Source organism: Paramisgurnus dabryanus, chromosome 15 (genome assembly GCF_030506205.2).
Source record: "Paramisgurnus dabryanus chromosome 15, PD_genome_1.1, whole genome shotgun sequence".
NCBI lineage: Eukaryota > Metazoa > Chordata > Actinopteri > Cypriniformes > Cobitidae > Paramisgurnus > Paramisgurnus dabryanus.
In genome coordinates this window covers 20,070,466-20,131,413 of record NC_133351.1, presented here as the reverse complement: position 1 = coordinate 20,131,413, position 60,948 = coordinate 20,070,466, and the positions used below count along the sequence as shown (strand labels likewise).

Genomic DNA, 60,948 nt, shown 5'->3' with positions numbered 1-60,948 from the left:
TTATGTAAAAATATGTGTTTTAATGACAAACAAATGCAACAATTTCACAATACTTTGGGCCCACCCCATTGCATAACTCTCACAAATACCCCTTTCCCTGTGCTTAATCTGACAACAGCTGTGTGTTATTTTAGATGCAGGGCTTTTTCAGCTGTGCATTAAAGAAGTGAGGTCTGAGGTCAACGTCGGCCTGATGTCAAGCTCTATAATGCAGAATGCTGTTTCACACAAGGATGTACAGTAAGAGAGAAAGAATTAATCCAAAATGCCAAATGTAAGCCAGATTCGGCCCAGAACATCTATATATGTAGTTAAAGTAGTAGTATAATAACAATAGAAACTATTATCTGTCTAACCTAACAGGTTATGACATTTGTTATAACATATTTTTAACACAAATGACAATATATTATTTTCTTGCAACCCATATTTAACAGTGTCGCTTATGTGGTGGAAAAGAGTAACTTATAAAGATGTTTTTTTGTCCTTCCCAAACAAATAAACAACCTGATCTCAAAAATTTCAATGAAATAGTCACGCATTATTTTGCTCAGTTTTGCGTGACATTGTCACGTATTTCCACCATATTACGTGCCCCTGCCACGACTTTCTTTTCCGTGACAGTTTCACGTGTTGGTTACTCAACTGTTTTTCCTATTTTTAAACAATTGTCGCCTCGGTTTGGGGTTAGATTTGCTGTTTGCGTTAGGATGTCACTTAAAGTATTGGTTTATACAATTTTTTCATATGCTTTTTTAACCATCATAGCCTGACCAAAGTGACAATTGTAAGAAAATAGGAAAAACAGTTGAGTAACCAATACGTGAAACTGTCACAGAAAAGAAAGTCGTGGCAGGGGCACGTAATATGGTGGAAATACGTGACAATGTCATGCAAAACTGAGCAAAATAATGCGTGACTATTTCACGTATTTTGTGAGATCAGGCTACAAATAAATCTTGAAGCCTAGATGTATGTACAAAACAATTTGGGACAAATATCATGCAATTTTACATTATCATGTGAGTGGCACCGCAGGATTTTGAGTCCCAGCCCGGGTGCCGATACACTAATAGGAAAAATCTGTTCAGTTTTTATGGGGCGCAGAGCAACACAGTAATGGACTTCTCCAGTGTGTGATCCCCCCAATGCTGCATTTCAGTATTTAAAACCTATTGAAATGAAAGTGTTACTTTCAGCTAAATTGGCACCATACACTGATGACCTTGGCCATTTCTCTCATTGCTGCAAATAGATGAGGTGCATTTCTGCATATCTGTTAACTTCAATGATAAAGAAGTTAATGATGTAACAGCCGATTGTCTCAACAGCTTAAAGAAGAAAAGTCAATGCAGGTGATCTAAATATCACACCAGTTTAGTGATGTGGGGCCACCCAGTCAGGAGTCAGGACCCTTGCCCACCCTGGCCCTGAAATTGGTGTGATATTCAGATCAACTCCATATACTTTTATTCTTTCAGCTGTTGAGACAATTGGTTTGGCTACATTATAATGCATAAATCCAGACTAATATACCACATGCCTAACAATAAATTAATAAATTAAACTGTGTTTACCAAAGCGTTTTAAGCAAGCTGACATAATACTTGGTGCTCTTCTGAAAACGACCAGCATGGTGGCACTTAAAAGCGCTTTGGAAGCACTGCGCGTTACAGTATTCCTGGAGACGCATTTGTTGTTGTGATTTGGAATATCCACAACAGTTAAATGTTACAAGTATCTTATTTTGAAGAATGTTACTGAACTTGTGACGTGAAATTTGCATTTTGATACATAGTGCATCAAAATGCAGTGTTAACAGTTTGTCCAAAAGAATGCAGATATTTTTTCCGCACCATTTTCACGTGGTAGGTAGAAGGTGTACATTTCTTTCATACCAACTAACATTTTGAAAATACAAACATTTTCATGTTGCTCCACCCCCTTGTTGGTTGCCATAGATGTATACACTAGATGTCGCCTTGGGGTTCTAAGCATGCGTCAAAACCGCCGCCATCTTAGAACAGGGGTCTTGTCATTGGTAGTAGCTAGGTAACGTTGCTATCTCCGCCTTTACTACGAATTCATGGACGATGCCGGACTTTTGTGCTGCGTATGGATGTTAGGGCTACTAGCCCTATGCATTAAAGTTAGAAAAAGTAGATTTTCAAAATATCAAAACTTTAATTTTTTTCTGGACTCTATGCTAAATACATGTCTGACTGTTGAAACAAACTAAAAGAAAAAAAAAGAAAATCCCAATCATGACGATTTATGTTGATTTTATTTCCGTTACACCATTGCCTACAATGACGCTGATGCGGGATTCCCCTGTTTCAAGATGGCGGCTTTATTTGACGCATTCGAACCAATGAACTGCCATAGCCAAGGCGACATCTAGTGTACATATCTATGGTTGGTTGCCATGGACACTTATTGAATCACCACTCCCTTCTTGTTTGTTGTTATGGTTACTCATTGTTTCTGTTCTGTGATTGGTTCTTGTCATGTTTAAATACCCTGCCTGTTCATTGCTTGTCTGTTCCTGTTCCGTGAATACTTTGGATTTACAATTTAACTTTATACTGCGTTTGGATCATCACCTTGTCTTACCTGCCTACGTGTGACAAATGTAAACCTTGATATCTTTAATATTGACCGAGTAAGGTTATGTCAAAAATTTATATAAATGTTAAATTAATAAGAGAAGATTTTGTTACTCCAAATCCTATAAATAGATTATGAGACTTTGGCCTAGATTTCACAGACAATGTCACATATTTTTGCAAATGCAATTGAAACAAATAGCTGAACACAGTGTTTTAGTGTTTATTTATTATACATAAAATATTTGGGTTAATACTGGCACTATGGGATAATACACCTGAGGTAACACATTGGGAATTCTGCATGTACTGTATCCATGCACAGATGGCTTGTGCTGTAAAAAAAAGATCTCAGGATTTGTAGCTAATTTTTCTTGTGCAAGGTGTGAGATTGTAGTTGGCTAATGTGAAGATAAGCAGGTATGTTGTATTCATGAAGTTAATTTAGTCCTGCAAACATTGCCATCTCTTTCCCTTCCTTTCCACTAATCCTGATATGCAATATAGCTGGACCGAAAAAACTGCCATTGCTCCATTTAGGCAGTTCACATTTTTTATTATATTACAGAGGACCAGGGTTCAACAGAATGTTTGGGGATACTCATATGACTCTGAAAAATGCTGTCTCAATACTGGCTGATCTGTTGTTTTGTTTTCCTCAGTTTATGGATTTACAGTTAAGTTTATACAACAATCTCTTTAATAAATTTGTAATGTTATATTTATTGCATAGTGAAGTTTTTATTGATTCATGAGCTTCATGTTTTTCTACCAGTTGGTGTCTTATGTAAAAATATGTTTTTAATGACAAACAAATGCAACAGTTTCACAATACTTAGCCCACCCCATTGCATAACTGTCAGAAATTCCCCCTATCCTGTGCTTAATTTGACAACAGCTGTGTGTTATTTTGGAGGCAGGGCTTGTTCAGCTGTGCATTGTTGAAGAGGTGTGGTCTCGAACAGGAGAAATGATTAGTACTGTAGTATGTACACGGTGGATAAAAAGTGGAAGGGAGGGACGAATAAGGACGTGCCATACATTTAAACTTAACAGACTGAAAACAAACTTCTGATATGATTCACAATAATATTGCCTCTCCTTTTAGAAAGTGAAAGAGCAACTCCTCCTTCTGGGCAAGGGAAGTGTTTGTGTTTCTAGGAAAACACTAAGAGGGAGAACAGGATAATAGCTTGCAAACTTAGGAAAACCTGTTGCGGGACTATTGGTGTTGCTGTAGGAAAAGTTGGTGAGTATCACTTCACTTTTGTACATTTAAAGTTTAATATGCGGTCATGAATACATATACAGTAAAATGTGAGGTTTAAAGTGACAGAGACATTTTGGATGATGAAATTCTGTTCTTTACACAGTTAGCACAAACCTTAAACTTTTTTTAGATCTAAAATTGTTGCTTTTCTTTATATAGGGTTATATGTTAAATGTGTTTAGTAACAGAGATACAACATGCAAGCTCAGCAAATTATCCCGAACAGTTGTAAGTGACATCTGCCCTGCTAATATAGGCTGTGCACACATGCACACTTTGTCATATTCAATACACTTTTTTATATACATTATTTCACTACTTTGCTACTTGCTGACTCTACATGCATGAACCGCAATTGAAAACAGAAAGTAACATATATCTTATTGTCTGCCTTAAAGGGATAGTGCACAAAGTTGACAGTACCCATTGACTTCCATAAACAAATAATATGGAAGTCAATGGGTACAACCAACTGCGCTTACCATCATTTATCAAAATATCTTCTTTTTGTGTTCATCAGAAAAAATAAATTCATACAGGTTAAGACCAACACAAGGATGAGTAAATTTGACATAAAATGAAAAAATTTTTGGTGAACTATCCCTTTAACCTATTAATTATGGTATACATGTCTGATTCTGTGTTCACTGTGGCTTAATAAAATAACATAACCAGTAAAAAAGTTTATGTATCTATTCATAGTTTATTTTACTACAGTATGGAAATGAAACACTGATGAAAATCCTTCTAACCAACTTTATAATGAACCACATGGGATGCCTTTTAAATAGTACTGAAGTAGTTCCTGGGCACCTGTGACTAGCATGCCATGTTGCCCGAGGCTTGCATATGAATGCTGCATGTGTAAATATTAGAGTGATAATCAAAAGAATGAGAATTATATAAAGAACAATAAACGCGAGTGATGTACATATAAGCTGGATAAAGCTTATGTTTAAGCACACAACACTAACACTGTGTTGTGTTTATACTTAGGAACTTAAAATAAAAGTTAAAGTACAATATTCTAAACATATACAATGTTTTGGAGTCATAGTTTCCATCTTCTATTCAGTTTTATCCAGCACACACTGAAATTAAAGTTTCAAAACATAAGCATGCTAGTGTATAATTTAATGTAAATAGAAATCTATTGCTGGATTTCAGGCAGGAAACACACATACAGGGTGTGGACAGTGTGTTGGTAAAAAGGAAGCAGACTTTGTTTTAGTTTGAGTGATAAAAGCCACGAGCCCCTTCCTGTGCTGATAAATTGTCAGCAAGTCAAACAAGGCTATACATTGAGAGTGTTTAATAGAAAGTCATGGACCACTATAATGATCCTAATAACAAATCTTCACATCAGACCTACATCTGACAGAAGCTCTTAAGTTCAAGGAGAAGCAAGGTGTAAAGAAATTCAATTAATTTAGAAAGTGTGCAATGCTGTAAAACTGTAAGAAAAGTTTGGCTTATGTGCATATTCAACGTGATTTAAAAAGAATAAGTGTGTATTTTTACATAAAGTTTGGTTGTACCACACACACATTTATGTTTTCATACACACTGAAACAATATAAAAATTTTGACAGGACTAATATGTTAATTATTTACACAATAACAACTTTACAGACATACAGATTTGTACGTTTTCCTGTTCATAAATATTAAAATCACGAACACTAGCGCTTCATACTGATTTTATCGACGTTTTCAGTCATATTTTCTGACTTATTATTATTATTAAGTTTACTCATTTACCTGAATGTTCATTATTTCAGAGAATTACAAAATATTAAAGTAGACATTTCACAAGACTTTTTTAAATGTAGTTCTAAACGTAGGTTTGGGAGGAGCCTAAACATTAAGGCCTGTCAATCATCATCATCATGGGGTATATAAGGCAGCCTTCAGGCCTCCCTGTCCAGCTGCATCCTTTTCCGGCATCCCTCCTCCTCCCCATCTCCTCCTTCACTCTCTCTTTCTTCCTCTTTGCAGTTCTGTTGCAGGGGGTTGAACTTGGGGCTCGAGCCCCAGCTTCAGGTTCGCTCTCTCTGAAGGTTCAGAGCTCAGGTACAGAGCTCCCTTCGAGGACAGCAAGCCAAGTTCGTTTACCATTAATCATTAAGACCTGAATGCACAGGCGAACTAGTGAAGATGTCAAATAAATCTTTGGGGTCTCCAGAGTACGTATGTGAAGTTTTAGCTAAAAAAACACAGATAATTTATTATAACATGTTAAAATTACCACCTTGTGTGAGCCAAAATGTGCCGTTTTGGGGTGTGTCCTTTAAAATGCAAATGAGCTGATCTCTGCACTAAACTGCAGTGTTGTGATTGGATAGTTCAGATTAAGAGGTGGTATTTCCCCTTCTGACATCACAGGGGGAGCTAAAAAAAAAAACGAAGGACAATGATTTAAAAATAGGGGGGGTGGCATGCATAAAATGAAACGAAAAAGAAAGTCGTGCCATGGACACGAGAAACTATTTATAGAAATTTGTGCAGTGTCACGAAAAAGACATTTGTGCCAAGGCACAGAGAAAAGTTGAATTTCATGCCGCAGACACAAAAAAAAAAAATTTTGTGTGACTATAACATGACGTTCCATGGGATCATGTTGACATTTCCATATTATTGCAAGATTGTATGCAGGACAATTTTGTAACTCTACAGTCGTTGTTTATGTAACTAGTTGTTTAAAATTTATTTTGTTGTTTCATAATGTTCAGCATCAGTATCCCACATGCAAATATTATTTAGTATTCACATTGGGATTTGGTTGATGCAATTCTTTGTGTGCTAATTTCTGTTGGAGCTTTCCTGCTATTTCCTTCCGTATGTTTTCTCTGAGAGTACACTGGAGTGAAGCAATCCCCCTCTCTGTTTCTCTGCAGGCATCTCATCATCTCTGAGAGCACTCCCACAGCTGTGCCTTTCACTCTTACTGCCAAAATATTCCTTTACGTGTTCCTAATGGACAACTCCACAACACAAGCATCTGGCATAAATAATAGTAAGTATTTTGTAGTTATGTGAACTTTCCAGAATAAGTGTGAGGACAGGATGACCAATGCAGTAATACAAATGGGGTGTGTGTACAAAGTGAAGAATTGTGTGAAATGAAATAAGGATAGGATACCTATGGATGTTCTATATTTATGTGTGTGTAGGCATGCAAGCCTGCATGTAATTTGGAGTGTGTAGTTTTATTATTGTGAACTGCTCTTTTTTCCTGCCAGTGCTGTGCAATACTCTACTTTCTTTGGCATGTATGATACACTGTAAGAAATCTGCAGCATAAAGTTGAAACAAATTGGTTTTGCAAGCCAATTCAACCTACTATTTAAAGTTTTGACTTGTTAAGTTGACAAAACTTATAAAAACAAGTTGAAATATTTAACTAAAATAAAGTATATGTTGATTTGACAAAAATGCTGCATTTTTTTTACAGTAGTAAAAAGTCAAACAATTACAATATCGAACCAATGTGTTGATGATTTGTTGCTCCCAGATGGCTCTTTTTGTACTTGATTTTGATTTCTTTTCACTTCTGGCATATTGATAGCAGATGATGCTGTTAATTTAGTGTGCTACATTGTCTAGATCAGAAACAATCAGCTGTGTAAACACAGAATTCATCACATAGACAGTAAATCCAAGCTTTGCTGTATAATTCACACTGTTCACTATTGCACACCCTGTCTTTTGAGATATTGGGGCAGTTTCCCGAACAGGGTTTAGGTTAATCCAGGGGTACTGTTAACTGATAATTTCTTGCTGTGATAGGACATTAAGGATTGTTTGTATTGGAACATTTTTTAGAAATTGGATCCCCAACAGGGAGGATAAAGTTTAGGCAGTGTATTAAATCCAAAAGTAAAGTAACATGAGCTCGGTGGTGCTAAAAATGCCAAAGTGATTAATTTTATTCCTAGGAAAGGCATGAACTGATAAAATGTATAACTTGAATCTAAAATAAGTTGCTTTGGTTAAAAGCTACTTCAAATAATTCTCTGTGCTGTAGAGTTAAAGAAATTGAGGTACAAAAAATACAACACTGAGTAACAAATCGCATTGCCGAGTAACAAATCCCAGCACTGAGAAGACTGAATAAATAATGGAGATATGACAAGATTTTCACTTTGTTCTGGGAGGAGGATGAAAAAGTTGGAACCAGAGGGATTGTAGATGGTTTTCCAGTTACAGGACCAGAACTGAGTCAATGAGTGTTTGTGTTCCTGTGAGGACAAAACCAACCAGCCAAAATATTGATTTATCTTCTGTTCTGAAAATCCTTTCAAGTCCCGCTAGCATGTGAGATAAAATGGTAAAAGGAAACTTTGTGGTCTGCATTCTCACAAAACAATTGCATACTGAGCATTCAATTTGAGTTGACTGACATTCAACCATGATATTGTTTTTTTTTTTATTGGGAACTATTCGATGGGCATCTATCTGTGTTGCGGCCTATTTGAGATTTTTGGTACCCATATGGTTTCTGAATATTCATAATAATTAATTTCAATTTAACTGGTCATTAATTATTAGTTTTATAGTTTTAATAACTTAAAGAAATCTATACTTGCATAGAGCCTGGGAATTCAAGGATGCAAATCATATCACTGCAATTTTAAAGTTAAACAGAATTATTCTTTTATCTATCTTATTAACAGTGTATAAACAGATGGGCACAGATAATGATTTCATATATCTAATACCTGGGAATACTTTAAGTAAGAGAATATTAATAATAACCACAATATTTATGGTTTATATGTTTTATATATTGACTTTTATGTGTTTATGCAAAATAAACAACGCTGATCCCAAACCAATTACTCTGATTGGTTGTTACACTCTAAAATTGTTGCTAAACAAAGTGGTTCACTGGCTCATAATCATGGGGAACCACTATCACATGGTGCTATCCGCTTGGTAAGTTATGATTTAAGGAATACTGTTTTTAGGTCCAAGCATCCACTTATTTCAATAGAGGATATTATTTAAATAGTTGTTTATGAGCACTTTGTATTCATATTATACATACGGTATGTGTACACTGCAGTCTCCAGGCTCACGAAAGCACTGACAGCAATATATTAATAATTTCATAAAAATCCATGTCCATAAGTCCATGTCTGGTCATCTTGGATTTGTTATGGAGATAAAAACTAGGATTGTTTTTTGTAGTTTTGCATAATGATATGAGTGTTTATTAGCGTTTTTATTCCTATATGGCACTTGAGATCAGTTGGATCCGGAAGCGCTGCATGACGTCAGACTTGACAAGCGGATAACATGACTTACGGTTCTACATATGATGTTTTATTAACGTAGTTTGGAAGGAACACGTCAACATAAGCTACTCAAGTGTCACCAGTTGTCTACAATCAGCAAATCAACAAATACTCTAGTATCACCAGCTGTCTACAGTCGGTAATCAACATATCTACCCAATCAGCACAAAGGCAAGCCCATATATATAATCACAGTCAAACTCACCTAAGGATTCTCTACAGTCTTCAGAATCCCTCCACCACCCCGTCTCCTCTCACCAGGTTATACTTCCTAAACCAAGGGGGGATACTCTGCATTTGGGTCAATTACCAAGCTTATAGCCCTCTCCCCAGACAGCACGCCAAAAATGTTTACTAATTTAATCTATCCGACTTATTTGTAAGTGCGAACTCGTGAAAAGTGCTACACAGGTGCTATATAGCACATAGGGTCCTATATAGCTATATAGCAAAAGGGTCCCCCTGTACGAACCAGTGCACCACTTTTAGTGCTATACTGTATAGCACAATTTTCAGAACTTCATATACTGAACACAAAAGAAATTCAGTAAATTTTATTTCCAATAAAATTTTATTCATTTTTTTCTAAAGCATATTTACAAATGTGTATTGTTTTACAACAACTTTACAGAAAACATTTTGAGACACAACTCAAGATAGAACTATGTATGACACATAATATTAGTAAAAAATTAATCAAAATTTACATTTAATTCAATTGTAGGTAACAGTTGTTTTTATATTGCATTTTATTTACACTTAAATACTGGACACAAATTCTGCATTCTTTCCGTTATGCAACAATTTCATGTTCGGTAGCCTGTTACAACAAATCTGAATTCAGCTTCGATCTTTATGTAATGTAATGTACTGCAGCACTAAAGAATAAAAAAATCCAACTTAACAACACTTCAGCTCCACACCAATATTTATCCATTTCTCGTATGTGATGAAGCAGCGGCTCTGTGTACTTTCACCCGCAGAAATGTTTTGCCATCAACAGCAGACTCTTTTATTATCACTAACAGAAGCAGGCGTTATTCTCAACCAGCTGTCTATAATCAACCTCGGTAGGCCTGCAGTCACTTGAGTGGCTCATGAGAGCACATGCCCATTAGTAAACTGATTGAAAAGCCTTTTCTCTCCGAGAACCGCAGACTCTCAGTGTGAATGACGGAGTCTGAGAGAGCGCTGGAGTGGAGAGAGGATGTATTCTTCCGAGGCGAGATGCATGACATATGGTTGGGCAAGATAGGAGCAGTTACCACTTGAGCCCGAAATCCCAGGCAGATGTGACCTCAGGCCAAGAAAGAAAGAGAGAAGGAGAAACAGAAGATTGTTTGAGGAAAATCAGCCTAGGGAGGGGAATGTTGAGGAGCTCTTTAACTGAGGCTTTCACGTGGCTGTGTGTGTGGATGACATATTCAGAATCTCATGACCATCATCACAAATGATTAAGCTTGAACTCACTGTTGTGGTCATGAGCCTCACAGTCGTGATAGAAAGGTGTTGGAAAGCTGCTAATAGATTCTGGCTGTTTCTATTTACAGAATTTCTTTGGTATAGGAAGAGTGATGCATGTGGTCGTCTCTCAGCAGCTGAAGTTTATGAATACATTCAAATCTGACAAAAACTTTCAGGATGTGTTGGAACTGACAGAAATAATGGATGTGACAGATTTAATTCTCAGAAACTGAGATTGTGACTTTTTAATGTTGTTAAATGAAGATAAAACATTCACCTTTAAAACTCCAAGCCTAACAAACCCTCAAGTTTTCACACTTCACACAGAAGCAGTGCTCATGCACCTGCTATTTATTATTGCTGTGCATACGAACAGGTGACAGCATTTATAGACGGTGGAGTTTGGCATGGAGGTCTGGGCTAAATCAGAGGTCACACCGCCTGTAAAAACCAGACTAAAGTCTCATCATCTAATTGACATTTGAAGCATCCAAGTTTGATTTCAATCATTGATTTCACATTGATTTCAGTCTTTAACATGACCTTACTCAGTTAATATTACAGATATTAATGTTATATCTTCACAGAATGTTCTTTACATTATGTACCAAAATTTTTGATTAATTTATTCGTGTTTTCTGACACGAATTTCCACTGTTTTTTGTGACTCTGGAGACGAATGTCTTTTTTGTCCTTCCCAGCACGAATTTCTATCAAAGGCTTTTCGTGTCTGTGCCACGACTTTCTTTTTCATGTAATTTTATATTTTGTTTTCTTATCGTTGTTTCCTATTTTTTTAACCATTGTTTAATTCAATTCATTTTATTTATATAGCGCTTTTCACAATTGCTAATTGTTTCAAAGCAGCTTTACATGAATAGGGAATGTAGGGGAAAACGCTGAAAAATCGATAGATAATATAAGAAGCAAAATGCAGCGGCTAAGAATAAACCTTACAAGCGAGCGTAGTAATAATGTAACGTATACATGTAAGTGCTAAGCGTAGGGGCCGTTCGCATGTAATGCAAGTGTCATACAGTATTGTGATTTAAAATCCGCTCTGTTCCAGACAGGCTAACTATTGCGGCATAAGTATATTACCCAGAAGAGTTATGTGATTGTTTTGTTCTGGATAAAGTAACTATTGCTGGATAGGTACATTTACTTGACATTTTATGTGAATGCCTTGTAAAAGAAGAATGTCTTAAGTTTAGACTTAAAGTGATCGACTGTGACTGATTTTCGAACATTATTTGGTAAATCATTCCAGAGCTTAGCGGCTAGATATGAAAAGGATCTACCCCCTTTAGACACTTGAGGTTGTCGCTTGGGGTTTGAGTTAGAATCACTTTTAACCCAAAACCTCCTAACCCAAACCCCAACTCTAACCCCAACTCCAGGTGAGAACAAAAGGCTCTCCTGATTTTGCCAAGTGGTTGATGTCCTCAGGGCAACATTTCAATCAACCAATCAGATTTCAGAAATAAGTTTACAGTTTGTTTTAAGTTTAAGCTTACAACCAGGATTAGCTGTTTCTAGACCATTGTTTTTCAATTATCATGTCCCTCTGATTTTAGGGTTTGGTTATGGTTAGGGTTGGGGTTTGGGGTGGGTTTAGGTTTTATTTAGAAAAATGTTGTCCTTGGGTCAACACAATATGATGCCCTGAGGACATCAACCACTTGGCAAAACCAGTTCGAGTGAGAACAAAAGCAGGCAAAAGTTTTAAAAGCAGGAAAAAAACATGTAAAAACCAATGCATAAAATGACATCCTAACGCAAACCCCGAATCTAACCCTAACCCCAAGCGACAATGATTTAAAAATAGGAAAGAACGATTTTTACCATAGCACAACTTGCCGTGAGACTGTGATGTACAGTAGGATGATTTCTTCTAGAAACAGTTAATCGCAAAAATGACTGTGTTCTAACAGACTGGGTCACACATGTGACATCCTTTAATGTGTAAATCTGATTTCATCAATAAATTTCATGTAATAATTCCCTGTTGTCAACAAATATATACCTATCTCCCAAATGTTGAACTCAAATCATAATTTCCAAATACTTTACATTATACCAAAAACAATATTATCTGATTCATTTAGACACACCTGCATTATGAAACATGTCTAATCCTTTACCTGTACGCTAGGCGGATGAAGACATCTGACGTCTCATGTTTGTTCTCATAAAGTTGCAAAGTCTCAAAACTTTAAAAACCTTTCTGTACACTTAGATTTGGTTCCCTGTGGATATTACCACATTCCTCTTATCTTCATAGACGTGCTCTCCATCGCCTCAAGCCCACATTCTCAATTTGATTTTTCCTCCCCCTCAGTGCCACAATCTGATTTCTGGGCCACAGAATAACTGTATCTGTGGCCGACTGACCCGAGGTCATTTGCAATTTCCTTTTCTTACATATTTTTCAGTAATTCTCAATCTATTCCTCACACTTTCAACGCTCGCAAAGATTAGATGGCCTAGTCCCAAAGATGATAGACTGACCTTGTCAAGGGCAAGTGCAAGCTATAGAAATGAATATCATATTCATAATTATAGTGCTTTGATTATGACACATGGTATTGTGAGACATATCCAGATGATGAATGGAGCCATCTAGGTAGCAAAGGCCTTTCGGATTCATTGGGTCACTGTTTAATGGAAGGTCTGTTGGATTCTGTATTTGATGTGTGCGGTTTGTCGAGGGCCAAGTCGCATTGGCTCACATAAGGGTCGTGAGTGTCAAGAGAATTTAAAACCTGACAAAACTGATTAACCAGAGTAAAAAATATAAAGAAACATGCTTTCATAACAACAATGATAAAGCAAAAACTGCTTCAGGGCACAATAGGCTAAATTTTTCAGCCTTTTGTTTTTGTGTTTTTTGTATAATACTGTATGAAGAGTTTGGTTTCAAAACGCGATAAACGCCATTTAAAAAAAGAGATACCACCAAAACCAGTATTGTATCAGTTCAGTAATAAAAAGTAAATTCTTAATTTTACGCAAAATCCAATATCTGCCATGTTATCTTTTCTCCCTTATTTCCCAAAACGCGATAAACGGCAGTCCTCCTTCTCTGCAGAATGCAATAAATCCACTCAACAAATCACAGCTCACTATTCCACGCACTGTAAACAACAATGACGGCGAGTTTTCCTCATCTACTTTGTTCTTCGTGATCAACAAACAAACAAAAACAAAGCAATACTTTTGATGGCATTGATAAACCAGTGGTAGTTTTCTGTGGCAGGGCAGAAACGTGGCGACGGAAAAATGCTAACACAGAATCTGATGAATAAACGTTTCATTATTTTACTTGAAGTCAACAAAAATCGAGCAGGACCAAAACTAAACAACTAAAAAATAACATGGCAAAGATGAATGCACATTTATATATTGATTAAATAGATTTATAGCATTTTGGAAAAAAAACTTGGTCATGGATTTATTGCATTTTGTGGAAAAAAATATCAGTTTCTATTGTAAATCTTTGAAAATCAAATTATGGATTTAAATACACTATTTATTACACCGCCTTAAAAAACTTAAGACGACGCTTATGCAACAAAAGGCAGCACTTATTGTATGTTTACTGCATGTTGGGCAGGGGACGCACGTCTCCTATCTCGGCATGAGCTGGACCGTGCAGTACAGGGTGAGACAGCTTGATAACTGACAGGACCATAATGGGAAAAATGCGCTTCACAAAACGCTCTCTCAAAGTTTTATTTCTTTATTTAATATAATCGAGTTTGTCCTCGATTGTGAAAGGTTTTTTACTCACTTTTCTCGCTCTATTTAATTTCAATTTCAATTTAATTTTATAAGTTATGTCAGCTTTTCACAGGCCAAAACTTAAAATAGTATGTTGAATTGACTTGCAAAATCAAGTTGTCTTAACTTCATGCTGCATTTTGTTGACTACATTCATTTTAGTTTCAACTTAGGTGAAAATTTTCATGTCAAATAACTGCTGGGATAAAATGACTCTATGCTCAGTTTGAAACAACCCTATGCAATTACTATGCAATTCCCATTATAGTCATTTCTACTAAATGCTGTCAGATAAAGAATGCATGTGTACACTCTTGGGCATTGTGAAGTGACTGTGTGTAAAGAGAGTATAAAAAGTGCTTTAAGGGACTTTCTAATGGTCTGTAGGACCCATATTAAACACACACCCACACACTTATAATTGACTGTTATTGGCCACTTACAGTAGCAGGTGAGAGAGTTAGTGAAATAAATAAAAATGGGCGGCTGTGCAATTTTGTGGAAGAACGAGCAGCTTGTATTTTTATTTGCACAGCTGCTGGGGTGTATCCTTTCTCTGGCCTCAATCACAAACATCTTTCCGTCTCCTCAATGTAACATCCCAAGCTTTTCTCCCACCCTTTCTCCTTCTTTAATACGTGCTGAAATCTTACTCCATTAGTCTCATCCATTATTCTCATTTCCTGCCCTATCTTCAGCGCTCTGCTCATTTGTCTTTAAGCAAATGGTGTGTTGTTTCCCAATTCTCTCTCCTTTATCTCAGCCTCATATGGCCATGAAATTTAAGGCTTATAATCACTGTCAAGGCCATGTGAAATACATGCTTGCACCTGTGCTATTGCTGTCCTCTGAGCTCATGGGCTGCAATACTGACTTTTATCAAAGCTGCATGTATGCCGTATGATGTAAATCGGTGCAATGGCTTTATGTGATTAACCTCCTTAAGCTAGCACAGTCGTGGTCTAGGCTGACAGACTCAATGAATACCTATCTTAATCAAAATATATGGACAGCTCTTTTCCGAAAACCGCTGGTTAAGCAAGTCACAAGCACGCAACACATACAATGCATCATCGCATCATCCCTTGAATTCACTATACATTTGTATTGTTTACATTGCACACACTTACGTGCAGAACAAATCTTTCTCAAGCAAGTCTGTGAAGCGTTACAGCACTACTGCTAACTTTCTTAGCCCAAACAAAGCACATTGATGAGCGTGCTTTTGCTCTTACTCTGCTTGTATGATTGAATACATGTGCTATTCTGGGAGATGTGCCTATACAAGCACTCCACCCTTTACAGTATGACCTCATAAAGGGCCATAGTCCGAAACTTACACGAACCCTGACTGTCACACGTCCAACTAGAGAATTCAACAGAGTTAATAAATCAAAATGCATGAAATAGCATTAGACATCCCCTTTAACTTGTTTAATACTTCGCCCAAGATAAGAATATGACACTGTGAAATAGTTTATATTTATGGTTTCTGACTGTTTTGGATGATTCACCACCACATGGGAAGGCTGAACATCCTTTAGCCTTCACAAAAGCTTCTCCATACATCAATTTTCTGATAAGATCTCGCAAAGCAATCATATCACATACAATACAGTGCAGAAATACAGTGGCCCGTTCTCTCGAGTAAGATAGAAATGACTATAATAAAACCTATTTAAGAGGAGGATTTAAAGGTCTAAACAGCCTTGGTGGTATAGAGGTATCTGAGAGGAGCTCCTGACCAGTAAAAGAGAGATTTATGATGGTCTTACAAGCTTACCCTCAAGGCTCTTTTGAGGCCTTTCCTGATATGGGACTGTGCATTGCAGACATAGTAAATAACTTGTTCATCAATATTTCCCATTAACAATCCCAGTCTGATAAGGGGTTACAAGTCATTCTGAACTTAACACATAAAGCGCATTACTTTGAAGAGAGCAGGTCAGTTGTGCTTTACAACTTTCTCTGTTCAAATGTATTAATCACTATGGCAGATTCCTTTGTTCCCCGAAGCACTGTTAAGATGAATTCTCATTCGTACCATCTTTAAAGGGCACAAAAATGTAAAGCAGTGTGAAATCTAATAGTCTTCTTGCAGGATGCTATATAGACATTTTGCTCTAACTTGGTTTTACTTTGACTTGCACGCCAATGAAAAATGTATCTAATTAAAGTGTGTTGATGAACTACAGCTTAACGTTTGTCTGGTTTGTTAGAGCTTCATTAGAAGCCATGGCTGTTTGCCGGATCCCGCAGGTTATTATCTTTTTTTCAGTGTCTCAGCTTTTGTTGTTCCTCTGCAGTGCAGGATTTTGCTTTTCATTTTTCGAACAGGTAGTTTATGAATTACAACCCTGTTGATTAAGAATATTTGCATCACATTGGAGGGAAGACTAGAGCTAGTTGTCACTGGGGAGAGAAGTTGTCACAAGGACTATATCTCAATAACTACAGGTTTGAGTCAAAAGTAAACAAAAATGCTAGTTTTTTGTAGTATAGGTTTTGTATGCGTTTGTATTCAGATATACATGTAGGCATTTAGCAGATGCTTTAATCCAAAGCAATTTACAATTATTTATCACAATTATGTGATGTTATCATATTGTGTTATATTTTCCATTTCATTTTTTCATTGATTTACTATTAAAACTTTAATGAAAAATCAATCATAAGCTATTTTATGCCAGGTACCTCAAATAGTAAAAATCCAAGTGCACTTTCAGAAAAAAAGGTACAAAACTGTACTTTTTCTGTCCCTGGGGTGGCCTAAGGTTCCATTTTGTACCTATACAGGTATACAAAACATAATACAATGTTGTACCTTGGGTACATTACTGTACCCCTAAAACTGGTCAAACATTGTTTTTAAAGGATAAGTCCATTTTCTTTAAAAAATCCAGATAATTTACTCACCACCATGTCATTCAAAATGTTGATCTCTTTCTTTGTTCAGTCGAGAAGAAATTATGTTTTTTTTGAGGAAAACATTCCAGGATTTTTCTCAATTTAATGTACTTTAATGGACCCCAAAAATTAACAGTTTTAATGCAGTTTAAATTTGCAGTTTCAAAGGACTCTAAATGATCTCAAACGAGGCATAAGGGTCTTATCTAGCGAAACGATTGTCATTTTTGGCTAGAAAAACAAAAAATATGCACTTTTAAACCACAACTTCTCATCTTCCTCCGGTCCTGTGACGCACCAGCTGCATTAAACTGCATTAAAACTGTTAAGTGTTGGCTTCCATTACAGTCCATTAAAATGAGAAAAATCCCAGAATATTTTCCTCAAAAAAAAAAAAGTCTTCCCGACTGAACAAAGAAAGACATCAACATTTTGGATGACATGGTGGTGAGTAAATTATCTGGATTTTTTTTTTAAGAAAATTGACTAATCCTTTAAAGGTGCATTGTGAGACTTTTAAAAGGATCTCTTGACAGAAATGCAATATAATATACAAAACTATATTATCAGTGAAGACCTTATGTAATGAACTGTACTGTTTTATTACCTTAAAATGAGCCGGTTTTATCTACACCTGCTTACATGGAAGACGGCTTCATGCCCTAAACGGACCAATTGTTCTGTAGAGCGCTTTTCACCCCTAGAGTACATTGTCTTGGATGATGACATGTTTGTCCTGTGGCGGCTACCATATGCGTTTTGAAAATTGATATCTTAATACAGAAATTACCTTTAAAAACTGTGCGAAATATTCACTAGACCCTCAAGCTTTCATATTTATTTATTGTTTTTAGATCATACTGGAACATACCAATTAAATCATAAATGTCACAAATGAGATGAACACTTCCTGTTTTAAGGTACACCTGTATATATGCGTTTTTACGCTGCTATCTCAACTGGACGCTCAGTATTAAGCAGCAGCCATTCAATTCAGATGAGAGTGAGAAAAAGAAAGGGAGAGGGAATGTCTAAAAGTGAGTTTAGTCATGCGTTTAGTGTCTGTTTTCACTCCCACTTTGACACAGGCAGTTGGCCACAGTTGAGCGATTTCCTGACAGACATCACAGGAGCTGCTAATTCTTCCTCTCACCCCAACATGAAATATAAAGGCCTGCTCTGACACTCCATCACCTCAGACATCAGACAAGGACCTTTGTCCCCAGCGTTTTGACAGTATACCAGAGCTTAGTTAGAGTACACGCAAAGAGGTCACTTTTATCAAAAATAAAAGTTCCTAAAAGGTTCTTTGTTGGTGTGTATGGTTCTCCAGAAAGAAAAAAATCTGTTGCATGAAAGGTTGTTTACAGTGGATGAAACAAAAGATATAGTTTTTTAAACATTAACTTAAAGTTCTTTGGAGAACCAACAATGGATCTTCTGTGACATCGCTGCAAATAACCTTTTGCTTACAACCTTTATTTTAAAGTGTAGTGAATTTGAGGCAAGGCAAGCTCAATCAATTTCATAAAAATGAATACACAGTTCTGAAGGCAAATATTTGGTTTGCTATTGTGCTTTGTGTTTGTTTTGGCATTTTATGAAGTCATCAAAAACTTAGTAGCAAAGTTGTGTTTAACATGAAACATGGTCAAAAAATGGTTCCTGTCACTGGAAGTACACCTTTGCATCTAGAGAGTTCATATTAGTACATTCTGGTACCAAAGAGTGCATATTAAAACATTTTCAAAAAAAGAGTACTGCCCTAGTAACAGTCTGGTACCCTTTATCACCATTTTTTGACAGTGTAACATAAAACAGTAGTTACAGTAGTGCATTAAATCTGAATATTTAGGGATATTCTGAACCTAGTTATCAAATGTGTGTAATTTACAGAACACTGAATGTCCCCTGACAAAAATGATCACAGTTAAATGCCATTACTTTGGTAGTCATCCAGTTTGCTGAAATTTGGACAGATTTTTAGTTTGGGCAGCGGGCAGAGCAACAATGAAGGATCTGCATTAATTCAAAGTGGAAAATTATCAGCTTCATGCTTCTCCCACCCAAGAACTGAAGGGACTGGAATTCATTTTGGCTTCTGGTTTTGCTGCCCGTCCTATCGGGAGACAATTACTAGTGCGCTTCAAAAGCCGGCTTTGGGCGAGATTAGCTCCACTTCTGGGAAGGTGATGAAAGCAAATGTCGAGCTGATGGATTTGTCGTGCCCTGGGTGTGTGTGTGTGGCATGGGCAAGGGGGAGAGATGCAGAGTGCAGTGCCTCTGGCCCTTGACGTCTTTTAGGACCAACCCATTGGGTTTTAAAGGCAGGATGTGAAAACTGTTCTTCAGATCTGGCCACGCGGCACAGATGTCCTCCTCCATGTCACAGTGTCTAACAGATTTCAGTAACCGGGCTAACGATGGAACGCCTCCAGGCGAGACAGGCTCCCTCGTGTTTGCATGGCAAATTTAGCAGAGATTTAATGCTTCCCGGGGTGTTGTGGCTGTGTGACTTCGAGAGATCTTTTTTAATGGGCTTAACATCCACCGTACTGTTTCAGCTGCAGAATGAGAGGACATTTAATGTTTTGTATAGGGCAGTGTTCTTCACATCCAACCCTGGAGAGCCGGTGCCCTGCAGAGTTTAGCTTCAACCTTAATCAAACACACCTACCTGTGATTTTCTAAGCTGTGTCTGAAACCGTTCCCTCGTTCACTCATTCACTATTCCCTATATGGGGAATGACAATTGAGTCCACTATATGGGGAAGAAGCAAATGAAAATGAGTGAGCGATTTCGGACACTGACGTAAATATCATGCGTCAGAGAGCTGTCGCAGAGATTCATCATAAACACCTGTGTGGCTTTATTGATTGTGCTGTGAAATGGTAAAGTTTACTTTCTTACTGTTTTTCACATTAGTCATGTTTATTCTATTAGTTGATAATAAAGAGAGCAAAACAACTTATAATATTTATCTACTGCTGTTTATTTATTGTTTAATAAAAATGTGTATTCGATTTTAAATAAAAGATAACGCAATTATTTTTCATTTGTTTATTTTCAAAAAGTAGAAAATAACTGACAACAAGAAGTAACAAAAGTGTATAAACCTAAATGTTTGGTGTTTACTGTCAGTATCCTTCAGCTGATTCAAGTTACGCGTTCATCTCCCGTTGCATCATGGGAAATATGAGTGAACGAGTGTACATCGAATGTACCCTCAAAATCAGAGTGCATTGTGGGTAAAAAGTAGTGAATGAATGTAGGGAATGAAGTCGTTCACTCAGGTTTCGGACACCACTACAAAATGGCCGACACCCGATATAGTGCACTATATAGTGGATAGGGAGCGGTTTCAGACACAGCTCTAGTGATCATGAAGACATTGATTAGCTTGCAGGTGTGTTTGATTAAGGTTGGAACTAAACTGTGCAGGGCACCGGCTCTCCAGGGTTGGATGTGAAGAACACTGGTATAGGGTCTTCCCATCTTTAAACTTTATCTGACATTCAAAGCTGAGGTTTGTCATTTTATTATATATTTTCCTATCATAGCTTAAAGTACAGATGTAATCTGATTTTCTTGAAACACTGTAGCTCTGTGGTACACAAAGCCTAGTTCACTTTTGGGTGAAACTGTCCATATATCATTAGTCTTTCATGCCCCTCTGTTCAATGAATGGAAATGACCCATGATGTATAAACACATGTGTCCTTTATCCCCCCATTAAGGGCGCACTCACACTATCCAAATCAAACCATGACCCCCAAAACCTGGTTCGTTTCACTAGTGTGATCACCCTGGACCATACCTGGGTGTGGTTTGGTAAGGAATATGATGGCATGTGAGAGGGCTGTGTGTCATCGTGCACCAAATAACTTAGAATAAAAAAACACAGACTTAACATTACGATGGGCTTCAGTGAGCAAAGGATCTTTTAAAAAAGACTTTTAAAAGGAAAAGTTAAAGAAATTAAAATATTTAAAAAATAATGTTTTTTATGAATCATTGACTAAATGGTCAAAGTCAATGGTCAAGATCGTAGAAGCTTCTAAGTTGTTGTAATTTTTTGATGTTGAAGGCCAATAGTTGTGCCGAATGTCATTGACAGTGCTCACAGTAAAATAATAATATCTGGGTACGTTGTGGTAAAAATATACGTTATATATTTCAGTCAGACTTTTCTTACTTTTAATGAAGTTATGAAGGGACACAGAAGAGATCCACGTGGACCAAACCTTTTCCGACATTTGGTTTTGTGGAGCTGGGAGCGCTTGATTGATTTATAAATAATTCACTGCCTGAGCGATTCTCTAAGGTCGTCATCATTTTAAAGATATGTTTCTTTTATATTAACCCACCCTTTTTAAAGGACACCTAATTACCAGCCTCTGTGGACACATATGAGGACATATAAAAGATCATGAGTGTGCTATACCTGCAAACGTACCTTAATGCCCTTCACATTAGCCAAATGTCAATGTTTTATGTCTCCCTAATTATTCTAAATATAATCACACTGTAAACACCACATCACAATGAGCTTTTAATCACAGTGTAACTGGTTATTAATCCCTAATGAGGGAGCTTAATTGTTCATGTTTTGGGGGCATCTGTCTGGTCAAAGCTGCATTATTTTTTTCTATTTAAAAGTAGCTTAGGGGTGTCACTAGATCTATCTCCATTTTGAAAGCAACATGTTTGGTTTTGCTTGTCCTTCAGTGAAAGTCAAGTCAAGGCAGCAGATGTTGCCTTTGCAATAATTCATGATTATCTTCAATCACTTTCTTTAACGAGTTTTTTGTCCCCACGGTGTCGGAGAGAATGAGTCTTACTGCGGTACAGCAATGAGACAGCTGTCTATAAAAACAAAGAGTCATGAAAGATTCACCTGTGTTATAACAACACCAGAAGAAAGTAAACAGTACGTGTTTTGCAAGGGATCAGTGAGGTGTGGCTGTATGCTGCTGCTAGATTGAGCAGAAAACTACAACAGTCATCCTTAATAGATTTTTTTTAGAAAAGCAAAGATCAGTTGAATGATTAGGGTCCAAAGGCACCAGCAAAAGAAATATCTGCCCAATATGTTTATGCTTATTACAACTTTTTTTACTTCTTAAACTTTCTATCTGTAATGTTTTTAATGTTAGTACTTTATTGTCAGTGATGTCAAGTTTTATTAAGGTGGACAAGGCCATTCTGTAGATACAATTAAATCTTTAGTACTTTGTTAAGTTTATTGTTTTACCAAAGTATATATATTTTTTCTGTCTTTTAGAGGGATCAGATGGTCGCTACTTCGAGGCTATAGTTGGAGGTATGTTTGGTAACAGTTCTCAAAACTCACATAGTCCCTGAAACATAAGTCTATTATATTTATACAGTGTTTTCAACAATGCATACTTTTTCAAATCTGTTTTTAGACAATCATGCTTTAAAGTCACTATGAAATTTAATTTTTATTGAATATTGTAGAGCTTTTTATAAATTAGTTTTATAAATTACGCATGTATTATTATTCTTTTCAATTCATGTGCCCTCATTTCAGTTTCATGGTGACTTTTAAATGTTAAAGGAACATGCCCACATTTTGGGAATTTAGCTTATTCACCGTATCCCCCAGAGGGATACGGATACGGATAAGTCCATACATACCTTTCTCATCTCCGTGCATGCTGTAACTCTGTCTGACGCAGCCCCCGCTAGCTTAGCTTAGCACAAAGACTGGAAGTGAATGGCTCCAGCTAGCAAACTGCTCCCAATAAGTGACAAAAATGTGTTGTGATTTGTATAGTCATAACGTGTACAAATAACAAGGTCATATGAGACATAGCCATCTTTTAACCGTATACATATTGGAAACTATATTCTCAGAAGACGAAGCACTGATACTTGGGCGGAGTGATTTGCACAACTCTGACCAAACTCTCTGCTCCTCACCAGGGGGCTTCTTGGGTGCTGTGAGCAAATCACTCCGCCCAGTATCAGTGCTTCGCCTTCTGAAAATATAGTTCCCAATATGTATACGTTAAAAGATGGCTGTGTCTCATATGATCTTGTTATTTGTACACGGTGTGACTATACAAATCACAACACATAAATATGAAAACGTTCAAGTTATTTTGTCACTTATTGGGAGCGGTTTGCTGGCTGGAGCCATGCATTTCCAGTCTTTGTGCTAAGCTAAGCTAGCGGGGGCTGCGTCAGACAGAGTAACAGCATGCACAGAGATGAGAAAGTTATGTGTGGACTTATCTAACTCTGAGGTATACGGTGAATAAGCTACATTCCCAAAATGTGGGCGTGTTCCTTTAAGCCCCATAGTGGGCAAGCCCATCTATGGCAAAGAAAAACACTTTAAGATGTTTAAGTAGTGAAAAACCTTAAATGGAACCAAATATTATCTCAAGAAAAATGTTGTACTAAAATTTGCAATATGCACAGAATTAATAAACCAGTTATTTCCATCAGTAAATAAGCATGCTTGTGTTGATAAACCAATTTTAAAAAACCATTTTGATGATCGCTGAAAAGTTTTCTGGACAAACAAAGGGGTCATAATTGCACAAGACCTCAGGATATTTCTGGAGGAGCAAAGAATGAGAGTACAACAGTGGTCTCTAATTAGGTTATTACACATGAATTATCAGTATCTGAGTTTGTACCTGTGCACAAAATAATTGGAATCAGTAAAACACAGCAGGGTTCTGATCATACAAGGTTTCTCAAAAAAATCAAGAAAATTTGTGTTCATTCGTTGTGTCAGGTGGTACTGTTTCAATTAGCCTGATATCACAAGAATTCATACATATTTTCCGAGTTGGCTAATTGGTATAAATTTGTACGAAGTTTATCAAACCCCCATCCCTAACCCCAACATCACAAGGGCAAAGGCAAATCATACCCAAATGTATGAATATGGTCATACAAATTAATATGAATTAGCCACCTCATAAAATATGCACAAATTGCCATGAGATGTGTTGTTTCGATTGCTGCTACACCTTAAAAGGTCATATTAGTACATAAGTACATTGTACCATAAAAAGTGCATATTCGTACCTTAAAGGTACATAGTGGTATAAAAGCATTTATCTTTTATAATATCTAATTTTCCTCTCTTCTTAATTCGGTATAATATGACTTTCTGTGTTAATCCTGCTCAATATACTGTAGGTAGGGATTAACTAAAAGCGGTACAAATCCATAGGCCTATAACCAGTAGTAATGCATCAAATGTCCTAATATAAACCGAAATGTTCTGTTCCTGTACAGTTCAGTCTCTATTTATAGCTTTTGCCCACAGGATATGTTTAAAGCTTCAAATCTAACCTCTCACTCTCTGTCTGTCTGTCTGCCTGTCTGTCTGTTCTAGTTGTCATTGCTGTGGTCGTTCTGGTCCTTCTTCTCGTCATAGCCGTCGTATTGCGGTATATGTACCAGCAAAAGGGCACGTATCATACCAACGAGGCCAAGGGCACAGAGTTTGCAGAAACGGCAGATGCTGCTCTTCGAGGAGACCCAGCCCTGCAGGATGCCGTGGATGAGAGCAAGAAAGAATATTTCATATGAGACACAATGCCTGGGCCTTTATGTGCATCAAATAACAAACTTCAGGCTGAAATGATGTCTGAATCATTAATTGCATCCTGTTTGCTTAAACAGCCTAACAGCTCACAGACTTTCAGCAAACAGAAAGAAACGTGAAGAGCATTCGAAAATCTCTAGATTTTGAAGTTTGTTATTTTGTTTCTTGAAGAAAAGAGGTTAAAAAGTTTAGTGGAGCATTTGATGGGAAACAGGCTTGCAATTGTAGCCTAAATTAAGCTATTAATCAATAGGGGCAAACTAGTTGAGACCAAATGCTAGTTTGTAGGTTTTTGAAAGTTTGTATTTCTCAGAATTTTGGAACAATGCTGCCATGCTGTAAAAAAAAGGTCCACTTTGTGTTATTCTTGGTTTAACCATTTAGTAAGCAAAAACAAACAAATTTATGGGAAAAACTTTTTTTGAATAAAAATTAAATTATTAAAAGATAATTGGGTTGCATGGAAATGACACAATAATTAAAAAAGTTAAAAAAAAATAAGATCATGGATTACAGTCAAGTGATGTTTAAAATTAGCTACTTTCTAATTTTTGTTATATAAAACAAAAGTTTATTGACTATATCTATTACCAAAATGTGGAGTTTGTGCTTCTAATGTTTAAAGCTCCACTGTGTAGGATCTACTCCCATCTAGCGGTGAAAGTCTATATGACAAGCAACTGAATATTACTTTCTAGCCCCCCCCCCCATTCGGAACGCGTTTTAACTCGTACGGTGGCCCGGCCGTGTCATGCCAAGGTTAACATGGCTTCCAGTAGCTACAAAGCAAAAGCAATGAAAAAAATGAAAAATTTGCAATGTCCTTTGCCTGTGATCCATCAAAGCACACAGATTTATGTTTAACATGGAAAAAGTCTGATTGTCATGATATGTCCGCTTAAAATCACATACATCCATAAACGTAGCTTAGACATTCCTTTTTCATCGACGCGAGGAAAAATATCACAGGGGCTGTTAAACTTGGTATTAAAATGTGTTTTCGTCGATCAGATCACAAGTGGACGAGAGAGACACATTACGTTTACACTTGGTGTTTAAATCCGTCTCTGTTTGTCCATTTTCTCTCCAGAATACTGAGGGGATGGTCTGTGGACGAGTCACACTCCTGTCATTTAATCATGAGCGGGAGTAATGATGGGTTTAAATGGACGTGAACTAATATTATGTCAGAGTACAATGCTTATGTTTTAAGTAAACGTTACATGTCCGTGTATATGTAAGAGCTTTCTCTCATATTGGTGAAAAAAAATCGCGCAACTTTCACACGCTTGTAAAATGAATCGAAAGACGCGCAGATCAGACGCTTTTATCAATGAAAGGCTAAAAATAGGGCTGTCACCGTGTGTTTGTGCTAGAGGTCAGAAAAGATGAAAAACATTTATCTCAGTACCTCAGATTACATAAATGGGCGGAGAGACGGCGTGTGTCTGTTCGAACACATTAAACCACATGCGTGTTTACACTAACAAGTGTTATGCATAATCATGCTAAAGTTAGCCAAGGAACTATAAAACTTCAAGTTTACAACATGGACTGTATCGATGTAAACGAATATGCTGAATTACCTGTGGAGAAGATATAAAGTACAACTTCAGTGTCCCTTGAGCCCCATCTTGGAAAACTAACTCCAATATTGACTTTGGTCTTGATGTTTTTCCTGTCGCGTTGTCATTTAAAATCCCCGTTTCGCTTCCTTGGCGACTTGTTTTAATGTCCTCGAGAATATGTCTTCAACAGGCTTTCAAATCAAAGCATTAGATCGCAGGTTCATCACGGTGTGCGGCTGTTGTAAAATCCGAAGGATTCAGCAACGCAGGTCACAGGCTGCATACGTCATCAAGCCTGGTTTATTTAACTCTTTCCCCGCCATTGACGAGATATCTCGTCAATTAAGAGAAAACGCTTCCCCGCCAATGACGAGATTTTCCGTCTTTCCGCAATACCGCTATTATCCTATTATTGCCCTATGGCAAGCTGCTGCATGTCCGTGTCTGTTTTAAAGATCGCTCTGAATGAGATCTCTATGAAAAGTCCGTCATAAAAATGAAATTATCTCTGCTTTTTGCTCAAAATATGGTGCTTTTGCAAAAACCTACCCATATTCAAAAGCTGATTGCAAAAGAACCACTAAAGGTAGGATGAAACGTTTTTTTTTTTTTTTTTTTGAAAGCAGAGGGTCTGTTCTTTCATTTGGTATATTGTATGTTTATATTTAAAGAAGAACATTTTGCATTAAACTTTGGTGAAAATCATGAAAAACGCTGGCGCTGGCTGGCAACTTTTTTTTAAAAACGCTGGCGGTGAAAGAGTTAAATCAACTGAGCATTACATTCACAAGTCATAAGCATATTACATCAATTTACAATTAACTAAGAATAATTGTCAGCTTTATAATTGTTAAAATTCTGAAATAAGACTGTCTTGATGACGTATACCGCCTACACATGCAACCTCTGGAGGCTTCAGCTAGCGGCCAGCGTGAGTGTAGAGTGAAAGCGCGAAAGGCAGAGCTTGAATTTCAGGAATGCCCCTCGTCGGCGAATGTATTTCAAAGATGGAGGCACAACGTGGATTCAGCCAGAGAGTGCTTCGACGGTATGCATTTTAAATAGCAGATTCTACACTTACGAGAATACTTTGATTAGTAGGGTGGAAGTAATTACACATGAATGAGCACATACTTTTGAAAGAAAACATGGGGTTTTGCTAAGAATTAACTCAAAAAAGTACACAGTGGAGCTTTAAAAAAATAACAAAATTTATCATATCATATCTCTTTGTATTTTTGTTTTCATTGTATTCGACACTGAATGTCAGCAACAAACATCAGCTCAGAAGAAAGTGATGATATTCAGGTGAAGTGAAGTTCGGTTTTGTTACACAGAATTTAAATGTGAGTGACTTTTTTACATTTAAATGCAAAGATATATGTGTTTGTCTAGAGTGTGAAAGTTGTTAGACAGCACTCCAGGATGTGACAAGTGGAACAAACCCAGAAGACAAACATAATATGCATATAATTACTGTGTCTTACAGATATATCGATAAAGCCATATGGTTGTTATTTACAGAAAGCTTTTAATTGCTAATATTTATATATGCATTACACATATGCTGATTTAATTGTGATGATTCTAAAAAAAAATAACGATTTTCTAAGATGTATTTTGACTGATGCTATGAAAGGTTGCTTGTAACCAGAGGCATCAATAGACTAAATAAGAAACTCTCAATGTGAGCGAAATATCTGTTTCGCCTTAACTAAATGCCTTAACCTAATGTCAGGTGTTTTTCAGAACAAATAAAATGCACTCAAAAAGTTTTGATGCTGTTTACTTTATTTAAACATTTTGTTTTGATTCAATAGGATTAATGTGATTTCTGTTTCAAACACCATAGCGTCATTTTTAACTGACTAGAAATTGTAACTTTTTGCCTTAACCCTTATATTATGTTCCCGGTCAATTTGACCCGTTTTGATTTTTAAGCTGTCGGATAAACCAGTTAACCTGTGATTTTATTCTTGAAATTTTCTGACTTTTTCTCATTTATGGCCATGAACATGCATGCAAAGTTTAGACATGCTGATATTTTTTGAAGTGTACCAAAATAATTTTGTAACGATTTTGAGGTTCGCGGGTCAATTTGACCCGCATTTTGTTTTGCTCCAAAGCAACTGCATAGACCTAAATTAAATATAAATTTTTAGTGTTTGTTGTTATATTGGTGTTTTACTATCCTGAAATGGGGGTAAAAATGCTTCTCCTCACTATTTTGAGTACTGAAAAAGACTTTTACAGACACAGATGGTAAAAGTGAGCTATAATTTCTGTTTACAATGTATATGAAATACTACTAAAGTTTCAGTTTTCTTTCAGAAATTTTGTCACTTATTCTCATTTAGGGCCATGAACATGCATGCAAAGTTAGGATACACTGATGTGTTTTGAAGTGGTTTTTTTTAGCACAAATAATGATTTTTGGTACGATTTTGATGTTCGCGGGTCAATTTGACCCATATTTGTTTGTTCCAAGGCAACTGTATAGACACAAATTAAATACATTTATTGCATATATTTTGGTGTTTTACTACCCTGGAAAGGGATAAGTGAGCTTTTCCTCACTATTTTCAGTACTGATAAAGACTTCCTCAGACACAGAAAAGTAAATGTGAACTATCATTTCTATTTTCAATGTATATGAAATACTATGTAAAGCAGATTAATTCAGACCCACAGTTAATCCAGAGGTGAATACAGGTGATGCCAGCTGTGCCCCACAAAACATGACACCAAAATAAGCACCATTTGTGTAAAATGCAAGAGGTCAGAAAGCGCATGCTTGATGTGTGCACATCATGTAAACAGTGATTTCTTGAATTTGTACAATGAGCCTCAAGAACAAAAGATGAGGCTGTTTAGAAAAAGAAAAGCTTCATTTCATTTCACAGCAATATTAAATTGTTCATTTAGGATGTCTTAAACATAGGTATGTTAAAAAAAACATGTTGAATTAAAATTTAAAATGTTAAATGTTGCAACAGATTTTGTGCAACATTTGTTAAAACAAACATGTTAAAAATTGTGGTTAAATGCATTTTTTTAAATCTTACTTTTTAATTTGAAGTGTTTATAATGTGTGACAAAGACTGATACTAAAATGGTTCTGTTCATACCTAATCCCTTCTTGTTTTTCATAATGTGATATTTACGGAATTGCATTGAATCCAATGCGGGTCAATTTGACCCGCTCCATCAAAATCGTCACAAAAATCGAACACAATACAAGGGTTAAAGGTGTAGTGTGTAAATTTAAGAAGGATCTTTGGACAGCAATGCGATATAAATTAGATAACTATGTTTTAGTGCCGTATAAAGACCTTACAAAATGAACTCTATTGTTTTTATTATCTTAGAATGAGCCGTTTTTATCTACATACACTGCAGGTCCCCTTACATGGAAGCCGCCATTTTGCACCATCATGTTTCTACAGTAGCCCTAAATGGACAAACTAATATTATATATAAGTTAAACAGAGTGTGTTTGTCACTGTCATCTCAGACGATTACATTTTTGTCCTGTGACGGCTACCATTGCTTCCCTATGTGCTTCGAAAGGGAGGAGTGCAATTCACAACCTCACAAGTAGATGTCTCTAAAATCTACACACTGCACCTTTAAGGAAAAAACATTATTCAAGTATATATACAGTCAATACAATTATACAGTCAAGTAGCTCAAACATTTAAAACAATATTTGTACTGAATATATATTATATTAATGTATTAATGTTTACTATTATGTTGTGTTGGTATTTAAAAGAGATGTTGTATTATGTTGGTGGTTTTATGAGGTTAACAATGTGCTGAAGAGTAAAGCATTTTACTAAAGCCCTTTTCACAAAGACATTATGGAAAATACATGGAAAATGCATTCGGGATTTGTCCGGGATCGTTAGATTTTTTTGGTTCATTCACACTGCCAATGATTTTCTGTAATCTGTGTGTGCGTTCACACACACATACCGTAAAGATCCCGTAAAGACATGTGACGTTTTTTCCACAGCGTCTAAAGTTTGCTAATTATATGAGATTTTATTTTTAGTCCATTTTAGTACATGACAAGATCATAAAGAGCGGTTGATGCGCTGTTCTGTCATGCTGGTGAATGATCTCAGCTTCAGTGTGGATAGTGACTAGCTCCCTGATCTCTGCTTCAGTCCAGTTTGCCGATATTTTTCGTCGTGAACGTTGATCTGCTTTAAAATCCCTGTGTCAAAAAGCTGAACCATAATTTTTGGTTGCAATGGTGTACATACTCGCTACGGCACGCCCCTCCTCACTTTGGCACACCCCTTACGACATTGTTTCTGCGTCTTGTTCACACAGAATGCTTTCCATGTATGTTACAGCAATGTTACTAGGTCTTCTTAACGGGAGCAATCCCAGAACATTTACGGGACGCTTTTGCGTTCACACAGAAGCCTCCTTGCCAATTTTACGGAAATTTTCTGGGACCAAAGTGCTGTGTGAATGAGATTTAACTGAAGATAGTTTTGACTATTTCTTGATCTGAAGGTAATGTATTGGTTAATGACATGATCAGCTTTTGATTCTGACCTTGATGTCAGTGTGCAATGTTTGAAAAAGTTAGATAAAAGTTAACCAAAAAGTGAATTACCCCCATTGTTTTAATTGTACATCTTGTTGGGTTTACTTGACTCCGTAGTTGTGTTTACATGAAGTATTTGTTTTTCATGTAAAGTAAACGTGATTCAGTCATGTTCTATTGACGTGAAGTAATTGAGTAGAGCTTACATGTTAATTACATGTTGAGAAACCGTAGAACCACTTCTGTCCATGATTGAATCATATTTAGCCGATACGCTGTTTTTGTAGTGTGGAAGTGTAATTAGGTGTTACGTTATGCACTCATGTGTTGAAATATTATTAACACAGCAGTGAAGTGTGGCATTACGTGTCATTAGCCCCTTTCACACATACAGTCTTTACTGGTAATTTACTGGTAAATTGCAGTTAACATGTCACGTGTGAACAGAAACTTTCCGGTAATTCAGTGCTCCCAATTTACCAGTAAGACAGGTTGTAAGATTAACGGTATTTTGCCGGTAAGCTCTGTGTGTGAACGAAAAATATAGCATTACCGGCATTTAGATGACGTCAGACCGCGCTGACAGATCGGGCGGGCCAATCAGAAAGTTTTTTATACAGGTGACGCGGTTTCCCCCAGACTGTTTACGGACGTTTCCACACACGTTGCTTAAAAGTCGAGCACACCTGAAGTTAACATCCACATTTCTTCACCAAAGTTGTTTAAAACAGCTTACCATCTAATTGCCAAATTGCCGACGTCCTTAGCACACCATCTGTGAAGCCTAATGTGCAAACGCGCAGGTTCCGTTTGACGCCGCCTAACGCAATGTTGTTTGGTCACGAAAACAACAAAATACGGACCGTGGATATTAAGTCATAACCCGCCGTTTACAAATACGACACGGACGGAGCTCGCCGGCCGCGCGCCACAGGTAACTTCCGCTTTATCTCCGAATTTACCGGTATTTTGATACTGATGTGTGAATGCTGTCTTACTGGTAAAAAGACGGAATGTCACTGCATGTGTGAACAGCACATTTTTGTATTTAATGGTAAATTCATTCTGGTAAATTCATGGTAATTTACCAGAATTACTGTGTGAAAGAGGCTAATGTTATGAGTTTAGTTAAAGCGTACCATGATAAATTATAAGAAAACATATTTTTTGAAAGAGTTTTGCCACAAATTTTAAGTATTATTCAGTGGCTGGACGGATGCTGATGCAACAAAACGAAAATGCCAGATACTTTGTAGAATGAGCTGCACCACGAGATTTCGACACTAGTGAGAGATATTTTTCTTTTGATTAATTCTTTGCTTCAAGGATAGAGGCTGAAATAAGCCCTAAGCACCAAATCTCATCTCACCTTCTCATCCTGCTCCCCACCTCCATCCAGTGCTTTTGATTAATGACACCTCAACACTAAAGGTTCTGCTGCTGTTTCTTTTTTCAGCTGTGAAGTTAACAACTGAAAGGACAGATTCACCTGTCATCACTTATGCTTTGATAATCAAGGCTGACACCTCTATCATTAACCGACAAGAAACAGGAGTGAGATGTGCAAGAAAACACAATTATCACCTTTCACAATCAAACTTAAATCTTTCTTTAACTCCGTTCCTTCTATCCTTCTCTAACTGTTTCTGAAAACCTAAATGCTACTTTAATCTTCAAACGTCCAGCCGAAGTTTGACACAAAGCGGTGAATTGAGGACAACACCATTTTTAAAAGTTTACATTGGCTTCCAAACCATCTCTTTTCCAAAGGATGACCTGCCACTTTTTATGTTTTAACAGACCAGCCTGTCATTCTCAAATTGAACTGTAAGTCATGAATTGTCATGTTAAAGGAAGCAGATTTTCAGAAGCAGGGTTGAACTCTGCTGCAAAGGTTACGCCCTTTTCACACATCCAAATAATATGCCCTTGGATTTGTCCCGGGATCATTTGATTTGGGTTCATTAAAAGATCCTGTAAAGATCCTGTAAAGACAGGTGATATCAGGATGTGACATGTAATATAATTTCCTGCATCATAGGTTTGCTTATTATCTGCGGATTGCCAGTAAAAATCCCAGCCATTGACAAGTTAACTCGTCGATTAAGAGTAAACACTTCCCTGCCAATGACGAGTTTTTCCGGCAATCCGTATTTCCACTATTATCCACCAGGTGGTGCCCTTACCCCACTCATAAAACCCAAAGTATCCACTTGTTCAAACTCTGTGTATGTTTTGAGGATCACTCTGATCTGATCTCTATCAAAAGTTCTTCACAAAAATGACATTATCTTAGCTTTTTATCAAAATTTGGTACTTTTAAAGAAACCTACCCAAATGAAGGTAGGATGAAACTTTTTTTTGAAAGCAAAGGATTTGTTCTTTCGTTTCATATTGTATGTTTCTGTATTTAAAGAAGATTTTTTTTCTGGAAGGCATTAAACTTTTGTAAAAAATCATTAAAAATGCTGGCGCTGGCTGGCAACTTTTTTTTAAATGTTGTCGGTGAAAGAGTTAGGAATGCATGGTTAAAGTTCCAGGTCACTTTTCTGGATTTGCAGAGAGACTGCAATTAAAAAACAATGCTGTTCCAGCAACATTGGATCCGGACAAAATAGCGCAGTAATCTTATGTGAGTAAAACATTTTAGTACTTTGTGTCACTATCGCTTTGTTGGAGATCTTTGATATGTCCTGGTTGTGTGTAACATCTGTGTCTAAGCTCAAAGTTAGTGATACTTATCACGCTGCCACATACTGTAGCATCCTTGGAATTACTGTGTCTGTGGTCAAGCCAGCCGCGGTTGGAAACACAGTCAAGTTTATATTCCGATGCGTACTTCCCATGTTGTTCACGGTAATTTCAAGGCCAGTCGCGTTTGAAGGTTTATTGTTTGCTACTTCACCCATACGCATTGTCATTTATGTGTATCATGTCTTGTGAATAAAACATTTTACGGCTTGAACATTTATGGCATTTTTCCACATAGGAAGTTTTCAAAACAATCCCCCCACATCTAATGACAGAGGAGCTGTACTAGTTTACTACGAAAAACTGTGAAAAGTGGCCGTTTACCTACAAGCCTTAAATGCGGCCCGCCCATCAAAACAAAGCGTTTCTCGAGCCAGCCTCAAAACCAAGGTACAAAATACAAATACTTATAGCTTTTGATGTTTTTGAATGTAAAAAAACACACGAACATCATAAGTAAACTTCAGACAACAGTATAAAAAGATAAAACCACCCAATTAATGCCGGACAACTTTTATACTGACAGATAGCTCATATTTGTCAGTTCTGAGGTAGTGAAGCACGAAAAAGACAAAGACACAATAACCCCATTCACACAGACCTTTGGTCCCAGAAAATACCCGTAAAATTGCCAGACAAGCATCTGTGTGAACACAAACTCGTCCCGTTAATCTTCTGGGATCGTTGCCGGAAAGAGGACCTAGTCAGATACACGGAAAACCCTCTGTGTGAACAAGAAGCCGAAAGAATGCCGTAATGGGCGTGTCGTAGTGAGCGTGTCATTACAACAAAAGTTATGGTTCAGCTCCATACAACGAGAGATAACATGCATATAAACATTCACCACAAGAAATGTTGCAAACTAGATTGAAGCAGTTATCAGGAAATGATAAATGAGACGCACAAACAATGACGCACGTGCCGTAAGGACACTCGTGTCATGGCAACATGAAGTTGGTTCAACTCTTTAAAATAAGGGATTTACAACATTCACGACAAGAAATGTCAACAAACTGGACTGAAGCAGATATCAGGTAAGTTAGCTCATCACTTACTGCGTTGAAACGAAGATCATTCAGCAGCATAAAAGAATATCGCGTCACGTGCTCATTTGAGCTATAATAAACGAAAATACCCGCGCGTCATCCCAACAAGATATATCGTTCAGCTCCTCAAAATGCGGGTTTAAATGCATATAAACAATCACGATGAGAAATGTCTGAAAACTGTATTAAAGCAGAAATCAGGGAGCTCGTCAAATATCCATTCTGAACCTGAGATCATTCACCAGCATAGAACTGTGCGTTCATGCACTCCTTTATAGTCTTATCATAAACAAAAAATGCACGCGAGTGCTTTCTGGAGAGAGAAATAATAAATAATATGCAACTTCAGACGCTGCATAGAAGAGAGGGCGGGACTTTCAACAGGTCACGTGTCTTCCCGGGACCATCAGATGCCGGGTAATCATGGCAGTGTGAATGAACAAAAAATCTAACCATTCCGTAAAAATCCAGGATGCCTTTCCCGTGTATTTTACGGAATGTCTGTGTGAAAAGGGCTAATGTAAAAGTTTTCTAAGCTGTTAAGATTTTAAAAACTGCGGAGACAACAAATAAACACAAGGCATTTGGTTCATAAGAGTGTATTTTCCACTTTTCAGGCAAAAAGCTCTCCTGTGACATTTCTGATGACTGAGTATTCACATCTCTCCTCACACAAAGCATAATGGCTCATGCCAAACACAAATTGCCTTTTTGAAACATTATGATGCTACTCACTTACTAAAATAACTAAACAGAGGACTGGAGGGGAATAAAGTCATGAGATTTTCCCAGAATGAATTTAAAGCTTGGCAGGCTTTACTTCACATGTTCATTATATATCAAACCCACAGCTTCAAGAGAGAGATTTCTGCTTGTACTTGCCTTCCCAATTCATCTTTGCTGTAACTTAAAAACGTTAATGACTTTTCTTATTTACCAAAGAGGCCGATCAAAATGAGGAAATTATTTTTGAGGTGCTGTTTTAATTTCAAATTGGATTCAAATCTAAAATCTAGATGTTTGTAAGATTGCTGTGCCTAGGGCTGTGTTAACTTAAAGTAATGTGCTTACTATCACTCACTATTGTTTCAATATTAAATAAGAAGAATTACATTTTGATGCATTTATGTTTGGATACTACAAGCTAATGTATCCCACAATCCTGTGCATTCCATTAAGTGGTTTGTTGAAAGAATGAATTAGGACTCCATTTATAATGAGAAACAAACAGTGTGGTCATTAAATATTCACTTCTTTACCTTTAAGGCTTACTTTAATTTGTTCAAGATCAGGAGACATGACATTATAGAGCCTTGGAAGCAATCTGCAACTTGAGTTGGGAATGGGATAGATAACCCTAAAAAAAATTGTAATTACTCACCCTCATGTCATCTAAGCCCCCAGTGTCTTTCTTTGTCTTCAGAACCCAATGCAGACTTCTTAACAAGTGTTGCCTCTCTTTCAGTGCACATTCTTAAAATGTTACTTTTATTTTATTATGTTTACTTTTACTGTGTTACAACTGAAACAGCAAAAAAGTAGAGGAATAAATGGCTGTTTCTCAATTCCAAGAGCCCAAAGAATGGACTTGCGTACTTGTGGAGATCGGTTTTGCCAGGCGACCTTGGAAGAACGAACTCGGAAGGTTGCAAGAACACAGAACCCACTTGTGAGAATTGAGATTTGTGCGGTCTGCCTGTTGGTCACCTGACCCCCGCCATTGTTTTGTGTTTTGTGTCCTCGATATTAAGAACACATCTGGGTATTTTCATGAGTCCTCTATACTTGCATTCTTGAGAATTGGAAAAAAACTGCGTCATAGGTATTTCCGTTTGCGACAGTGAGAACAAAGATGGACCAAGTTGAGGAGCAACATTAGTCGCTGTTTATTTACTTCTATCACTGCTGGTCATCTCAAAACATACACACAACAAGTTGCTGTTTCTTCTTCGCTTGTGGATAAACTTGCCAAGCTGCTGCTTCATTGACGGTTGCGCTGCTTCTGTGAACAATGACGCAAAAGTATAAATGAAAACCGACACTCAACTTACACCATCGCAGATACACCTTAGGGCCTACGCACAACTATAATGAGCCCTTTAAGGGCTCCTTAAAGGACCATTGTGCAGATTTTTAGCAGCATCTAGTTGAGACATGCAACCAATGGCTCAGTCCACATCTCAACACTTTCTGGCACTGTCCCAAATGGCGCACTTCATGTAGACTTTTGGTCTCATGGCCTTAAATTGCATGTGCTTGATTAGTCTACGAATCCGTCCCATTTGACATTTTTACGCTCCGGAGTGTGCTCATCAGCACCCTTGATGCGGTTGGCACTGAAGCCCACACTGCTGCAGGCTCCACGCACTTTATCAACCCAGAAGTCCTTGTGAAATAGCAATCAGACGAATCAGACGACAGATAGGATGAGTTCACACTGATGGACAACTTCTTTTCCTATTTCCAGCATGACGCTCGAGTCTGTCCCCAAAAACAACTCGGGTGCCCCCTTGTGGACTTGCGTCAAGCGTCCCTAAAGTTTGCACTACATAATGTCATCAAAGAAAGTCCACAAGTTCGGAGTGTGCCATTTGGGACAGGGCATCTTTCGAAATGCATAGTAAAGCCACGGTAGCTGCCACAGAACAAACAGCTCATCATCTGAGACAACGTAGTAACAAAACACGCTCTATAGAGTAGTTTGTCCATTAAGGGCTACTGTAAAAACATAACAGTGACTTCCATGTAAGGAGACCTGTGGTGTATGTAGATAAAAACAAATGGTAAATGGTGAATGGACTGCATTTATATAGCGCTTTCGTTGACCAATGACCATCCAAAGCACTTTACAATTTGCCTCACATTCACTCACTCATTCATACAGCGACAGCAGTATCAGCCATGCAAGGCGCCATCCAGCTCGTCGGGATCATTCTAACCCTGGGTTCACACCAGATGTGAGTTCAACGATTTGTGCAAGTAGATACAAAGTCAATGTAAAGATGCGATCAGACGTGTCCTCACGTGGGGCGATGCGAATGATGCAATATGACCGTCGTGTTTGCATCATAAGGTAATAAAAAAACAGCTCATTTTATAAAGTCTTACACACTACTGATAATAGTTATGTATATTATATTGCATTTCTGTCAAGAGATCCTTCTTAAAGTTAAACATTGCACCTTTTATTCAAAGTCATTACTGATAAGTCAGTGAGATGAATGTCTTTGACACAACACATGTGACATAAGCTGTTGCCTTTCATTTAAATTCACAGATTTCTAGTGAGATTGTGTAAAAATCACAAGGAACTACAATATACAATCTTAAAAATAAAGGTGCTTAGATGCCATAGAAGGATCATTTTTGGCTAAATGGTTCCATAATGAACCTTTCAAATCTTTCTGTTTCACAAAGGTTATTTGTAATATAAAAGGTTCTAGACTATAAAATGATGAAAGATATGGTTCTTCTAAGAACCTTTAACTGAATGTTTTTTGATTAACTTTGATGAAGAAATTTTTATGGCATCACTGTGAAGAACCTTTTAAGCACCTTCATGTTTAAGAGTGATTGCCTGAATGAGAAAGGCAAGTAAACATACAATACAGTAAACTGTGATTTCCATTAACCCACTTTCCTCATTCTGAATTCATCCAGCGGTGCACTGGATCACAATCTTATTAGAAGTAATGCTCAAAACATCATTCCATCTTTAGCCGCAGCAGTGCAGAGTCTGATCCACATCTGCTCTCTTCATCCAGCTGTGATTGTCACTGTCAGGGTCAGTAATGGAGCACAGAAGCCTGACATCTGTCCTTGGTGGGGTGACTTGAGGGAGCTGGACAGCACAACTGGAAATCCAGCAGATAAATTTAGACCAAGAGGACAAGGTTGTTCATCTTGAAAATGATTGTGACTTGTAGCAACCTTGTTGCCCTCCGCAGGTCCACGGGAGACCGTGGCCTGGCTCTGTTCACTCGACACACGACCGCAGTTGAGGTGCGCTGATATGTCAAAGGGCATTTCTCCACTTGGGTGGAAGGAAAGGGGTTTATCCGATGCTTTAAATTCAAGATTTGCTCTTTAACTCAAAGTTGATTAAATTAAAACTAAGATGACCTTTAATGTAGAATTTAAAGGTTCACTTCGCACATGTTTTTTAAAGGGTTATGTTGCTGTGTCATATTATTTCAAGCCTTTAATGTTGAAGGTTTGCATGTTTTGGGTTACATTTACATGTAGAAGACGCAAATAAAGAACATCATAAGCAATTTGTCATAAAAGTGGACTCAAATATCAGGGATTTACGACTGAATAACTAAATCCTGGTATTAAAATAATTTTGCCATAAATGACAGTTGTTTCTTTTCCACAGCAGTGATGTTGTCTGACAGTGACCGTGCTTATAAGGCAACATCAGTGCTTATCTTATAGTAACTTTCAGAAACATATTGAAAAAGGAACTACTTAAAAACAGGTAATGGTCCTTAAAGGACACTCTTGAAAATGGATGAGTGCCACATTGTTAAAGGCCTGATGAAATTTCCATATCAGCGTTCTAGGACAATGTGAAGTCTCCTGAGGTAACAAACTGCTCACCACAGATCATTAGACAGTACAGAAGATGTATGAAATAACATAAACACAATATAAAAAGCGGTTGTAACCAAGACTCTAACACTGTTTCCTACAGCCAGACAGGTTAACTGCTGGACAGAGGAAATTAGCTGTTAAATGTGGTGGGGTTTGTATCGGTTATCTTGGGAAAGTCATTAAATCTGATAATGTGATGTGAGTGGTTTTGTATCAGCCAAGTATTATGAGGTTCTTACACAATCACGTTCATCCTAAATCCTAATAATATTCCCACATTCTGAGGTTTGAGAAACTCTTTTCCTGGCTTCGTCAATCACAAGATTTGAACATCATTGAACATCTAATGGAAGCTCTAAAGCAGAATTTCACCTCAATGAGCTGCAGGCATTTCGTCATGAAGAATGGTGCTGTGTCTCATTGCACAATGTTCAGGAGTTTTATTACAGGATTCTAAGACCTTTAGGCAAAGAACGGCTATATATCTTGTGTTTGAGAGTGTTGCTCCAAAGATTAGTATAAGCAAGATAACATAAACATATGCAGTTCATAAACAAATGCTAAATATTAAATCAGATTTTAAACATAAAGGGCCCTATTTTAACAATGTAAGCACATGGTCTAAAATGCACAGCACATAGTCTAAAGCGCCCTTTTAGACGGTGTCCGAATTCACTTTTGCTCATTTAACAACGGGAAAAATGGATTGTGTGCCTAGCGCACAGTCTAAAAGGGTTGTTCCTATTCTCATAATGAGTAATGGCTGTGTACAATAAATCCAATGAGAGTCTCACCTCCATCAACTTCAAAAGCCAGTTTTGCTCATGCCATGCCAATTCCCTATTTGGATGGTGGAATTTGTAAATTAAAAAACTAAGCGGAGGAAGAAGACCACCAGTTTAAAATTGATGTACATTTTTTTGTTGTTTTTATTTGTATTTGAAATGTTATTTTTTATTAAAGTAAACATTTTAAAAGTAAAAAAAGTAAAATTTGCAGGCTTTTAATTGCTGTAAATTATGTATAGCCTACATGATAAGTGTAATCTCAAAGAATAATTTACAAATATGCAAGAAAAGGTTTGTACTCCAAAAACTTTATTTGTAACAAACAGGAGATAAAAAAAATAAACGTGTGGAGAGCCGAAACGTTTCAGCACCCGGACAGCGCTGTGAGTGTTTTGAAAAGCATTACTTAAAAATGGTTCGCATCTCACCATATCAAGAGATACAAAGTCATCATATACAATAAATCCATGAGGTAGCCTTTAAAGAAAACATTTAAAAATAGATGCAATTTGTTTAAAGACAAGCTTAAAATTTCTTACCAGGCTACAGGTAAAGCAGCTCTCTTCTAATGTCTTGTAATTGGTCCTCCTTTATGCCCAAGAGACTCAATAATAATCTTTTACATTTGAGTCCTTTATTTTTATATTTAAAAACTTTGTGTGCTGCTGCGCATCCATTTGTGTGATAAGCAAACGCGCGTTGTTGTCCCATTTATAGACACATATTACTAACACACTCTTTGAATAACAAAAAAATATTGCACCATTGACTTTAAACTTTAGACCAGGTTTAAGGCGTAGTCTATTTTAGTTGACTTTATTTAGCAATGTGGCTGAATACACCTTGTTTTCAGATCAGAACGCCCATAGGCGCAAAAATGGGCGCAAATGCATTTGCTTTTTAAACAATGTGGTGCTGAATGTGAAAATGATATCTGCGCCTTTGCGCTGCATTGCGCCAGGTGTATAGGGCCCATAGTGTTTGTAAAGATCTTACGTTCTAAAAAAATTTGGGTCAGAAAGGGACAAACCCATCTGTTGGGTTAAATTAACCCAGAGAATGTTTATATTTGACCCAATGAGTTTAAAGAGCATTTTATGATAAAAAAATACAGTATAGGTTAATTTTGATATTTTTAAATGCTATGAAGTTGTTTAAATATCATGTATTTCCTTTTTTAATAACACTATTTCAAAAATTCCAACCAGTTTGAGGTAAAACTCCGTTCCCCTGGAAATGTACTCCCAGGACTCCTTAAACACCCCCCCCCCTCCATTTCCAGCACTGGTTAAATTACAACTCAACATGTTGGGTTAGTTTTGACCCAGCATATTATAACCCAGCATATTATATTGCTGAAACTGTAAACATCCATTTAAAATGTTAAAAGGCAGTTGTTAAAACACATGGTTGACTAAAATATGGACAAACTGATGGGTTTAAATTAACCTATGCTTTGTTGTTTTATAGTTGGTGTCAAATATTGACGTTTTCTAGGTAAATTCAACCTAAAAGTCATGTTTTAAAACAATCCACCACATTTTTTAAACTGTATATACAAAAGTGTCCTCCTTCACTCAAAAAAAAAAATGCTGTGTTCTTTTTAAACCCAACATTGGGTCAAGAAAGGACAAACCCAGCCTACCTTTTTGACCCAATGTTGTGTTGAAAATAACAAATATTTTTGAGTGTTCCGTATTATTCCTCGTGAATAAGCCGTTATAGTCACACAACATGCTGTAAAACCAAATTATAGTTGTTAGGCCAGGATACATTTTGAGAAATATGTCAGAAGAAATGGCCAAATTTGATGAGTCAGCCATGGTCATCTTATTCTGTGTGTTTAAGAGAGCCATTACACAGAGGCTGCAAATCCCCATAAGGCACAATTACTTGAATGAGCTAATTTATCTCCACTCATCACAGCCTATTATTTCTCCAGACCAAAAGTGCTGGCCAAGCAAGATAGCAACCGTATGGAAGAGAGCAGGCCATTTGTTTGTTTATTGAGAAAGAGTTTCTGAATCTGTTTCGCCATAATGGGTAGATGCCATCGCTCTGGACATTCAACTCCGTGGGAACACTTTATAAATATTGCTAAATGAGCTACATGCTCATTTACGCCATGTATTTCTCCTTAAGTGTTCATTTGTGGGTTTGGATAGCACACTTATTTACCAAGTACACTATGGTTTTGATATGTCTTTATAGTAACAGACATGCTGCTCACCTGCAAGCGAATTTAATGAGGCCATTAAAATGAAGAGCTGGCATCTTTGTTGTGAGGAGAGTTATTCATGGTAGACAAACTGCTGTATCACAGCCATTATTTGTGACCTTTGGATGTTGCTTTTTTGATGCCAAAGTAATCAGACATTGGTGAACATTCAATTGTTTTTAGATGCCTTTGATTTTGCATTACAACATTGTGGCAGAACAAATGAAGCCAAGGTCATAAAATTAATGGTCATGCTGAGCTTAGTAAATATTTAATCAGCTACAGTTTTCAGGAAAAATGAAAAGAAGTGTGGGCATTCCGATCTGGTTACAGCAGGTCTAAATTGCTACAATGCAGTTAACATTGTTGCAAACACCGTGTCTACAGCGCACCTACCTTGACCTTGGTTTACGACAGGTGCATCACATTTTTCTTGCCTTGAATTTAAAACGAAGAAATTTACATGCATATATGGATACTCGTTGGGGAGAAGAACCTAAGAGCTGTAACTTGCTCATAATTTGAAGCGTCATGCACACGAGTCATGCATCACACTACTCTGAATAATTACTAGAGGTCATGAAAGTTTTAGGCAGGGAGAAAGAAAGAAGTGAATGAGTTAAAGAAGAAACTAGAAAAAAAGGTCCTGCCCTGGTGCTTGGGGTATTTTTGCATTCTGTGTTTCTCCTTGACAGAAACAAGACACAACACTGGGCTCTCAGGGGTCGTTCTGTTTCACTGGGTAAATGGTCCTTCTCTTTGAAGCCGTTCTACATTTCAGATGTTCATTACCCCTCAAAAACATATAGCGACATACGTTGACGTCCCTCATTTGTTTAAGACAATATCATGTAATTAAAATCTAATCAAAGAAAGAAGGGAATCCATGAATATTTAAGTCCGTTTGGCTTCTGAATCTTAATGAAATGGTAATTTATGATGGCTCTGGGCTTTATTCTAGCCAGAGAACAAATGAACAGGATTTTTTGAGTTTTCCCCAAGAAATCTTTCCTTTTTCTAATTTGGTGTTCTTAACATGAAAAATATGAAAATATCTAACTGAAGTTCAGACATTTGAGGTGCACATTAAATGAAGCCACTGTTAATAACAATATGCATACACTAAAAATGAGGGATGTCAGAATGGCCATGTTATGCTGTAAAAGGATGCTGCAAAATAACACAAACACATGACATCAATGTTGATAGACATTATCTGATGTCAGAACCTAAAGGTGTAAGGTTGAATGTTTTACCCAGTTATGACATTTCCAGTCATTCACATAAATGTAAACGCATTAGGTGTGTTTGACTTCATGGGGCGCTGCAAGAACTGACAGGTGGATGATGGTCAAAGTACCGCAAATATTCTACGTCAGCGGACGGTCGGTTCTTGCAGTAGAAAAAGCACATTCACACAACTGTATGGAGTTTTTTTTTGCAATTATGAGAACAATATCAAACATTTTATCCACACAAGCACACTGTCAGAAACAATGATACAAAACTGTAGGCACTGGGGTTGTACCCTCAAAGGTTAATTTTTGTATCTTTATGGGTATACAACACATTGAAATGCTATACCCTTAAGACCTATTGTGTACCTTAAAGGAGACATATAATGACTTTTTCTATGTTTAAGTGCTATGTTTGGGTCCCCAGTGCTTGTATCAACCTAGAAAATGTGAAAAAGAACAACCCAGTAGCTTTGTTTTGGTAAACCATTCTCTGCAAGCATGTGAAAAAAACAGGTCAATCAAACAATTGTGATGTCAGAAGGGGATAATACTGCCCCTTAATCTGCACTATCCAACCACGGCACTGCCATTTATTGCAGAGATGAGCTCATTTGCATTTAAAAGGACACACCCACACAAACGGCACATTTTTGCTCACACCTAAAAAGTGGCAATGTTAAAGTAGAAGTTCGGTATTTTACACTTAAAGCCCTGTTTTCAGATTGTTTATGATGAAATAGAACGGTTTTGACTGAAATTTGGACAAATGATGCTGGCCTGAGAATTTTCGGTTTCTGTGGTATCACCCCCCACCCCACATTGGCTGCATAGGTGCACTGGAACAATCCTTCCTAAAATGCATTAAACTTTTGTTTACAAAGACGTGACACTCACCGAGTGGTCAGGAGTGTTCACTGATATGCTCACACAAAAATCGCTGCAAAAGATGCTTTCCAACAGGTTTTATCGTAGTTTTTGTCCAACATTGACTTGTATTGGATGTGCTGTGAGGTACAGTATTACGCCAGCAGCATATGTCCAAATTTCAGTCAAAACCGTTCTATTTCATCATAAACAATCTGCTTTAGGTGTAAAATACCGAACTTGTCCTTTAAGATGCTATAATAAATTATCTATATGGTATTTTGAGCAAAAATTTCACATACGTACTCTAGGGACACCAAAGATTTATTTGACATCTTAAAAAGTCTTGTGAAATGTCCCCTTTAAGGAACAATTGTGTAACAGTAAAAAAAATACAAAACAGTTAACTGTGCCTTTAAAGGTACACAATAGATCAACCTTAAGGTACAGTAATGTACCCAATAAGGTACAACATTGTATTACGTATACCTGTAAAGGTACAAAATGGAACCTTAGGGTGCAACCACAGCGACAGTGTATATTGAAACAAACACAGCAAAGACTTTGAGGTTTGATTTTATTATATAAGTGAGGACATCCCAAAGACCTCCATTGTTTTCATACATAACATAATATAACACAGTGGCCTCGCAAATGGGGCGTTGTTTCTCCAATGGTGCCCACTGCAGCACCAAACCTTTTAATTCAATAGCAAATACTGTCATTAATGCAGTCATTAAAAAGAAAAACGTGACATAAGACGAGTTGAAAGCTGGTTTTTACCTGTCTCCCTTTAGGTTAAGTGTGCATGACAGGATTTCAAAAATAACCCGGTCACACTGACAAGAGTACATGAGTAATTGAAGCCAGCAAATCACGCTCTCTTCTTGCATGTTAACGATTAATTTAAAACGAAGTGTGAAATATAATTAAAGTCACATGAGTAAAACTGAGAGCCGTAAGAAGGAGATCTGCTCTTGATGGTCTCACTATAAAACTGTTGCCCGAGGTTTTCTGTCAGTGTGAAAGCATCTCTCTGAAGACACAGAAAAGATCTTGAACTTTCATGTGTGTCTATTTCAGCCAAATATAAACTTATTCAACTGCTATTACAGAAAAATCTGATTACAGTATAAAAAATAGCAGGGTGCATTTGAATAACAGGGGCCTCGAGTTTTTTATACCATTTTATATGCATACAGTAATAGGCTACACAACATGTGCAAATAATACAGGAAATTAATGGAAATAAAGTGTGTTCACACAATGTGACAAGAAATTTATTATGGTTAATATCGGGTCTCTCCATCTGTTGCTCCAACATAATAGTTAGCAGTAACGCTGTACCTTCACACATCATACACTGTTTTTTGAGACAATTAATGCAGAATGTCATGAAAACTATCATTATTATCATCCAGGTTGTTTATTTTGCTCTGTCATTAATACTATTCAAACTTCATTTACAGCCATTCATGTTTCTTCATGTCATTGCGGTCTGCCCTTCACCTATCACCACCATCACAATAGATCCAAAAGCTTTGTTTATCTTTCCATCCTCCTCTTTTTACAATCCATCCCTCCATGCTGCCAGGTAACACCTTCACTTCATTCACACCAATGCTAAAAACAGACAGCCTGCTAATTTGCTGCTCCAATTTAGCCATTTAAATTCAGATTGAATGCAGTAATGAAGTTTAATTCAAATGTTCCACTTTGTCAATAATGTGCACTTTTCTGTTTAGCATTCAAATTTGAATTCAGCACCCTACCTGCTGTCATTATTAGACATGCACTGCAGCATCCACTGAGAGAGCAAACACATACAATAACAGCTGTGGGAGGATCCATGTGTATGAAATATTAATGCATTTAAAACAGTGCTGTCAAAATAAAAGCCGACACAATGTAAGATACACCTGAGAAGCAGCAAGTAAATGAGAAAGTCTCTTGCCTTGAGACATGAATCCATAAGAGTTTAGGTTTGATGTTTTAAAATTAAAGGTACAACAGTGCCCTCCTCTGAGAAACATGAGAGAAACTTAATTGGGCACACAGGCATCTGGGGTAATATCAGTTCCCTTGAAGTTTCAAAGCGATGAAAACTGTAAAAAGCACCCTTTGGTGGTTTCAAACACAAAAACAGATTTAACCCGGTTGAAGAAAACCAACCTAATTTGGGCAGGCTTTTGACCACTTTTTAACTGGCACACAGGAACACACATAAAGCAACCTGCAATGTTACCTTAACATACCTTAAATGTCCTCCATGCTCTTTTTGGTACTATTTAAATAAAATAAATGTACAGTTCCTCTCCAACTCAAAAACAAGACACATTTTAGGTTATTTTCCTTGTCTTTTTTCATTTAAACATTATGAGTTTCAAAGGAAAAGCTCATGTACTGTGTATAATTAAATCATTGTAAATCCAATCCAAAAGGGTCTTTAAGCTTTCTGAAGCAGTGGTCTTTTTTGGGCGACATTGGAGATGTTGGTAAATAATTAGCAATGAAGCTGAAGGTAATGTGAGGAGCAGCGACAGGCATCATCAATGTTCCCGGATCAACGGGCCGTGCTCTTACCGGCAGCCGCCGCAGACACATCATCTTATCTCTGACTGACGAGAAACTACAGGTTTCAGGTGTCTAATGACCCGTGGCCAGTTTTCATTGTGCTATTTCTGAGAAAAAATATCATTTAATTGTGGTGATTAGTCACCGGACCACCATAATAAAATGAAATTAAATATCGAGTCGCCACACTCAAATTCACTTCTGCAGTTATGTGTCACTTTTGTCTCACAAAGTGCATTTTTTCCAAAAACAAATTATTATAGATGGCTTTCATCTAGCAAGATTATAGTTACCATAAATCTTCTGTGAACACTTGACACTACATTAAACAAACACGCGGTTCAACATAAACAGATTTTTTTTATTAACAATGTACAATGAAATCTTCAGGTGAGGAATAGCAGAACATAGATCTTCTCCACAGGACATAGACTTGAATCAGTCTCTCATTCAGATGTCCTTCCCTTCGGCCAAGCTAAGATTTCTCACTTGAGCCAGATGCCTTTGTCCCCGACGTCTTCATTATAACCTTCAGCGTATTTCTTTCCAGGGAGCTAAATGGACAAATATTCATATCAGATGTTAGAATCTAAAGCCCTGGTGTGCAGTGTCCATGTTTTACTGTGACCTTCTTCTAAAATACCTTTTAGATATGCCTGCTCTTATTGCCTATCATGTATAATAATGAGCCTCCCTTTCACATGTTCTCTCGGCTGAATTTAAGCTTCGTGTGCTTAGTTTTAGGGCTGAAATAGCAGCAATCAGAGCATAGCATACTCGTCATATATCCACCTTTGTACCCATTTTGAAATTCCACCAACATCAGGTGACATCATATAAAAACACTCAATGCTCTGTGAAAACACTTAAAGGTGACATAGAATGATTGAACGGGGTATTTATCCTTGTTCTGTGATGTGACATATACACAAAAAAAGTTTGTTTGGGTCTGTAATGCCTTAGAAGCTTCCTAAAAACCTCTCTCAGATAGCTCTATTAGGGTGGGGGATTTTAAACAAGTGGTTTTGCACATATTTGGCTCCCCCTACTGGCTTAACCTGCAATCTCATTACTGATTGGCTGACTTTGCTGCCACTCAAAAAATTTAGCCAATTATTTTAAAGTGGAGGGGCAGGGAGATGCCTGTGATGTCATAAGCATCAGTTTTTCAGATTGGGCCGTTTTCTGGCTGACATTTCTAAAAGAGGAATTTCTATGAGACTGAGATGTTTAGCATGTCTAGCACTTTTTGTATGTTCGTGAATGCGGGTAGACCACCATTATTCAACAAAGACAAGGTGTGGTTCTGCACTTGTAGTGATGATAGTAGACATTTTTAACTTTTAATGCAAAGGTTATCTTTGTTTTTCTTATAAAATGAACCTATGCACTCCAACACTTTTAGCAATGTACAGTAAGTCACTATTAAAATATATTAGTGCAATAAAATAGTTTTTATAATTAAGATTATGTGGGCCATTAGATTTGGCTTATGGTCAAGCTTTTGCATTCAGTGGTGCAGTTTTTATAAAAGGCACATACCGATTTGAAAGCAAAGAAGGTGGAATCAAACTCATGAGCACCAACTGTGATTTCTGGGAGATATCTAGGGATGCAGGTCATATTGGCCACTCGTTGCTTGTCTTCCACCCTAGTTTGCAAAGGTAAAAGAAACAAAAAACAATAATTGATAAATAAAGAGTCTCATGTGAGAATACAAAGTAAAAGACCTAGATGAATGCTAAATTATATTGTAAAGAATGTTATCCAGAAAAATGTTCAAAGAAACGATCAACCATCATTATATCTGAAATAGCTTAACAGGCACTCACATCATTCGCATATGATGGTACGTGACATCATCTTGCTCCAGCCAAGGGCCTTTCTCAAACTTGAGGTATTCAATATCCTCCACAATCTGTGTGGTTAAATATAGAGACAGTCAGAAAGCAATGACATTTGTCTGAACATGCTCCATACACTGCTTTAATTCTCACCCTTTCGATGTCCTGGACTTGGGTTGTGTCATAAGCGAGAACCTCTGCCTCTTCCCTGAAAATCACATGTAGTTTTTTTAACACCAACATTTCGAAAATCTGAACATGAAAATGTACAACTTATAGGAATATGCTGCTGCTCTGACTTTCCTATGATAAAGTTTAAGGACAACAGCTAATCATTTAGATAAAGAACTCTATTAACATTGTAAAAAATTAACCCACAAACATACAGTGGTGGCAAAAATTAAAAAATCTGACAATACAGATTTTTTGCCTCCAAAACATGATTTCATTTCATTATAATGGCTGCTCTGAGCACAACAAATATCATATAAAGTGAGTTGTACTGTTTTTATCCACTTTAAACTTTAATATTTGGTTTGTCCAACTTTTGCAGCAATTACAGCAGCACATCTTTCTGGCAGTGTGTCAATATATTTCAACTAAAATGTAATCTCATGCCTTCCCCAAATTTGTTCGATGGGGTTGAGGTCTGGACTTTGAGGGGGGATAGTAAAAAAAAAAAAAAAGGGAGGATAGGTACTGACCTGATTTTTGGAAGAAAGGTCTTTTTGTACGAAGCCTCAATGTTCTTCAGGTAGCTTAAAGGAACATTCTGTAGGTATGACTGCACAAGTAAAGGGAACGAACATTCAGATTTATTGCCACTTGTGTTTCTTTCTCAGATTGTTGTATAATCAGAATACTGGTGATACTTTTACCATGAAAGATCCAGAATTTAATCATACAAACAGCTTGAATTCCTACTTTATCTGCTGTCATTCTGGATTCAGCTCATTCAAAAATACATCTTTAAAGTCTGCTAAAGTCAATTGTTTCTAAACCCATTATAAAGTTAGAAATGTATTGCTGAAACACGTTACAAAGACTGTGAGCTATGTAGTACTGAATTGTGGAGTGACACCGTTTAACAGTTTTGCCACATCTCTGTGTTCAGGATTATTTGGGCGGAGCTAAACATTGGCTGGATGATCCACTGAAGCCACAGAGCATGGCCCCACCTTTAACACAATTGCAAGCATCCATTCAGGTTGTAGCCGTATTTGAAAGTTGAAAGAGATGGCAGATTTTTCTTCGTGAGTCTGTGTGGTTTCGGCACCAAAAGCAGACATGATCATAGCATTTGAGAGAAGAAAATCCTGCCGGTTTTTCCAAGATTTTGTTAACTTATTTTACTTGGAGTATTTTTTATCATTCAAATTTAAGTGCTTTCTAACATAGCTTATAAATTAGATGCCACCATGTATTTATGTTTGCATGTAGCATATAAAGATATTCATTCTTTAGGGATTATTTGAGATTTTTAAATTATGCCAAAAATAAACATACAAACTATAAAACGATTTACATTTATTTTTCAAATGTCAATATTGCACTTTGTGCTTTTATAAAAATTGTTGGCTTAAGTGTTTTTTTATTTCATGAAAATCAAATACTTCATTATTTGACTTAAATATGGAGTCCCATACACACCTTTCCTGATGACTTAAGATTCTTCTGAACCTCTTCTGCAGGCGAGTCCACATAGATGACCAGATGAGGGGGCACAAACTCACAGAGACTGACACCTTTAACCTCATTATAATGCTCCACACCTGCAGGAGAACATCAAACACATACCTCTGTCTTTAGAGGTTTCTTATTATATTCAACAAACAAAAGACTTAGGGGCTGTTTACACCTGGTATTAAGATGAGTTTTTGTGGATCGGACCACAAGTGGCTGACGCTAAAGACGGGTATACGCGGTGTAAAACGTTTTGAGCTCGTCCACTTTCGACCAAATTCAGAGGTAGTCGAAAACACTTTGGCCAGATTGCTTTTGTGGTCGAATGTGTTTGAACAGCCACAAGAGACCGCCTACTCTCCACCAATTGATCTAACCGAGCACAATGTTTTACATAGTTTCTGACTTCAAGCACAAACACACAGTGTACAGCACTATCTTTAAGCTTTCATGGATAAAAACCAAAGCAGCTGCTCTCCACGTATTTCATTAATTTCATTTTGCGAGCATGAGAAAGTTGTGCAAACTTAAGTAATTTCTCCCGCTCAAGTTTAAACGAAAGCAGGGGGACTCTCCCACAGACCACCTCCTCAAAGGTATCAGGACAGAAGTGGTCGAAGTGGACAAAAAGAGGCAGATTTAAATACCAGGTGTAAACAGAATGTCTCTCTTGTCCACATGTGATCCAATCTATGAAAACACATCTTAATACCAGGTGTAAACAGCCTCTTAAATAAAAGATGTTATGAAGTTGAAAACATGATTCATGATGCAATTGCTGGCTTATTACAGTCTCAACTGAATAATATTAAGAGCTTTGATATAGTTTAAGTTCCAGTATGACTGAAGTCTATCAGTCAGATTTTATTCACCATTTATATCACAAGTGAATTTCAGACAGAATCACTTACACTGCTTGCGAATGAAGCCTTCTTTAAGCATGGCCTCCACAAACACCATGTCACTGAATGGGGATCGCTCCAGGATAACTCCCTGTCCTGAGAAAGAGAGACAGGGAAAAATTACAAATAAAGATAGGTATCAAATGTTTTACATTAACTAATTAAACTACTTTCCTCTTAAATAATGTGTTGCTATAATTAACTAAGATGCATGTTGCAAAGTGGAAAAAATGATAACTCACATTTTAATAAATTAAGATTTAAGCACTTATATTTGCTTGCTGTGTAGACATTTTTGTATCACTGTCATAAGCAATTGCTGCATCGTCTCACTTTAAACTTCAATGTAACCAATATGTCCACTTAAAACAGTCAATTTAACAAAACAGACTGTTGAATTTGAAAAGTTGAAACTTTTAAAACTAAATGAAAATAAACTACCAAAGGTCTAAGGTTTCTGTGATTATCATAAAATTAGACTACAATCCTACGTGAAACAAGTGTTAAACAAGTTTGGTTACCTGTAGACAGCAGGTGTTCAATAGCATCAGAGTACTGCAGCAGCCTCATCAGGTACATCCAACACTGCAGGCGATAAGAGTTCCCATCAGTAGCTTTGGGCTCCAAGTAGAACCTCTCCAGACTGCAGTTACCATTAAAGACTTTATCCAGAGGATCTTTCTCCTTTGTCAATTTATCTGCATAGTTTGTGTCTGGCTCTGGCATATACAGCATCCCTGATTAGAAAAAACATATGCTTTGTAATCTAATTAAAACAAAAACTCACAGGAAAAAATTGAAAGACAAGTCCATAATTAATAGACTATTTTCAGTTTTTACTATTTATAGGTATGTGTTTAGGTAAAATTATCGTTTTTGTTTAATTCTGAGAACTAATGAAAAGATTTCACCCATTTTTATTTGCATTGATTTGCAGAAACTGGACAAACTGGTCAAAACAGCAAATAAGATATAAGCTTGTGTACGAGGATCATAAAAGGGCAAATCTATTAGAGTACAGTCAGCTCCTAATGTTTATAGTGACTGTTTTTAGCTGTACATATGAAATCCCAGATATTTCCTGGTTTTCCTGACTATGTTGCTGTTAAAATAATTTTAGGAATTAAAATCAGGTAAAATTAGATTTATTTCTTACCAAGTTTATCAGCCAATTTCTGTGCAAGTGCTCCTTTTCCTGATGCCAAGTTGCCATCAATGGAAATGATCTTGCTGTTTTCTTTGAAGCGGGAGGTTGTTCTCTCACCCAGGGCATAAGCCCACCATCCATACCGCAGGTTAGTCACAGCAGTGCTGTGGATTTGAACCTAAAAATAAATGCATCATGTTACTTTTCTTTTACATATATAGTTTAATCTGGAACACTTCATGTGTCACACATTAGTAACTGCATGTGATTTTAATGCGTTAATGACTGCAAAACATCTTATTTTAGCGTGGTTATGTACGCATTTGTTGTGGGTGTATGTAAACATACGTGAATGCACATGTTAATAAATGTTACGCTGGTTTAGCAAACAACTGAATCAATGTAATGATACAATAAAGGCTATGTTATTGTGTTGACAGCTTGTGTTGTGGTGCTGTCCTTCAGTTTGATTACATTAGGCCTACACACTACAGCAAATAAAGCTTTAATTTTGACTGCAGGAGATGTGTTTGAATCTTACCGTCGGCACATGCGATCCTGTTTTCAAAGCTGCTGCACCGCTGGGCACAACCAGCCGAAATAACCGCAACGCCATCGCAAAACTTCAGAAACTCCTGTACGTCCGATGGTCCTCAATGTCGCGGAAGGAGCTCAGCGACGGGTCGCGGAAATTTTGCGTCACAGCCGCGTCATTTTGTTTAAAGCGATTTCTTTTGTAAATGTGAATATAAATCACTTTGAATAAAAATTTACTTTATTATATCATTTGAAAATACAATTGAAAACAAATGAGCTAAATAAAAACAAATTACCATGTTTAATGAGAATTCACACAAAGTGAAAGCCCGTCACCGTGTTGTGAGGAAAGAAAACTAAATAAATTAAGAGGCAAGCTCCTTTACTGAGTAAGATAACTATTGTGTTTAGTATAAAGCGAATAAACGTTTTTCTTTGTTCTTCCATTTCGTTATTATGTGAATGTTACATTGTTACATGTGAACTGAACACCAGGTGGCGCTGTTGAATTCACTCATTTTCTGCTGATGTTCGTCTGTGTTAAGCTAAAAGTTTTATGAACTAAATATACTACTAGTCAACATTTTAAGTGTATCAAAGCCTTTCCTGAAAGTTGTCTTAACCAATACCCATTACCCGTTCTTGTGGACAACTTTGATGAATGTTTTTGATCCACTTCAAATGTTGACACGTGTAGAAAGAATGGGGTGGTTTCCAGGACAGGGATAGACTACTCTTAAAATAAACTGTTCAAACTGAAAAAAACTTGCACTGACATATCTTAAAACATAAGTGCATTTTTTTTTTTTTTTTTTGCTTTTAAATGCAGACAACCCTGCTGAAATATAGCAAGAGCATATTGTGTTTTGGTGCTGGTATCTACTGACCACTAGCTAAACCAGCATGGTCCAGCATCAGAATTATGCTGGTCTTTGCTGTTTATTTCAGTAGGGAAGTAATGCTTTTAGTAAGACATGTTTGTTAAAACTTGTTATATTTCCTAATTAAACGAAGGCCTAGTCCTGATTTAAAAGAAAAAGTTTGCAGCACTTCAAAATATTTGCTTAGCTGAAATATTGAGTTACCAGCAGGTGTCAGTAATGATTTATGTAGCGTTCAACCTGACACAAACACGGAAAGAAGAAGACGCTGTTGCCACAGTAACTGTTAGCTGAAACAGCTACATTTGGAGCTACAGCAGTGATTTTGATGCTGATGTGGTCAGTTATTTAAATATTTTGTGTCTTAAGGTAAAGCTGATCGGATACACAGAGAAACTCTTTTAATTGCTGCTTTGGTTTGGGTGGGTTGGTAGGTAGGTATTTTTGTCTCTACCTTTTTCTGACTGTTGTTTTGAATGTTCGACAGCTCGTTCTGTTTCACTGGTCGGTTGATGCTGCAACAAAGTGGTATTTTTTCAGCACTTTTCAAATATTACTAGAAAGGAATTACAAATTATGCAAGTCATTTTCAGACCATAAATAATAATTTTCTTAAATGCTACACAAGGCAGTGTATTTTATTATTAATTATTTGTCATGTTTAGAGTTTGAGCAAGAAATGGTCATTGATTTGATTTAATTTGTAAAGTTACAGCAGTAAATAAATTATTTTAATTAATCAAACAATAAACACAAATACTTGTGTTTTATGAAATACATCCGTCCTCTGTAATACTTATCAATGTAGTCTTTGTTTTTCATATCTCTATGCTTTAATTGTTAGGAAGACAGAGGATGTCAGGGGATCTTGTTGCTGTATGGGAAGTGGCGTTAAGCGATGGTGTGCACAGGATTGAATTTGAACATGGCACAACCACAGGAAAACGTGTTATTCACATAGATGGAAAAGTAAGATTTTTTCTATATAATTTTAATATATTTTTTCTATATAATAAGGATGTGACTGATCAGAATTAAATAGTCCAGGGAGCTTTTGATTTGATTTTCACAACATAATATAGATTAGATTGTCACTAGATGCCTGCAGCCACAATGGAGTGAATTTCACATGAATGGGAAATAGGTGACGATGCTTTATGGGTTTATTCATGACCTTCACAGGAGGTTATAAGGAGAGATTGGATGTTCAAGCTGGTCGGAAAGGAGACGTTTAATGTGGGACGATCAGGCACAAAAGCCACTATCAACATAGATGCAGTGAGTGGCTTTGCATACGAGTACACTCTAGAGATTAATGGACAGAGCCTAAAGAAGTATATGGAGAACCGCTCCAAGGTTACCAGCACATGGCTTCTGAATCTGGATGGCATGGACTGCAGAGTTGTTCTGGGTAAGGAATAACAAATAACAAGATCCTAAGTATATATATGATTTTAGTGATGCACCAACATATCAGCCAATAATTTTTGCAATATCGGCTCTTGGCCGATAGTTTCAAAACAGCTTATAGTCATGCCTGATATATCCTGTCAATCAAAAGAGAACAGGAAAATGCAATAAATTTGTGCTTTGTTGTGTGTAGACAATTTATGGAACAAAAATAAAAAAATGCAATATTATTGATCATTGAATGAATGAATAACATTCAGAAAATGTCATCTTTAGAATTGAATGCAAGTTAATATACCCACCAAACTATAGACATCGGCAGATATCTGTCTGAATAATCGTCTATCTTTAAAAAATGTTATATTAGTGCATCTCTATATGATTTGATCTCTAATGAAGTTTGTTCTTGTCTTTTCTTCTACAGTGTTAGATTAAATGTTTAAGAAACTTAGATCAGTAAATACTTTACCTGGTTGCTTTGTTTTTATGAACTTTTATTGAATGTTCTCTGAAATGCTGAAAGTGTTCTCTCGCTCACCAAGTGACCTGGCACACAGTTAGTGATTAACCTGAGGTTATATATAGGTTTTAAAAAAATCCCAAATCCCTTTACCTTATTAGTGTATAGACCTTTTTGCAAACAGAGATGACGTTTTTTGTGGGCAGAGCCCAACTGGAGGCAGAAAATGACAGCACAATAGCGGTGTGAAGTGATTTAGCGTTAAACTGTGATTTTAATGGATCCGGTGTTCTGTCGAAGTCTGTTTCCCCTATGTTTCTCTTTAGTGTAATGTTAGTGTAATGTTTAGACGTAACTGTGACATCAACTCGCAAAAGGTCTATATAACAATATAACAATAGAAGCACCTTTATGTCTGACAAAAACAGCAATAACAAAAAATAGAAAGAAGAAATGCCTGGATATGGAAAATATTTCCTGCTTATGTAACACAATAAGGAAGAGGAAGGGAATTTCCATACCTTTGACTTTGGTTTGTATTTATGACTGGTGCTTCTAAACAGTGGTGGTTTTTCCACATTTTTTCTTCTGCTTCAGCTTCAATACTATTTTAGCTAAGCTCACTCTTTTAAACGTTGAAGTGTGATACCGCAGATATCGTGGCTCTTGTATGGCAAATTGCTTGTAATGTTCTTTCTAAGTTACTTTGTTTAAAAAATTTAACCAAATGTAAATATAAATAAACCGAACGTGAATTGCATAAGTGGTATCATGAGAACACATAGCTTAACAAACAAATCAAGTGCCAAGCAGGAAAGCTCAGCACAACACAACATAAGGCATGATAATGCAATCATAAATACAGTGGCTAAGATAGTGTTTGTCATAGAGATGCAGCGATACCGATACTGGTATCGGGTATCGGCCTCGATACCACATTTTCTAAAGTACTCGTACTCGTTAAAAGTCCCCCGATACCAGGGATCGATACCACGGTCTGAGAAATGTCTATGTTTGAGCGGCGTGTAAGGGGTTAATGCCTCTTGTGTTGTCCAAAGAGGCAGAGTTTACAACAAACTGGAAAACTAGTCCCTTGTTTTTTTGTTAAATTATATGACTAAAGCTGTTACCTGTAAATTTAAATCATGTTTTTATTAAGTACTCGGTATCGGTATCGGCAAGTACTGAAATGCAAGTACTCGTACTCGTACTCGTATTCCAAAAAAGTGGTATCGGCGCATCCCTAGTTTGTCATACAGGTCAGATTCAGTGCACTAGAGTTAGTGACACTAGTGTAAAGGTTAAATCTAAGTACAAAACAGTGGGATTTTATTGCTGTTTTTTTCTTAATTAGTCATTCAAGTCTTTTAATCGCTAACTTATAAACTGTCCCATCTTCAACAGAGAAGGATACCATGGACATCTGGTGCAATGGACAGAAAATGGAAACAGCTGTAAGCTTCACATTTATTCAATATTTATTTTCTATACCAACATTACCAAGTTACAGTTGTCAACAGTTGAAATGTGGGGTTATTAAAAAAAGTGGATGATAAAAATAAAGGAAGATATTTTGTTCAGTGTTTTAACCAAACCATTTTAAAGCACCATTGACTTCCATAGTAGTATTTTCCTACTATGGAAGTCCAGGGTCCTTCCTGCTTTATTACAATTATCTTCCTTTGTGTTCAGCAGAACAAAAAAATTAATACAGATACAACATGAGGGTGAATAAATGATGACATAATTTTCACTTTTGGGTGAACTATTCCTTTAATATTGTTTGGAGTTATTAAATTCTGGAAACTCAGAATTTAAAACTAAAAGGCAAGATGATCCTTAATCAGCATCTACTCGATTTTATTTTAACTCACAGCTGCCATAAAATGTCACAGTTACCACACTATAAACGCCAGTGAAAACATGTCATCTTCTGTAATACTTTCAGGGAGAGTTTGTTGATGATGGCACAGAAACACACTTCAGCATCGGGAATCATGACTGCTGCATTAAAGCTGTAAGCAGCGGTAAAAGACGAGACGGCATCATTCACACGCTGCTGGTGGATGGCATGGAAGTTTCCGAGTCCGTTGAATAATCTGTGTGGTGACCATACATGAACATGAGAAGAGTGTATGTATGTACTGTATGTGTTTAATAATCTGTGCTGATTGGTAATTACAGGTCATCACATACTGGTTCAGTAATGGACTGTTTTGAAGCAGTGACAGATGTGTCTTAATAACACATCCTGTAGGCCTGGTTTCACAGACAAGGCTTAGCTGAAGCCAGGACAAGGACTTAAATTAAGATGTTTAAGAATCTTTTATAAAAAATGCCTTAGAAAAATATATTACTGGGTTTTATCTTCAATGGCACTGGCATATTTTAAGATCAGTCTGTTGAAGTTATTTTCAATTAAGACATAAAATGTGTCTTGGGGCCTGTACCATGAAAATGGTTAAAATAAACTCGGGGTTACAGGATTAGTTTCAATTGAAAAAACCAAACCAATGTGATCAGGCCTTGTCGGTAAAAGCTACTTTCATGGTACCCGAAACCCAAGATTTGCACAAACTAATCCTAAACTTACCTAGCTAGCCAACTAAACCAGCTATTTGGTATAGGCCCTTGGTCTAGGACAGTGGTTTTCAAACTGGGGGCCGCGAGATGGTGCCAGGGGGGCCCCAGTTTTATGACATTTTATGAAATACATTAATTTATCATGAATTCTGTGTAATTAAACCTAAAAAAAAATAAGGCTACTAACCAAAAGCATTACTTTTTTTGTATAATTTAATGTTTTTTTTATTAAAATGTTGAGTTTTAGAACAGTTTTTTGTCACAAATTTTCTTTGGGGGGCCGCGAAGGAACGCACCGTACACAAGGGGGGCCACACGCTGAAAAAGTTTGGGAACCACTGGTCTAAGACTAGCCTTACGCATTGTCTGTGAAACCGGGTGATAGTGTAGTTAATTGCTATATACCTCACATAGCAACAACAAATTGAAGTTTTTAAACCCCTTCGGATCCATTGTAATTCTGTGACATGACAGTAAAACAATGAACAAAATGTGTTTTTTTTTTCAGTGTGATGTTATGTGATTAACACCATGCAATTAAACATGACAAAAGTCAAACAAGAATGGATGTGATGTCACAGTCAGGCCCTTTCCTGAACAGTCTGTTATGTTGATCATGTGATATACTCATGTGAAGTAATAGGGTCGTTAATGTGAAATAATTAAGTCTGTGTGCGATAGCACAATCATGCTCTTAAAAAGCATTAGATAGTGATGTCAGTGTAAATATATGTAAGTATTCTTTCCTGTAGACATTTATCTGACCAATCACTGTTTAAAACTGTAAATAGGGTCAGAGCACAGCAATAACTTTCCTTAGGAATTATACTTTGTTTAATATGACTGTCTTTAAGACAATTGGGTGTCAAGGCTTTGTGACAAATAGGATTACTTGTGTCTCTCTCTCTCTCTCTCTCTCTCTTTTAAGATCCATGTGTTTGGTGAATTCAAGATGTAGTAATGTCTGTTAGCATCATCTTATTTCTAAAACAGTGATCTTACAGGATATGTGTAATCCAACCCTTATAGTTATTTTACTAAGCACTATGACTAAATTCTGAAAGTGTAATAATAATTGATATTAATAAAGATCTATATTACAAGAACGAAATGTTGATATTTGATCAGTATTTCTAATTGACTTCATAAGGGGGGCCTTAGTATTGAAACTTCAATATCTTTGATGTTATATATATATTATTTGACCAAGGTATATTTTATCTTTATATGTAGAACAACTTATGTAACCAAAATTAAAAATGTTGTTATAGACATAAATATAGATATAAAAGTCTTGTTGTTATTGCAGTTTGTAACCAGTAAATACCTAAATGAGTTTGTAAGTATGAGAAAATATTTTTAAAAAATAATGTGGCCTATTAAGTTAATAACAAATACAATCATAAGAAGTAGTTTAGATTAAAATGTAGTTTATTTATGTCAAATCATACAGAATCGACAGCATCAGAATTCATGTGTGTTTCTCTTATCAGTAAATAACTTGAAAACATAAACCTTCCACCAAGCTGACAATATACTAAACCAAAATACAACCCCTTTTCACTTAACTGTAAGTAACTGTTAAAGATAATCTTGTTACAAGCATTGATTTTATTTTTCTACCACCAATACCATATATATTCTAATAAATATAAAACTATTCAATAAAAATATCTACAGCTCTAAAGAATTAAAGGGAGTAATGTAAGAGAAGTAAACACCCAGGTTTAACACATTTTAAAAATAATTGCCCAATGTTAATTATCATTGCTCATCTGGTATTAAGTGATTTAGAGAAATGAGTCCAAAGATCTGTTTTCTTCATTTATATACCTCACTGATCTTATGTACATTTGTGCTTTGAATTCCAAGTCAAACTGATGACATAATATTTTGTTAATGCACATTGTTCTAACAATATTGAAAAACATGCACATCTGAAGCTACACAGGGCTTGATTTTTTTCCACATATGATCAGATATTCAGGAAAAGCTTGTTGACCACTGAAAATGACATGAGTTTCTAGCCAGTCATTCACGCTATCATAACGTTTCAGAGGGTCGCTACCTGTTACAGGGGGCAAAATCAAGTCTGTAGAGCCAAGTGTCGAATTCCCAGTGAGAACTTGGGCCTGAATGATGTAGATGTACTCTTCCTTCAGTCCGTTACTCCACAGCTTCAACGCATTGTCCAGTTTACTGCTGAAGTATATACCACTGCCATACTTTTGCTCTGCAAACAAAAACATCTTTAATGTAACCTCATGCCAACCTATGTGAGACATCATCTGTACCTTACATACAAATATTAAACTCAAAACTCTCTTTAACACGTAAAGCCATACAAAATCATACTTCTAAAAACTAAA

The 60,948-nt window shown here is 36.7% G+C and overlaps 4 protein-coding genes across 10 annotated transcripts in view; 2 read left to right on the top strand and 2 right to left on the bottom strand.

Moving 5' to 3' along the window:
• Positions 1-3,577: 3,577 nt before the first annotated feature.
• gypc (glycophorin C (Gerbich blood group)) lies at positions 3,578-28,265 on the top strand. 2 transcript variants are annotated; one of them, XM_065292631.2, is made up of 5 exons: positions 3,578-3,855; positions 5,875-5,981; positions 6,774-6,892; positions 22,616-22,654; positions 24,713-28,265. In XM_065292631.2, the coding sequence occupies exons 3-5, from the start codon at positions 6,853-6,855 to the stop codon at positions 24,907-24,909; spliced, it is 276 nt and encodes a 91-aa protein (XP_065148703.2). In that variant the 5' UTR covers positions 3,578-3,855; positions 5,875-5,981; positions 6,774-6,852; the 3' UTR covers positions 24,910-28,265. The 2 variants fall into 2 exon arrangements, with proteins under 2 accessions (XP_065148703.2, XP_065107586.1); XM_065251514.2 differs by lacking the exon at positions 5,875-5,981 and having other exon boundaries at positions 3,580-3,855.
• A 19,207-nt stretch (positions 28,266-47,472) lies between these two features.
• On the bottom strand, positions 47,473-53,400 carry ndufa10 (NADH:ubiquinone oxidoreductase subunit A10). The gene is made up of 10 exons (XM_065251517.2): positions 53,250-53,400; positions 52,718-52,886; positions 52,083-52,298; positions 51,571-51,657; positions 50,627-50,748; positions 49,681-49,760; positions 49,130-49,184; positions 48,965-49,050; positions 48,675-48,783; positions 47,473-47,686 (listed from the first exon to the last, which is right to left on the bottom strand). The coding sequence occupies exons 1-10, from the start codon at positions 53,322-53,324 to the stop codon at positions 47,618-47,620; spliced, it is 1,068 nt and encodes a 355-aa protein (XP_065107589.1). The 5' UTR covers positions 53,325-53,400; the 3' UTR covers positions 47,473-47,617.
• A 975-nt stretch (positions 53,401-54,375) lies between these two features.
• Positions 54,376-59,642, top strand: faima (Fas apoptotic inhibitory molecule a). Of its 4 annotated transcripts, none has more exons than XM_065251521.2 (5): positions 54,376-54,556; positions 54,975-55,095; positions 55,309-55,537; positions 57,401-57,450; positions 57,945-59,642. In XM_065251521.2, the coding sequence occupies exons 2-5, from the start codon at positions 54,982-54,984 to the stop codon at positions 58,092-58,094; spliced, it is 543 nt and encodes a 180-aa protein (XP_065107593.1). In that variant the 5' UTR covers positions 54,376-54,556; positions 54,975-54,981; the 3' UTR covers positions 58,095-59,642. The 4 variants fall into 4 exon arrangements, with proteins under 4 accessions (XP_065107593.1, XP_065107591.1, XP_065107590.1 ...); XM_065251519.2 differs by having other exon boundaries at positions 54,376-54,560; XM_065251518.2 differs by having other exon boundaries at positions 54,971-55,095; positions 57,945-59,641.
• Positions 59,643-59,992: 350 nt separating this feature from the next.
• Positions 59,993-60,948, bottom strand: part of parp9 (poly(ADP-ribose) polymerase family member 9) — a 6,033-nt gene continuing 5,077 nt past the window's right edge. For all 3 annotated transcript variants that reach the window (XM_065251530.2, XM_065251529.2, XM_065251528.2), the window contains exon 9: positions 59,993-60,812. In XM_065251530.2, coding sequence (XP_065107602.1) covers positions 60,523-60,812 — 290 coding nt within the window. In that variant the 3' untranslated portion in view covers positions 59,993-60,522. The remainder of the gene's footprint in view (positions 60,813-60,948) is intronic.

Excerpts from the sequence above, each read along its gene's own strand:
- faima (XM_065251521.2), top strand. The coding sequence starts at position 54,982 with ATGTCAGGGGATCTTGTTGCTGTATGGGAAGTGGCGTTAAGCGATGGT. Across the intron at positions 55,096-55,308 it reads TTATTCACATAGATGGAAAA|GAGGTTATAAGGAGAGATTG; the intron begins GTAAGATTTTTT and ends TGACCTTCACAG. Across the intron at positions 57,451-57,944 it reads GACAGAAAATGGAAACAGCT|GGAGAGTTTGTTGATGATGG; the intron begins GTAAGCTTCACA and ends TAATACTTTCAG.
- gypc (XM_065292631.2), top strand. The coding sequence starts at position 6,853 with ATGGACAACTCCACAACACAAGCATCTGGCATAAATAATA. Across the intron at positions 6,893-22,615 it reads AGCATCTGGCATAAATAATA|AGGGATCAGATGGTCGCTAC; the intron begins GTAAGTATTTTG and ends TCTGTCTTTTAG. Across the intron at positions 22,655-24,712 it reads CTTCGAGGCTATAGTTGGAG|TTGTCATTGCTGTGGTCGTT; the intron begins GTATGTTTGGTA and ends TGTCTGTTCTAG.
- ndufa10 (XM_065251517.2), bottom strand. The coding sequence starts at position 53,324 with ATGGCGTTGCGGTTATTTCGGCTGGTTGTGCCCAGCGGTGCAGCAGCT. Across the intron at positions 51,658-52,082 it reads TGAACACCTGCTGTCTACAG|GACAGGGAGTTATCCTGGAG; the intron begins GTAACCAAACTT and ends TCTCTTTCTCAG. Across the intron at positions 50,749-51,570 it reads AGGCTTCATTCGCAAGCAGT|GTGTGGAGCATTATAATGAG; the intron begins GTAAGTGATTCT and ends GTTCTCCTGCAG.